This window comes from Drosophila willistoni (assembly GCF_018902025.1).
Source record: "Drosophila willistoni isolate 14030-0811.24 chromosome XL unlocalized genomic scaffold, UCI_dwil_1.1 Seg141, whole genome shotgun sequence".
Taxonomy (NCBI): domain Eukaryota; kingdom Metazoa; phylum Arthropoda; class Insecta; order Diptera; family Drosophilidae; genus Drosophila; species Drosophila willistoni.
Genome location: NW_025814052.1, coordinates 8,804,107 through 8,865,054, shown reverse-complemented (window position 1 = coordinate 8,865,054; position 60,948 = coordinate 8,804,107). Strand labels below are relative to the sequence as shown.

Below are 60,948 nucleotides of genomic sequence, written 5' to 3'. Positions count from 1 at the left end.
TTTCGAACTTCTAGTACATACAAACAATCGAGATACATAATATACATATGTAGGTATATAGTACATACAAATATCGCATATGTGTGTTTGTTGAAGAAATGAAAATCTCACAATTTTAAGATGTTTCGTATGTCAGAAGAGCGACATGAAATTATTGATCGCATTGCTCATACGACACATAGGTTGAGGCAAATGCCCAGGACGACTGATTTCAAGGGCAGGCAAATTTTTGGAGAACACACAAATTTTTTGCATAGATAATGATGGACATTCTTTTCACTATCTGGCCATACCTAGGATTGTTTTTCAATGCAACATTACGCATACGACATGTTGTCAAAATGAATATTATTAAATGGGCCAATGAAAGATTAGATGATTAGATCATTAATCATCATCTCTGATAATAAAACAAAAAGGAATTCAAATCGTACTTTGATTTTAGACAACAAATTTAAAAAGTTTTTTGATCTTTTAAGCGTTCTCGTAGATTAGAATTAATAAATTACACTTAAATTATTTTGCACAAATCAATTAAGATAGACTAAACTGTTTTTGCACTTGTGTAGAAGCTTCGGAAATCTATGGTGATCAAGAATATATATGTAGATACTTTTGAATAACAAATCGGTCTAATTTACTTAGTATTACTAATAGTGTGTATGTATGTAGGTCTAACCAAAAATGGGACAGAGTTAAATCATTGTTTACCTATTTCGACACCGAAAAAGGTGTCAAAGATACAACTCTTCTTATAGTCTCTCTCCGAATTTCTCTCTGGCTCTCTCTCCCTTCCTCTCTCTCTCTATCTTTCTCGCTCTCCCTGTCTGTTGGTAGGCGTCTCTTCTGCTATTTTGTTAGTTGCTTACTCTCTCTCTCTTTCGCTGTCACTCTGCCTATCCTTCCCTCATTCTATGCATATTCCTGTATATATATGTATGTGTGCGTGTGTGTGTCTTTGTGACCCTGGCAAGGGTCAAAAAGCGAGTCAAAAACTCACACACAGCCCAACAGATCGGACCAAAAAAGATAATATGTAATAACAGGGCCCAAAAACAAAACAACAACAACCAAATGAAAGAAAAAAGAAAGAGCACAACATCTCGCGTTTTTTAACAGACTGGAACTCACACACACGCACAGCTAATAAACTAAACATGTGTGTGTGTGTGTGTGTGAGTGTGTGTGTGTGTGTGTGTGTTTGTGTGTGTTTGTGTGTGTGTCTGTCTGTGTGCCTTGGTGTGTTGGTGTGTTGATAACACATACAGCCACTAGAGAGAGAAAAGTTTTGGCTAGGCCTTAGCAGATAGCCTGTTACTTTTCTCTGCTCTTTTGGCCCCCCGAACTCACCCCTCTCCCTTGTGCCCACCATCGTCACATCACTTTCACCATCTCCATCGCAGTCTCTGTCTCTCTCTCTCTCTCTCTCGCTTCTCTCTCTCTATTTCCCTTCATTTTTTTATTTATTCATTCATTTATTTATTTTTATTTATTTTTCCCTTTTTTTTTTGTAAGCTAAGTAATTGATGATGATTTTGGTGAGTTAAGGGAGAAGAGGAGTGGAGGAGTGGAGCAGGACAAGGATGGGGGTGGTGGTGGCTACGAGTGGAACGGCAATGGTTGGCATAGGAGGAGAGGAGCGAACGTACCCCAAAAATTGGACCATAAAAGAAGTATATTTTTTCCTCTTTCCCCCCATACCCTCCCAATCCATGTTTTCACTTTTCTTTTTTTTTGGCCATATTGTTGTGTAAAAAGTTTTAAAGAAAAGCAGAAAATTCACTGTGAATGCGTGCTACCTTGATGATGATTTTCCGTTTTCCCTTTGCAGTTTATGTTATTGTTTTTGTTGTTGTTGTTGTTGCTGTTGCTCTTCTTGTTATTATTGAATTTTTTTTTTTGTTATTGTTTGCCACTTGTTCTTTTTGTGTATTAGATTTTGCACACGCACATTAAATTGTTTACCATAGAAACAATCAAGAAAAAAAATGTAAGAAAAAAATTGGTATAAAAAAATCCTCGATTTTATTTCTTTTAAATATTTATTCTTTTTTTTCCTTTGCTTTTTAAGCTACTTTTTTCATTTAAATTTTCTTCTTTTTTCGTGTGTGTTTGAGACACTTTGTGGAATTTGATTTTCTATTTTCTTAATATTTTTTTCCGTTTTCTCCTGCGTGCAGAAAACAAAAATTTCGAATAGTTATTCTCTCAACTTTTGAGTTTCGTTTGATTTTCAATGTATTGTTGTTGTTGGTTTTCTCCTTCTTATTTTGTCTATTATTTTGCAGATTTAAAATTTTTACTTTTTTTTTTTGTTTTTTTGTTCTTCTTTTCAAATAAAACACGCGGTCAGCGCGAGCAAACGAGGCGTACGCACGACAAGGACGTCCGCCGCACACGACACTCAAAGCCTGTGTCCCCGTCTAGGAAAATGGAAAATGGATTTTCCTCTGCCCTGTGTGGCAAAAGCAGCAGCAGCAGCAGCAGCAGCAGCAATATCTGCAGCATTGCTCAGAGAGAGAGAGAGAGAAAAAGAGAGCACAAGCCGAACGCAATTTCTACTTATTTTTTCTTTTGTTTAATGTGTGTGTGTATTTTTTTTCAATGGTTGGTGGTCGGTGGCGTGGCGTTGGGGGGTTGGCTACTATGGCAACGCAATCAGTAGGCTGTAAACCCTATTTAACGAAAACTCGCCGAATTGAGCAGCAAAGTATGAGGAGGCATGAATGAATCGCTCATAGCTGGTCCTCGGCTGTCCTCGGCTCTCGCTCGTTAATATTCGGTTTTGCTTGATTTTAATACCCTTGCCAAAATGTGGTATACAACACATTCACATGAATCTCGATAGACAAGAAAAAACTTGCCCCAACTCTTAACATATTTTAGTTGCCGATTTTCATTCAGTTTGAATTGAAGGTGATTGAAATTTATCAAAAAGAGTATTCAAATCTTCGCAGAACTTCAAATTAACAACGACACACTCTGTGTGTGTGTGTGTGTGTAGGGGGAGAAGTTTTCTTCGTTTTTTTCTTGTTTTGATGGCGATGGCAACGTCGACGGCGGCGGCTTTTGTATGCTGAAATATTCACGCTGGCAGCGCAAATTTTCCATGAAAAATTCCACATGATTTCAATGTTAACTCTCGCTCCGAAGGCTTTTGCTCTTGCTCCTCTACTCACCCACTTGCTCCCTCTCTCTTTCTCTCTCTGTGTGTGTCTCTCCAAGTTACTCTCTTTTTCTGTTTGTGTCGTAAGTCAGTGGATTTTAAGTTGCTCTCATTTTTGCTTTCTCTCTCTCTCTTTCTCTCTATTGCTTTGTGTATCTCTCAGGGTTAGATTATACTTTTGCTTCCTACGCCTCCCTCTCTGCAAGCAGCGGATGGAAGGCTGATGGTCCCACTTGTCGTATACGTAATGCGCAGTTGTAGGATATGCATTGCATTCCTAAATTCAATCTGGGCGCCCTTAAAAGCAGCTGATTGAACAAACATTGGAACTAGTTCCCTCATATGCCATCAATTTTCTATCCTTATACAGTGGGAGCTTCCAAATTTTTGAAATAAATTAATATCAATATTTTTTCTTCTTGTACACTTGTATAGCTGTATAATTTAAATTTAATTTTATTTCAAAGTTCTTGCATTTTCATTTGTTTTTACCGATTTTTTTTCAATTTTTTTGCTTTTCCTTTTTTTAGAAGACAACAATTAATATATTGAATTAGTGTAATAATTAAATATACAATTGTGTGTAGTATGTTTACTTTTTTCAGATTTTAGTTGAAGTATAACGAAATTGATGTAAAAACATATTTTTTGTTGAATGAAAACATTTTGCCGTATTAAGTGGCTTTTGTTGCACATTAATAATAATAATAATAATAATATTGTTATTGCAACACATATAGTATTCGACTCCAACCTTTCAGGAATATCATTATAGAGCCATAGAAATTCTTTTTCACAGAATGATATGTAATAAAGTAATTTAGAATAGGTACACAAAAATGTTATAATAGTAATAAAAAAAACAAGTTCATAGATTAAGTCGAAGAGCCGACTTCAAGATACCTTGTAGCAAGTAATGGGTTAGTGGGGAAAGGGAAAATTAAATGTGTGTAGCCTAAAAGTTTATTAAATTACCCAATTGAATTTTTAGCCGTTTGGCAGTGAATCTGAGTGATGGGAAGTCTTGGTTTCTTCTTCTTCTTCTTGTTCGTTGCCTATCGATCTATTTACTTCACATTCACATTTTGATCGTTGGCAAGACACGTTTTTTTCACCTATATATGTATGTATGTACCTATGTATATATTTTAGATGTTATTTTAATGAAACATTGACTGATCATTTTGAGAGAAGAGTTCTATGCAGATAGAGCGGTACACGGACATGACCATTGGGGACTAATAACGGATGATTCTTCCTATGAATGTCTATAAATGGATTTCTGACCTGTTGCATACATTTCGGGGAAATTAATTTGATTAATAAGTATACCTATTAACCCTATAGATACAGGGTATTATACATTTATTATTATACTACTTTAATTACATTCATACAATCATATATAGTATATGTATATATATAAAGGTAAACATATATATGTAAGACACACCGACAAACGAAATAAGAAACAAACAGACAGACACATACACGCACACACACTTACACAACAACAATTATACAAATATCATTAAGAACATTTTGTTTCTTAGTACATTTTTTTCTTTTTTGGGTGTAGAGGGAGACAGTTTTTTCTTTGTTTTTTTTTTGCTGTTTTCCAAGGAGAAAGAAGATAATTATCTAATTATAATTAGGTAAATATACATTTTGAAACTTTTCGTTTCTTTAGCTATGTAAAAAAATTATTGAATACATCTGTTAGTCTAGTACATAGTATAGGTAAATATATATATGTGTATATATATATATATATATATATATATATATAGGTAATACATGTTTTGTATTATCGGATAATACAACATCCAATCAAAATTCCTTTTTGCCATTTCAGTTGTTAAATGTATATAAGTCTGAGTTAGTATAATAAATACATATATGTACATATACATACATATACATATACATGTACATATATGTAGTATATTACATACAATGTTTATTAAATGTGTAAATTGTAGAGCCAAACTTTTGAAATTATTGCTATCAGAACATAAAAACATATATATTTTAGAAAAAAATGTGTTCCCCGATGAACAAAAATTTGATTTGATAATTCAAAAAAGTGCAACCATAGAAAAACATAAGGAAATTTAACAGATTTGGCTAGAAGAATGGAAGATAATCAAATCAATACTGCCTAATAATAAATTATCTAGTTTAAATGCCGTGTAGATGGTCAGTTGAAGGAAGATATTAAAGATGAATGTGCTACAATGATACTTTCCAACATTTTGAATGTTAATCAACTGATTCGAATGCAACTGATGTAGTGATTAGGTATTCGATTAATGAAAAGGACAATTTAATAATTACTAAAACAAAAATGTTTAGTTACATATACATATACATGAAATATAAGTACATATATCTGCAGTTTCATTCCCTGTAAACATTTGAATACTACAACTTACTTAAATAAATGTTTGATTTTGAAATGAAATTATTAATAAGCATGATTGGATTTGTTGTCCTTCTACCTGTGTATAACTTGGCAAACATTCTATCAGGATTTTTGTTTTTGTTTTTTTTTGTAGAATTTGTGCTTTTTTAGGCCCTGCCATGACTTGACTTGATTTTACGTGACTAACTAATTAACTAATTCTTTCTGGTAAATGAAGAAGAATTCTTTTGTCGGGGAATATTCCAATTAACGCAAAAATTGATTGGAATTATTTGTATTATTTACTGTTTGTTCACTGGCGCTCTGCCGGCGTCACATATAGGATGGTGAAGATTTGCGAGAACGTGATCTTGGCTTCGAGGGGCTCTTCAAACTATGCCGGGAACTGCTGCGTGGCTTGAAGCCGCGATCGTTCCAGGGTTCAGAGACGCGGCCAAACCAATGTATAAGGTCCATCACCTCAAGCTGGGGGAAAATTGAGACAAACACAAACACCCAGCTTTTACTCAAGGAGAAAACTTATATGAGCATAAGCATATCGTACCTGAAGGGTTTGCGGCAATTCCTTGAATATTTCACATTTTGTTAACTGAGCATGCTGGGAGAGAAAGGACAAGCAGTTTGATTTCAAAGCAATTGCCATATAACGATCCGCAATTCCCAATAGACAGACAACTGAATCCTCATCGATAAGTGAGTTGAGTGTATTCTCACATAGTTCCTGTCAAATTAAATGGATGGTCAAGGATCATCTAATCATATAGTATATATGTATGCCTAGTACCTTTAAATCGTCAATGGAATAACGATCGGCCAATAGCATTAGCTCACAGATTTGCTCTGCTCCAACTGTGCGATCAATTGGTGCTCCATAGAGATACAGAAGCAGACGTCGAAATATCACTGGCGATGTGTCTGTAATGATAACTTTCCGATTGATCGATTCCTGCATGCCGGACATCAGTGCCTTCTTGAACCATTCACAGCGGGCAGCGACTATGACGCGATGGGCCTTAAAACTATGCACTTGCAGTGCCACAGTTGTTGGACCTGTAGATGAATGGGCTGCCCCCTCTGACTGTGTCTGCGCCTGGGTTTGTGTCTCCGCCTCTAGGACCTCTGCACTGGCTGCAGTTGGGGCATAAGTATGCACTTCGAATTCCATATCGGCAAATTGAGCCGAGTGCAGTAGGCGCAAAGCATTCTTCGATAGATTACTATTAGCCGCAATGGGAGGCTCACACAGATGTCGGATGAGGTTCAGCTATGAAAGAGGGAATGAATGAATATTTCTGGATCCATTTCCGACTTACACACTCTTACCTTGATGTTCTTGTAGTCATAGTAGTGCTTTCGATCAATGCACATAGTTTCAGCATCGCTGACACCCAAGCCCAGATTATTCTCATGATCGGCCACCTTGAGATCATGCTGCAGACGATTCGAGGCCTCCAAGAGCCCCAGCTCAATCAGCGATTGTGTGAACTCCTGTTTGCGTACCAATGTACAAATTTGGCTAATCGCCTCGCGTAGGGCTGACTTGTGATCCAACAGTTTGACAATAACTCCATTCTAAATATTACAGAAAATGAATACATGAATACAGAGAATGTCTCGACAGTTTGAAATGTTCACAACTTACTATTTGACTTGTTGCCAATTTGAAACAGAATTTAAACTCTTTCCAGCCAAGTTTATCGTCCAAACGATCCGATAAATTCTCCACAATAAATATATAAGCGGGTATATCCACAATTAGCTGCTCAAGATTTTGATTAATTGTACTTCGTTTGCTTAGAAAATCCATCTCACAAAAATGTTTTCTGCAACGAATTGCAATAAGTCAAAACTAAAGATGGCTAAAGAAAAACAATCAACTAACTTTTTGTTCTTAATGATATCCAAGGCAGCTGCAATCCGTCCATAGATATCACGCATTTTCCTCACTTCATACATATAGAGAACGAATTTGAGATCATTCTCGGTGGAACTCAGTCGCTGCTTATCCGTCGGATTGTCGTAGAGCGTCAGGCCCACCGGTGGGCCACGACGTGGTCGTATGGCCACTCCCCCAACACCGCCGCCGCCTGTATCGACAAGTTGCAGCTGCTTGGCAATGGCATCATCCGATTGCTGCTGTTGCATCGACAAGTCCAAGTGCGAGCACTTTAGATCCTTAAAATGAAAAGTCAATCCCAGAAATTAGTTCGATAGGGGATAAAGCATATTGGCAGAGCATTTACTAACCTTACACATGGTTTCCAAAGAGTTTTTGATTTCCTCTATCACAGCGGTCAAAATCAATAAAGTGGATTCAATCTAAAATTTGAAAATTAGTCATTATTAAAATTGATAATAGCTCTGACAGTCTCTAACTTACCTCAGGTACTAGATAGTTTACTAAATCGGCCTTCTCATCTACACTTAGGCCCACAAAAACGCCAAGCACATTGCGAAGTAGTTGCTGCATTTGTGACATGAATATTGGTATACGGGTTCGAACATATTTAACTATTTCATTTTTCTGATACCGTGCCATATGACTGGCATCTTTGATGAAAATATTACAAAATTGTAAGACTTTTGCGCAGCCTGTGAAAACAAAAAACAAAAGTAAAGGTAAATTCAATATAATTAGATTAAAGCTTTAACTTTAATAAGAAAATCCCTTTTAACGGATAGGTTTGAGAATTGTAATGCAACTACACTAAATCGAAGGCTAAATCTAGTTGGGAATTACAAGCAAAGTAAACATAGCTGACAACTCCAAAGGTCAATACAGACTTCCATAGTTTTTCTTGATGATTGAAATTGAAGAAAAGATCAGAGGAAATCGAGTCTCAGTCTCAGATTTCGTGGCGATTTTCTTTGCAATAAATATTTATGTGTTTTGTTTGTTAGGATAACAAATTAATTGTGGCTGCTAACCAGTGATCTGATTGTCCTTCTTTTTCCTTTGCCCTTCTTTGCTAATTATGCCTCTGCACCTGCACAAATTCAATTTTTGAGTCATAAAATCCAGTTTTTCTTTTATGGAAATCCATCAAGTAATTATGAGTAATATTCAAAGAATATTCCCCTAACTATATACCTAAACACAAAATGTTGAAATTGAAAAATGTAAGAAAATATGGAAAATTAAAATCAAGGTAGCAGTCCTCGGTAGATGAGTTGTCTAAGTGGCCCAGTCATTTTGTCAACTGAACAACGAGGATCCGGGTTCGAATCCCAGGCTAGTGTATGGATGTAGTTTTCGTCTAAGCCGAAGGCCTTAGTTGCCAGTGCTTGTAAAATATAGTTAGGTTGATAGTTTATAACTATATCCTATACTTTAATAATAATAATAATAATAATAATAAAATCAAGGTATATAATGCTGTCAAATGAATCAGTTTAACCTCTAATTGTCTTCTGTAATTGCTCTATAATTTATCCCCCAGATTCCATTTATTTGATTATATTTGAACAAATTCGAGTTTTGCTATAACCACATAAATTTTTGTAACTTAATTTTTAAAATTTAAGCCATAAAAGGACTCCAATCTATTTAATAAATGTTAAAATTTGCTCGTACAATTAATGCCAACAAAATCGAAATTAATTCTAATTTCGATTCCTATTTCCGAATTATAGTCAGATGTAATGCAGAAAAAAAGGTATAAAAATATCACCGCTAAAAATTATCGTAAATAATACAAAATTTTCAAATCGATTGCAATATTTCTAGATTTTAGAATGCAGTTATAAAGGCATGTTAAGTTGCCTTAAATATTGTTATTTATTTGGGTATGTCACAACTAGTTTTGAAAAAACAGTAATTTTTATAACATTTTTTGAATATCAGAAAATTGAACCTGATTCATGAAAGTGGTGCTCTATTTATTTTCGCTGCAAAAAACCCAAAAAATAAAAATTCTGGAAGTGATATTGCTGGAAAATTCGCACAACACATTTGGAAATACTCGAAATACAAAATATCACTTCAGTTTTTGGCGATAGTTTTAATATCGCAACAGTATGCTTGATCAGCATGAGAAGCCAGGTGAATTTGGCCAAGATCTTCTCACTTTCTGACCATCCGTCCTTCTGTGCGTTTGAACCTTAGGCCCTCAATTTAAACAGTTGCTAGTTATTTGATATTGCCTAATTGAGATCAAGTTTGAGAATTGATCAGTTCGGACTAATACGGAATAGTAAACATCCATCGAAAAATCTGCCCAATTGTGAAATATCTCATATTTATTGAAGGAGTTAATGATTTTAAAATGACTCGCCTTAGTTAGCTTATTCTCGTTTTTATTATATATATGTATTATTTATTGTTTTTTGACCAAAATTTCCATTTATTCCCTTTATATTTTGCATTCTGCCATAACATGGCCGAAAGACTAGTCGTATACGTTATTTGCACTACGCATACGACAACCGATTTGCATCCGTCCAAGTCAATTCAAAGCCTACCAAAGAAGAATACCCTCTTCCTCTTCTCTATGCATTGGAATAATTAAACTTACCGATGGCGCATTCTCTTAATGCATCCTGAAATGTGGCATATAGTTGGGCAGGTTCATGGGATATACTGACGGGATTGATGCACTGTATCACACGATTGAGAATGCCATGCAAATCCATCGTGACATTGACAACAACTGAACAGAAAAAGAACAAATGAAATCTTTCGTTATTTTTGTTATACTTAATATTGTTGTTGTTGTTTCTTACATTTCTTAAGTCGCATTAATCTCAGGTACTTGCGCGTAGGTTCCACCAATTTGGTCAGCGAGGGTTGAGTCTCAGCAAAATTGATCAGCTTCTCGCATACATCCTCATCGAGATCGGGCAACAATGATTCCGTATAGAGCCAATGGAGTATCGGTGTTAATAGAAATGTGGGTAAATTATATAGCACTCCGACTGGGGTTAATGGTGATGAGGGCGGTGTATCCAATGAGCTAGGAAAGGGTGAGGGACTGCGTGCCCGATACGGTGACAAGGGCGGGCGTCTGGTATTGCAAACGGCTAGTCCCATTGTTGATGGAGCCAGCGGAGTGGCGGCTTGTAGGCTCGTCTGCTGCTGCTGTTGTTGCAGCATCAAATCCTGACAGAAGTTGAATATGTTCTTGCAATGCGACGTCTGCTGCTGGGCACCAGTTTCCAAGTGGGAATCGGAGTGGCAACGCAGACTGCTGCCGCTTCCCGTTTCCACGCTGAGTAAACCTCGATGATCGCCCATTATGCCATCCATTTCTGCCTGATGCCGCTCCTGGGTGTTGCCATTGCTCAGGCAATTGAAACTGCTGCTAAATTGATGGCCAAGTGCGGGTCTCGAGCCCAATTGAAAATCACTGGGCGGCTGCAGGTAAATGGGTGAAAGATTCAAACGTGGCAATGAGATTTTCTGTTCAATATCGCCACCAACTGAAGCGCTTGCCACAGATATTCGAATGGATTGTGGTGTAATGGTTAAATTATTTGTAGCTTTTGTGGGTGTGGCACGTAGTTGTTGTTGTTGTTGTTGCTGCTGCTGCTGTGTGGAAGTTGCCAATGAGGGTGCACTATTCGCACACATACTACAATCGAAGCCATTCAAACGTAAAATCGATGCATGCAATGCAAACTCAAAGCCACTGCCACTTTTTACTACCACATCACTAAAATACGTTTCCTGCAGTGCCTCGCCAAAGGTGAATTGCTTCTCCTGGCCAGCGGCTTGGCCATCCTGTAGACGTTTGCATTCCACGGCATACCAATTCTCACAGCTTAGCACTAAGGTCTCAGTCGGTGTCAAGGTGTTAGTCTTTAATTATAAAACAATATGGATTTAATAGATTTTAACACTCGATAACTGAAAGCAGTCTCTTAATGACTGTTGTTTAATTGGGACCAAGATCTGTTCTCAATCCCAAAGAAAACATTTTGGAGACTCACTTTGGAAAAACAAGTCCAAATAAGATCAAGAAGTATTTAAAATATCTATTAATGGGCAGTTGAATACGTAAGAATTACTTTAAATTGCATTTTTGCTTTAACTATCTTTAAGTTTTGTTTTAAATAATAGTTACTTGCTTTAACCATCTCTTTAACAATTTGTTTATTGGGATAAGGAGTACAAATTTGCTTGAATTCAATTTAGAGGAGGATTTCAGTCACAGAATTTCACATGGAGATTGAAAACTTATGCAGATATCTCGTGTTCTTATTAACTTATTAGTTCTACTTACACTAAATTCAATACTGTGACCGGCAAAGGCGCCAAATACCAAACGGGGATTCGTTTCATGCACATCGAAGGTCTCACAACTAAATAATACACTTGCCGAATCACAGCAAGTGCCGCAGTCTTTTGTTTCAGGAACTGGACTAACCAGATCATTATACCAGGTTATATCGCTAGTGTCATCAAGGCGAAATTTTATGCTAGCGATAGGGAAATGGATTGTGATTTAATAAAGCAAAGGGTTTAGTTGGTAATAATAAATTACTTACCCCTCCAAACCGGATAGCTCCCGTTTGCCCTCAAATGTGCAGCAGACAATCTATAAATTTGTTTGACAGTGGCGGGGGCGGAGACATTGGGAAGGAAGAATTTGCAAAAAATTGGTTTTAAATGTCAGAGTTCAGCGTTCAAAAAGATGAACATTTTCGAGTTGTCGAGGGGGTCGGACGGTGTAAATTTCGAGGATAATGGGAATTATTCAAATCTTAAATCTTTCTTACCTCCCAAGTACCAAGGAAAGTGTGCTCCAGCGACATTGCTATTGTTGCTGATCCTGTTGTTATTGTTGTTGTGATTTAAAATGAAAATTGCATTTTGTCCATGTATACATAGGTTTACATGCGCGCGCCTCCGCCTTCTGTGTGTGTGTGTGTGTGTGTGTGTGTGTGTGTGTGTGTGACTGTGTTGGCGAGTGTGTTGTGTGGGAGAATTTTCACAGTGCACTTATTTTAATACAGAGTTTTTCCAGTTTTTCGCAATTTTCGCGATATCTTTTCACAATCCATTGCATACTTTTAGGTTGTAGCTGAAGTTTTTAAGTTACTTTGTTCAATTAAAAGCTAATTTTGATTTCTTCACTTGACGTTTGTGTTTCGACCAACTTGATTTTTATTCTTCTTTTTTTTGTATTTCTGCCTTCTCTGTCACTCGTCGGCCTAACTTGCCAAGCAACAAAAGCTGCTCTCGCATGCGAAAGCTTTGCCATCAGCTGCCAAAAGCTTTGGTTTGAACTAACTTGAAAACGAATTCATTGTCATCGAATTGGGAAAAAGAAATCGATAACTCTACACCGATTAGATGCTGTGCTTACTTTTAAAGGATAATGGAATCTCTGTTTTATCTTTACCCACTTTTTCCCCTTTATCCATAATTTAGACTCTAAATTCATTAATTCGAATCGAATTAAACTTTTTATATATCCCTTTGGATCTGTCATCACCTTAAGTAGTAGCAAAAAGTTTACAATGAATATTGGATATCGATAAAATTTCAAATCAAACAGAAAACATGTATGCAACAAACTCAACAGAAAAAGATAATTGACTTTTTCTAATCCCAAATTATCTGAATAATATGTAGGAAACGATAACTTCATACTTCTTTACCTAGAATAGAATAAACTTCTGTCTATTTAAGTTCACTTAGCTTCATCTTGGCATTCTTTCAATGATTTTGAAAACTTTTGAGATATAATTTCTATGGCAGTTTAGTTTGTTTCTCTTATTCGTGGTTTTCAAATTTTAGAAGCAAACAACCGACTATTTAGATAAGGGTAATATCAGCACTTAACACTCTCAGTAGCCCAATAATTAATAACTTGAAATACTTAAGTGACACTTTGATGATATGGACAATGGGTATTTATTATTAATCTTTTCTGTTGCAATTTCCGTTGGTAAAACTCATTTTTCCTGGTCATGTTTATCCCCAGAATTGGGCGGTCACATTGATGCCTTGAGCGTATTGGCTCTTCACATTGATGGTGGCGAAGGTGAAGCCAACTCCGCCAGTCCACAAAGTGGAAGTGGGACCCGAACTGTTGGTAAAACGATCCGTAACAGTGATGTATGTAATGGTCTTGGTATTAACCGATCCCTATTAAACAAATCGAAAGGTGAAATTCAGTAAAATGTCATCGACTTGTTTCACATTTAAAAACACTCACGCTTGTGGGGAACGAAATGGTGGAGCTCTGGTAGTCGTTGTTCTTCTTATACAATGTCACATTCTGGGTGTTCAACAACACGCTATTCGATAGCTTGCTACCCCAGGTGGCATTTGCGGCATAGCCAAGGGCCAAAATGCCCGAGAAGACGAGTACGAATTGCAGCAACTTCATATTTTGGCTTCGAGTTAAATTTGCTTAATATGCTGGCTATGCCAAATGGTTGACAGTTTTATACCATTAACGAAAGTGAAGGCAATGTGAATTGTATTATTATCTATTATCTTTCGTTGGTAGCGATATTTTTTTTTGTTATTGTTTTTGTCTATTATCAATTCTCTTTATTATATGCCGTCAATTTGGTATGTGTATATTGTACATTGTTATTTCTTATTGGCAAATTATTTATAGGCTCTGGGATGACTTACACAAGCTTATCGGACTACCACTTCGGCGAAATGATCACATTTATATGTATATATACATATATAGGTGAGTAGGTACTTTTCTGCCAGATACCATACGAGACGATGTACCCAGTTCTCAGGAAGTACTTGAGCCGAAGTGATCCACGTGCTCTAAACTAACTCGAGAGTACATTTCTTTTCTTTAGTAATTAATTAACAATTCACCAGTCAGTTAGTTCAAAGCTTTATTTTCACATTCAATTAACACACATTTTCAACTAATTTTATTTATTCCAAAATCATATTAAATATGTTATATATTAGCTAACTTGGGAGGAGGGAGTACAACGACAAAATAAATGTTTCGAATGGCAATCGATTCGTTCATATGGCTTAATTATTTCATTCTTTGTTCTTGGCACTAAAAGTTGTGGAATGCTTTGGTGGCCAGCTCGCTGGAACATTGTTCGAACTGATTATCCTCATAGATCCGTATACCATCGCGTCGTATAATCTCTTGAGGGGATAACTGAAATGAAAATATATTTCTATTGAGATAACATTTCACATTCTAGAGAGTCCATTCATTTAGCACCTTTAGCATTCGCTTGGCATCCAGTTGGTAGTCCTTGTACAGGGCTATTCTCTGCAATTGCATCACACTGCGTATGCGTTCCCGTGGCCCAATGGCCAAGAGGCGACGCAACACATCCTGACCCTCATGGCTGAGACTGCCCACGGACTCTGGCAAGAAATCATCATCCCTGTCGCTGCTATCACTGTCTAGCAGGCAACCATTGATCTGGGCTATGGAGGGAGCATTCGAGAGGCATTCGCTACCACCACCATCGCTAGCCATGTTGGAGCTGGCATTGCGTTGGTTTCTCTCTTGCTGGCGTAGCAAATATCGTTTTATATTGGGGCACTGTGGGGCACATAAATAATTAAAAATTGTTGAGTAAGAAAGAAATTCAAATATTCTTGCCCACAAAAAGCACCTAGAGCAATAAATTGTTATTGCCAAAATTTCATTATATTTAATGATTGAAATATAGGCAAAGTCGATATGGCAAATATCATGAATCAGACATTTGCTTTGTTTTTTTAATTCTTGCTTCTTAATTTATCCATAGTAGACTTTTGGTTAAACTACAACATTTGTACCAAATAGTTTCCAAAAATTGTTTTAATTTATTACTGTCTCGTAAGAGCACAGATAACAAATTTGCAGAATGACATCTAAGATAAGAAATTTTCTTACAGTTTTTCTTTAACAAAATATTACCTATAAAAATTGTAGTTCCAATTGATAGAAAACTTGTCGATTCTATTAATAAGTAGTTACTATAAAAACATATTGACTAAAAAAAACAAAACAAAAAAAGTTAAGTTTTTCAATACTAAAGCCTTTATGAAGCTCAAAATAAACATGATGAAGGGTAAAAGCTTAAAATTTATGAGAAATTATTGTCCAATGTTGGTTTAACGAATCTGGGACTCCACGGGAATTCCTTAAGGATGTCAGTTGAGCCGAATGTTTGGCCAAAAAAGAAAATAAAGTCTCTGTACATTCTATGCACCTACGTTATCTGTTTTTACTATAATAATTAAGATTTTCTTAGAAAACCAATTACGGAGCCCGTAAAGTAAGTGGGACGGAGGCTGTTCCATCCAGCGGTTTTACATAACCTAATCTTAATAGTATTTATGATCTGATCACATCGGATTTATGGCAACTTTATTTACTACCTTTCATTTTCTACATAAACAAAACATTCTATTTTAGCTAAAGTATAAAGGTTTGAAATGCTTATGAAAACAAATTGCTAATGAGGATAGAAAGAAACAGCTTCAGACAGTTATGACAAAGAAATTAATCATTTATATGTATTTAGTATAAGACTATAGAACGTGTATGCAATATTTTTTGGCATACTTTTAGGCAACACATAAACATTAAGGAAACAGTTAACAGATCATGTTAATAACAGTTGCAAGGTAAGAGGATAGGTAAACAAGAGAACACGAAATCTAAATGAACAAATGACATGTAAAAAATGTTACTCTTATAGAATAAATGATGAACTATGAAATTAATAGGGAATCTCATTTAGTCCACCCACAAGCATATAGAAACATGAACACAGTTGAGTTTTCTCCCATGATGCATCACTCTCTGCTCGTGTGTCTATTACCCCTTCCGCAAATTCACTCACACGCACACACAATGAATTTGCATAAAGTTCAAGTGCGTGCATTTCCATCGCACATTGGCCAAGTGCAGGAGCAATCATAATTAAAGACCAGAGAGAGAGAGAGAGAGACAGAGAAATAGAATAATATGTTGGGGGCAGAGAATTGGTTGCATTTTTACTAGAGTCTAGACTCTATTCATCATTCATTGGCATCATTGAGCAAATGAAATTCCAAAAATTTGCATAAATTAACTTTAGGCATTCATTCCACATTGACTTTGATATTAGTAGAAATAAATAGTAGTAGCAATAATAGTAGTAGTAGTAGTAGTAGTATAAGCTACTCTGATTGACTAGTCAGTTTGTCAGCTATAATCTACTTTGCATACAATGTGACAACATTTCACAACAATCCCCCTGAGTTTAGTTTAGTTTCTGTTTCCCTCGCGCCACCCCACCAGGTCCCTCCCCTTGCACCCCTCTCTGTTTGTCACAGTGTGTGTTGTATTTGGTTTTTTTCTATTACTTACTATTTTTAAAGTAGTCGACCGCTAATTGAATTCAATTTGCATGCATTAGCGTTCGTTCATAGAAGAGCTTTGGCTTTCTGACTGGCTGACTGGCTGACTCTGACTCTGAATCTCTGAATCGGAGGCTGAGGCTCAGATGAGACTCATCCCCTAATGCCCCATGCCCCCCTTATGGGGGCTTATGCCCCATGCCCCATGTCCATCCATTTGCTGTTCCCATCATGATTATTCGTACACATACTTAGATATATATATATTTTATAATTATCTCTAGCTGCAAAATAAATAATAATAATAATAATAAAAAAATATAAAAAATATTCATAAATTTCAGGGCAAATTCGTTGAGCCGTGCATTTTGTTGATGCCCTTGTTCACTCAATTCTATCACTTTTCTCGCTCTGTTCGCTATGACGTTTTCATTTATTTGGATTTTTAATTTAATATGATATATGCCAACATCTACTACGCATACGATTCGTACAATATGATGATTCAGTTTTATATTATATAGATATTTGTTTGTTATTCTCTTCTCTTTTTGCTAAACAAAAACCCAAATACGTTGATTGTGCGTGTGTTTGTGTCTGATCATGAATTTTGCTAATGTTTTGTAGAATTATGACAAGTTCTCGGCTTCGGTTCATGATTAATATGATACATGTTTGTGATCTGTCATCAATTAGATAAATTTGATTTACTTTGTTAGTAATTTTCTATACCAAAAGTATAACCGAAAGTCGGTGAAACAAACTTGAACTTCAAACTTTAAATCTGGCAGTCCATAAAAAAAAATAAAGCAACATTTGAAACGGTTCATTTTGTTTAACTATCTGCGTTTAATGGGCCAACTAAGAGATACAACAAAAGTTGTCGACCGATGCTGCATCTTTTCTTTAGAATTTTAGTTTTTGACACGTGCTGCCTCGTCTTCCCTTTGTCTATCCGTCTATCTATTTGTCTGTCTGTCAGTCGCTATAAACATATGGAAATTTTATCGATATTATATTGTAGCTAAATGTAGATTTGAAAATAAGGTCAACAAACTGATTGCTATCAAATTTGTTTCGAGATATTAAACAGGAAAAAGACAGGGACGGATCATGCCAAAGAGAGGCGTACTTTCTAGTTTTTAAAGAACTCACATTTGTTTTGCTTATGATAATATTGCATACACAAAATGGTATAGGATCTAGAGAGTGTTGGTGGGATGGGGGCAGGAGCAGGAGTTTGCAGGAGGCGGGGATTGTCGGCGACATAACAAAGAAATATTGCTTTATGGCCATAACTTAATCTTTGCAGATTGTTTTTATTATTATATTTTTCGTGTGTCTACGTCTGACTGACATCGTCTGACTGACTGACTGTGCATAGATTAAGACAATTAACTCTGGACATTAATTTTCTAGGAAATAGAAACAAAATATATATACATATATATACATATGTATGTATCATAATAATAATCACGCAGAATCAGTTAATAAAAAAAATTCAAAAAACAGCAACAAGAACAGATTGATGGACGGCGGCGGTTAATTGGTCAAGTAGGAGAAGGAGCCGACGAACTTTGAGAGATCATAAAACAAAAAAAACGAACACAAGAAAAGAAACACAGCAGACCCTCCCCAGAACAGGTAGCCAAATGTGACCAAAGTTAATAGCCAAAGACTGGGCCAGGGTCAGAGAATCATTCTACACACACACACACAATTTGATGGATTTCTTAGCTGGATTACATATTCAGTTCTCCATATGACTCTCACGTGCCTGCAATTGATTTTCTCAAGTGACAAATAGTTAATAACAATACATAATAAATATTATCAACAATCAACGGGAAGCTTAGCGCTAAGCTCTCCTCTACATAGAGAAAAATGTTTGTTTAACGAAACGAAATTTTGAAAAGGTTAACCAAGGAGCTTAGAATTTACTCCTTTTTTAATTTTTTTAGATCGTTTAATTTAAGAATGTAACAGTTTCTGTTTATATGCCAATTATCGATTAGATTTCTCTCAGTGTAAAGATGTGCTCGTTGGCAGCATTTCGCAACTTGTTTTCGAATCAACGAACCAGGAAGGTGGCGCTGGCGGTGGCACCTAAAACATGCCCGTCCTCCCACCCCCACCCCCACCCCAATGTCGACACCCCCAGTGATTTAATTTAAATCGAAATAGAAAAAAATAAATACAAAAAAAAAACTATTTCACTTTGTCAACTTGTCTCTCTCGCTCGGCATTCGCATTGATTAAGCTTAATTCGTTCAACCAAATGCAGGTCAAAGCTTTCGAAATCTCTCAACTAGGTTCATCTCGATATATATATATATATATATATAAATTGTGTATATATATATAAACTATGGATTTATCATATCATCTGTTGGAAAAGTACACACGATTGTGCATCCCACAACCTTGAATTGAAATCGATTATTGATCATAACAATGACGATGACGATCATAGTGGTGAAAGTGCTCTTGGCAATCGAAATTATCAAATCACTTTCACATTCTCGTTTAGTTAGCTAACTAAATAATTAACTTAGTTACTCAAGTAATTCTTCGGAAATTCATAATATCAACAAGTTACAAATGCCAAAAGGCATCAACAGTAGCCAATTTCTATCTATCTAATAAAGAAAACGAATTTATTGACTTTAATTCCCACTACCCTTTCTTTTTACTAATTCAAATCAAATTAGTCTGAGTTATATATATTTGGTATATTGTTTCTTGAACAGTTTCGATTTGAAATATATTCTAGAATTGCGAAAAATTTGCATTACTCTTCTTTACCTTTTCCTCCCAAATAATCACCTAAAATTCAGTAGACTTGAAGGATCTTCCAATTAGTTTCTAAACTGGAAAGAAAAAGGTGGCGGTAGTATTATTGAAATATTTTGTTTGCTTCTTTCGTTTCATTCGCTTATAATTCGCAAGTTGTTTATGCCAAGTCTTCTGATAGAACAACTAAAGCAAAAGCCCATTAGGCTTTAAATTGAAATAATAATAATAAGCTAATTTGAAATTATTTCAAATTGTTGAATTGTTTTGAAACAATTCAAAAATACCTCTAATAGTTATCATATTCTAGTTGCAAGTCTTCTTAATTTTTGTGTGGGTTGGAAAAAATGAAACGACTAAATTGGCATTGCGTTTAAGTACCTACTAAGTACCTGCTGCTTCTATTTAATTTAATCAGATTCAGCTGATGATGGCGCAATGATAAGACAGATGCAGGCAGTTCCCTCTAGGGGTTCTATATAGATAGAAACACAATTTTCGAACCGGCTTGCCATAGCTATATAGCCAAATGACGACGACAAACAACAACAACAACAAGCTGCTGTAGCAAATGCAAATTTCAATTACAGACATTAAGATGCGTGAGGACTTTAATTACAAATTGCAAAAAATGGCAAAAGAGGAAACTTACACTAAAGTCTAGCACAGGAAAGTAAAGAGGCTGAGACAGAGACTGAGACTGAGGCTAAGGCAAGAGCAAGAAGAGTAACAACAAAAAATTATACAGAGTTTTTAGTTCCACCCATGGACATGGCTTGGCTTGGCTTGGCTCCAACTCGATGGACTGGACACTGGCCAATGCATTGGCCACTGTCCGCCACTGCGTTGCCACTGCGCATATTATGCGACAATGACCTCTTTTCCGTGCTTAGGACAATTCAAGGCCAATAACAAAGAGTTATGTATGAGGCGCATCCCATAAGATACAAGAAGAGCTTTGACTTGGACATGACTGGATGGACTGGATGGCCAGAAGATGTTGAGGCTGTTGCTTTGGTCTAGGCATTGTCCAGCATACTGGCTAGCAAGTGTGTGATTGTGTGTGTGTGTGTGTGTGTGTGTGTGTGTGTGTGTGTGTGTGTGTGTGTGTGCGTGTATCCATGGTCTTTATGCATGTTGCAGACAGCAATCAACTATGTTAATAACACTAGACAGCCAAACAAAAAAGCAATAAACGAATTTCAATACAACTTTTTGTACCCTTTGAATCGATTTCGGATAAAAAGATATAGAAATATATAACATATGTTCTGCACGATGAAATAATAAGCATGTGTATTTCAATATACAGATCTTACCTTAGTCAAATCGCTATCAACTCTATCATAAATATAGAAATATGAAAAGTAAAGTTTTGACTTTGTCACATCTAAAAGTCGGTGCCAAGTTAAATGAAATTATTTGGATTATTAATCGGATTAGCTGAATCAAAATTGGCAATGAAAAGATTAGTAAAATATGTAATAAGCCTGCTAAATTTTAACAAAATCGGCTTACTATAACATATAATAAAATTGAACTCTCGCAAGGGTATATGAATTTTGAAATATTTAATGGAAATGGCCAAAGTTATAGCAAAATGTAGAATTTTGAATAGAGCAAGGCCTGTTTTTGTGCAAAACACTTGTAGGCTAGTGTAATGACGTTTTGGTTCTTTTTTTCCAACATGGATAACGATGATTATGATCGTGATAATGGCAATGATGATAATGACGTTGACGACTACGACAATGATGTTGATTGCAACGCATGCGCACATTTTATATGATAGCACACACACACACACACACAGACGCACACACACCTGTAATACCCCACCCCAACCCAACGAGGCTAACCAATGATTACACCACTCTTTCACTTCCACTTCCACAGAGAATGCAACAGTAAGACAGAGAGACAGACTGAGGGACTGAGAGAGAGGGAGGGAGAGAGATCTCACATTGGCTCTGTCTCTCTTGCTGGGGCTAAGTAAACGATGCCGCTGAAAACTTATTGCTTTGGCCAAGAACCGAAACGAGGCAATTCAAGGCGACTCTTCTGCAAATATTTATGCGCATGAAAAAGGATCCCGCCTTTGGAAGCGGAGGCCTGGGGAGGGGCTGACCACCATTAACTCTGCCCCCAGCCACTTGGACAAGTGTGCATTGGGCAAATAGCAAAGAATGATCTTGCTCTCCTCTCCCTTGCCCTGCACTGCCACTGCACATGCACTCCATATCACTCTACTCCACTCCACTCCAGAGTCGAGTCGAGGCGAGTCCAGTTCAGTCCAAGTAAAGGTTTAGTTCCAGTTCAAACCAATTGCGCCGACAACTAACTTGGCCCAGGCAATTTTCCACAATCAAAAACTTGCATTTGATTTGGTCCGCCGTCTTCGTCGTCGTCTTCTTCGTGGTCATCGTTGTCTTCCTTCCTTTTTATATTCTTCTTGTTGTCTTCTGTCGCTGTCGTCGTCGTCGTCGTCGTTGTCTTTTGCCCTTCTCATTGTTTTACGCTTGGCTTGGTCTTTTACTTGTGTATATACATACTAAGAAGAAGAAAAAATGTATATACATAGGTATATTTATATGTCTAGTCACTTTTTTTATACTTGTTTCTCTTCTTCTAACTTGGGTAACACCTTTATAGGGGACTGGTCAAAAAGGAAACGAGATAGAGACTATTTTTAGATGATGCAATTTAATTGCAGACGACAGAACTAATGAAAACCTCATGGATAGGTAGAAGTGAAAGGTTTCTATCTAACACATCCATACATTCATACATATACTTGTGTATATACGAAGCATAAGACAAAATTTTCATATACTTTATATCAATTTGTTCCTTTTCTTCTTTAGAAACTTTGAACTTTCTCTTTTGCATAAATCAAGTAAATTATTTCCTACTAATTTATATTAATCCGATTGTCTAATAAATCATGGCAGTCGGTAATGCTGATCAAGAACATATACATAAATTTACATACATACATATTGACTATTTTCTTTTTTCCTAATTTTCACTGCCTAATTCATATGAAAATCTTTTATGCATGAGTCTCTCCAAATGAAAATTATGGCAAATTAACTCGAAATAAATACCATAAATGTCAATTCAAATTAGAAAAATAAATCTGTATTAAGCTAAGTGCATGTCCTACGAAAGAAATAGTCTAAATCAATGCTAAATTCTAATTTAAAAGGGTACAAAAACTATTAAAAAATCGATGATATCCATTTTATAATTAATACTATGATTACTGTGTTTTTATAGAATGCAGTTTAACAAATTTCTTAAAAATCAGAGTACAAATAGTCGAGTTTACGAAAATTTGAACGATAGGTGCGCTAAAGTGCTTCGGGCGAGATGACTAAATGAATTTTTTCCCTGAATTTAAAGACTCAGATTATAAGAACCTTTGAAGGGTCTCATGTCTTAAGATTAACTTTTTAAAAGTCTTTTTTTTTTTTGATTTGAGCACTTTCATTGCTAATTGTTTGAATTAATATTTTTTACTTATTTGACTTTGAATAATATCAAAATTGCATCTCATTAGGGTAGTTACATCTGTAAGGCTAAATCATGGAAGGAGGTTGGCCAGTTTATGTAGATGTTTAGCTAGAAGATTCGTCTCGACTGGGTTATCTGTTAGGTTAATCTTGGTTGGCAAACATTAGAACGTGTTTTTGTTCATACTTAAGTCACCTTTTGTTTTTTTTTTTTATGGTCAAAATTGATAGATCGGTAATTATTTCTAACTCTATTGCTTAAGTAACTATGAAAAATCATTGGGCAATTTAATAATAATTGCAATTATGCATGATTTTTCTAAACGCGAATCTAAGTACGAGAGATATATGTATGTTTACCTGGGCAGCGATGTCAACTTCAACGTCAACTTCAACGTCAACGTCAACGTCAACGTCAACGTCAACGTTAGCGTCTATGGACGCAGCGCGCTGCCGACCTTCATACGCAGCGCTGCAAATAAAGATTTTTCATTGCTGCGTTGCGTTGACGTTGACGCTGACGACGACGCTAGCGTCGGGGTCGACAGAGTTGTCTTTGATTACAGGCTGCAGGTCTCGGGTTTTGCATATGAAAATTTTCAATTCCAAGTAGCAATAAAACGAACCTGGACAGCAGGTATACATAAAGCTACACACATACATATAGATATATATATGTACATATACATATATACATACAGATGTGTCATCATCATCATTATCAACCAAAAACTCAGGTAGAGGGGCCCCAGATGACCATAGAAAACAAGAAAGCAAACAAATCCGTTAATCCATTTATTGCGGCGAGCTTCATAAAACCCCGAAAAACATCAACAAAAATAACTAAATACATACATATGTACATACATACATCGATACAAATGTATATACATAGTTCATAAATAAACAGATGGACATTTGCTGATACGATTGAAAATGTATCGTGTATCTTGAATGTTGTGTGTATCTTGCATTGGGTCAATATTTGAGCTCAGTTTTAGTTTCCTCTGGTTGTTGTCGTCAAGCTGCTTAGAAATAGATGGCAGCCAGCAACAAGCCCAAGAATAGTTATTTATATGATGATACAGAAAAACCAACGCACAACTAACTAACTAACCCTGCCCTACTGTCTCTCTCTCTCTCTCTCTCTCTCTCTCTCTCTCTCTCTCTTTCACTCTGTCTCTTTATCTTTAAGCATCTATCTGACCATCGCCATCTTGCACCCTTGCTCAATCAACTAACTAAATTGAGTCTCGTACTCATCATGATCATCATCATCATCAATGAGAAGATAAGCTTAAGTGAGCAAGAACTTTCCACTGAATGGATCAAGAAGATACAGATACAGTTTATATATATATATGGATATATAGTATACACAAGCATACACAATACAATACTTAAACTCATACTTATAGGGTACAGCACATAAAAGATACAAATTTAGCTTTTTTTGTGTATCTTGTAGCTTGTTCATTTCGGCAGCTGCCCTTTTCGAAATGATCTTTATTATTATCATTTCGTTTCGTTTCTTTTCTTTTTTTTTTTTGGGTTGCCTAATTTAAAAGATAGTGAGGAAGAATAATTTGAAAAAAGAGCAGAATCAACCTAGTAACTTTGAGTCCTTTAGAATCTTCGAGCAACTTGCGAATTCTTTGCCAAATCGTCTAAAAATAGAAGTTTTATTATTTAGATTCTGTCCATCTCAAGAGCAAATGTGAGTTTTGATTTTAATCCATTAAATTTTTTATGTATGAAAACTTTCCATTCCATACCCTCTAACCAAATAAGTCAAATCCCATTTTAAACATTCTACATACAGACAATTGTTTTTTTCTTTTTGTTTTTGTGTTCATTTTTGTATTCTATAAAAAGAAAAGCCCATTTAAGGGCCACATTTATCATCATGCCATCATTATCATCCTTAGAACGATCGAAGGAAACTTAAAGATACATTTTTTTTGTCCATTTTTCTTTTTGATTATGTTAATGTTGCTGCTGCTGGTGGTGGTGGGGCTGGTGGTGCTGGGTCTGGTGGTGCTGCTGACTCTGGTAATGGTGTAAAAATAGTAGAAGATACCAAACCAGTTTACCCTTTGCCTGGGCACAGGCAGGCAAAGACCAAAGCATCAAAGCAAAGCACACAATTAAGATTCTGATCGAAAAGTAAAAGAAACTCCATTTGAAAATCGTGTCTGGGCATTTTTAATGGATGCTTATGGCCAATCGATCAAAGCCGACGACGACGACGACGACGACGGCGACGACGATCGAACGATCGATCGATTGATCCATCCATCTATCCATCGATGCATTGATCCTGACTATAAATAACTTTCATGGAAGGAAGAAGACTTACAAATTGCTAAAGAAGGAACACACAATTCTTGTTGTCTATTTATGGTGAAAGGGGCCCAAGAACCAACTATCAACTTCTTCTACTACTGCTGCTGACTACTACTTTAGTACCGACTTAGAACTTTGGACTAAAAATAGCAGAAGTTGTCCAGTCCTCGATCTCGATATATATATATGTATATACATATATATGTACCCTCTTTGTCTCTTTCTCTCTGTCGCTTTCTCACCCCGCTGTTCGTGCCTAGCACGATGTCGACGTCTCCGTCTCCGTCTCGGCCCTCCGCTTCTGCCACTGCCACTGCCACTGCCTCTGTCGGCGCTCTTTCAGCTCAGCTCAGCTTAGCTCGGCTGCGAGTATATATAAACGGCTCGGCTTGATGGCAGCCACTCAAAGTGTATCTTGTATCTGACCGGGTGAGAACAACTAAAGCGCCAGGCGCAAACGGGACTAAGAACAAATCTTACAAAAATAAATACAATCATTTTTTTCAAACATTTATTTTTTTGTGCGCGTGTCAAACTCTTAATACTCAAGAACTCTACGAAATCAAATTGCAAATAAACAGAAAAAAAAAACCACACACACAGTATCTTTAAGATACACAATATCAAACGCATTCGAAAGGAAACACACACAAAATAAAACAAACGGTGCCCACTTCAAAGTTTAAACAAAACTAGACTAAACTAAAACAAAAACAAAAAAAAAATACAAAAAAGAAACAAACACCAAACAATCTTTTCTTGTTCAATCCAAAACCTCAGCTGCTTCAAATTCGCACAGGTAAGCGACCCCTTCCACCCCCACCACCCCCTTCAGAGAGTCGTTTTTTTTTTTGCCTTTCTTTAGTTTCTTAGTTTGTTAAACGAGTTTCATGTGAGAGACTCTTGCATAATGCAGAAATATCCCCACCAAATCTTAGGAATGCACAATTCCATTTTGGGGAGAGCGAGAGGCAAAAAACTTGTAGTTCAGAAAACAGAAAATACCGTAATCTTGATAAAGAAAAAGGAAATCACTTTTAAATTTGCAAATTTTGAAACAAAAAGAAGAATAAAAAAAATTTGCAAAGAATCATTAAAAAACACATGCAAATACATACATACAATTTATGCAAATTTAAAACTACTTCAGCAGACACAATAACAGTTAATCCAAGTCTGCCAAAATACATCTATATAGAGATGCATATATAATTTAATTAGATTAAACAGAGATTAAATTAAAAACTTAATGCCTTATTCATGTTTTTAATCTAATCAGCAAAAAGCTAAATAAACAAATATAGATATTAGATATTTTGAAATCAAAGTTTTAATAATATACATATTCAAAAACAAAAAAAAAAAGTCCTTGAATACAAAATTCACAGAAGATAGTCTATATTTTAGAATCAAAAGTAGTTATATTAACAATCAGTAAGTATTTGTATTTAGCTGAATTCGAAACTGATTTTTCGGGCCTTTAATTGATTAGTCGATATTTCCGGTATCTGTAAAAACTTTTAAGACATTTTCTAGGGATCGAAGAGAGATTAGATTATATACTATATACATTTAGGTTGGTTCAGTTGACCTTAGTGGCAAGTGATTTCTTTCTGAACTTGCACATTTCGAAATAGATTGACAGAAAAGGAAAAGGAAGAGTATTATAGACGTGTGTATTGAGTGTGTGTGTGTGTGTGTGTGTGTGTGTGGGTTAAACTGGGTTGACTAGGTCTACGAACTGCTGTTGCGCTCGGCCGACAGTCGAGAGCCGACAATCCGATTCAGCAATTCAATTGTCAATTGTAAATTTCCGTCAATTCTTTCAAAAGAGCGCCAAGATTTGATTTAATCGAATTAAAAATAAAAACGTTTCCATATGTTGCGAGATGGAATTGGCAAACGTCAACTGACAATCAAGTGATGTTGTAATAATTTTCAATTGCCATCTAGCAAAACTATTTGCATGTCCACATTCCCAGTCCCCCTCCCCGCTGCCCACCCAGTGCCCTGTCACTCACCCACATACACCTACATAGTACATAGATAGATACTTGGTCTGATGTCTGACCTTTTTGACTGGGGCGCCGCTTAATTGGCATGACAAGCATCAAAAAACAAGGGAATTGGAACGTAACGAAATGGAACGAGGAACGAATCGAAACGATACGGAACAAATGTTACAAGGCCAAGTGTAACGATTGGGAAGGACATGCAACATTGTTCCATTCCATTCATTCCATACGACTTAACTCGATCATTATTTGCCTTTAGTGTTCCATTCCAATGTATTAAGTAAAGTAATTTATGTTTTCTTTTTAGCATGAAGTGTCAATTGATATTAGTGGCCGCCGTTTGCCTAGTTGGCGTCTGGTCTCTCCCTGTGCCCGATGAGGAGGTCGCCATACAGCCAGATGCCGGCTCGAAAGCTGAACTGCTAAGCAAGACGGTCCAAACCAGTCCCATTGAGCCCGCCCCAATCAAGTCCATCGAGCCACAGTCGAAAGTGGAGCCCAAGTCGGCCCCAGCACCAGCACCTGAGGCTGCTCCAGCTCCAGCTGCTCCCGCTGCCGCTGAGCCCGAATTGAAATCAAGTGCTCCCGATGTTGAGACCGCTCCAGCCATCCCCGAAAAGAAGTTGATCCCCGAAGAGACAAAGCCCGCTGAGAAGAAATTGCCCGCCGTTGTTGCTGCTGCTGCTGCTCCCGCTCCAGCTCCTGCTGCTGCCGCCATTCCCGCTGCTCTGCCAACTCCAGTTGCCACTCCAGGTGTTGAGGAAGCCAAGTCCTTGCCAACCGAGGCCGAAAAAGATGACGATAAACCAGTGGAGGCACCAAAAGCCATTCCCCTCGTAGAAGCTGCCGCTGCTCCTGCTGCCAATTCGGAGGTACAAAAGCAATCGGTCGAAGAAGCCAAGCCTCTGGAACCCAAAATCGAGGCCAAATCGACGGAAACCCTAACACCAGTTGTTCCCCTTGAAGTTGCCGCCGCCGCCGCCGAGCCAGAGAAGGAGAAGGAACAGCAGCCTGCCCGTCAGGAACGCATCAATGAGATTGAACAGCAGCAACAGCAATTGGAAAAGGAGAAGGAACAAAAGAAGCCTGAATTGTCTCCAGCTGCCGTTGTGACCGACGCCCCTGCCCCCGCACCTGCTGCCCCTGCTGCTACTCCAATTGATGCCAAGCCCACCGAGAGCAACATTCAAGTGATTGCCCCCTCTGCTCCAGAGAATGCCGAAAAGAAGTTGACACCAGCTGCTGCTCCCGCTGCCCTGGCCGCTCAGGCCAAGTCTGTTGAGAAGGGAAACCAGCCCATCCAGCCAGTGGAACAGCAAAAGAACACAGAAACAGCTCCCGAATCCTTGCCAGTCCTAAAGGCCATCGAGAAGCAGCCCGCCAGTGAGGAAAAGGAATTAGAAGAGAAGCCCAAGCCAGAGATTAAGTTGGCCGAAGAGAAGAAGCCAGCCGAAATTGCCGCTGCTGAGCCCAAGAAAATCGATGAGCCCATCACCGCCTCCTCTCCCATAGCCGAACCCAAGCCCGCTGAGGCCGCCCTCGCCCTGGAGGAGCCCAAGAAGAAGTCATCGGAAGAGAAGTCATCGCTTGACAAATCTGAATCCTCCAAGGCTGAAGATTCCTCATCTGGTGAATCCAAGGAGTCTGATGAAAGCAGCGAGTCCAAGGAGAATGCCTCTAACTAGATGAAAAAATAACACTCCAAGCCCCTCCCTTTACCAAACGCCTTTTCTCCCTCCCTCCCCCATAATAGTTAGTGGTATTTCTTAGTTATAAATCGAAGACGACGCATTCGCATCCCCCCTCACACACTCTCTCTCTCTCTCCCTTTCACTGTGTACCCGGCCCGCCCAACTTTTCACTTAATCCAGAGCAAGCAAAACATATATAAATATATCCAATCAAATCCGTAGAAATAGCAGCAACAAAAACAAAACAAACAAAAAACAAAAACAAACAACAACCAGGACAGGAGACAAACCGCTAAGATGGCATGCAAAACGTAATACTTATAATTCTAATTTAATTAATGTTAATTTAATTAAATTTTAGTCATTTGCAACAACGATCTTGAACTATCAACGATCACCGATTACAATAATTCCGACCTCCCCGATAACCACCCAGCCCCATTAACCACTCACTACTGCAAAAACAACAACAACAACAAAGGAAACTCCCTTAAAATTCCCAACAGCCTTGATTTAATATTATAATGCAAACTCTCGATATATATAAAGAATATATATATATATATATACTTTTTTTTGTATTTTCTAATTCGTGTGAATTTTAACATTTAACAAATAGTGTTATAACATATATATATACGCATATGTATATATATATACATATATATATGTATATATAATACAACACACATGTACGTATCGAGATATATATATGTGTATATATATATGCATAGATATGTATGATTTTATATAGACTGAGAAAATTCTTAAATAAAAAAAAACAGCGAAAAAAATGAAAAAAAACACACACACGAGTTTTAATTGTTATCGATAACAGCATCGATATTTGATTTTCAGTGACAAATTGTATGCCGATTATAAGCCATGACCAATCACCCAGAACAGAAATCACCTTGTTAAATCTTACTTAAAAAAGAAGAAAGATGTAAACAAAAATATTATTCTAAAATCGATAAAACTTGTCGTTTATCATTAAAATTATCACTCAAAAAGAAGTCGAAACTGATTGAATGAAAAGCTTTAAAGTAGCTCATGAAGACGGATGAGAAAGAGTTTATTTATGATTCGAATGTGATCAGAAAAGTTTTGCTGCCCATCCCATCCCAAAAACGATTTGCTGCTATTCCTCTTCCAACTGTACTGAAATATTTTTAAAATTTCCCGTTGGTTTCGACATTTTATGAAAATGGTCTATTAGTTTTGAGGAATTCGTCCCAAAAGGCTTATTTGAAATTCTAAATACTTTCGAAGATATGACGCTTTTTGTGAGGCAATGTGCTTCTCATGTAAAACAAACTTCAAACGCGTTTTGCTCGAAGTCCCTTTTCTTGAGCTGACGGCAAGGATACAGCCCGTAATTCTAAATCGATTTTAGTGAAATAAATGCAATCGACGTAGAATATCCATAGTTCTGGTTCCGACCCCAATCTAAGTTTTGGGGTTTTTTTCCTTTTTTTAAAAATAAAAAAAAAAATAAGTTAAAACAGATTTTCTTTTTTGATCGGCCGCCATTCGACAAAAAAAAAACTTTAATTCTGATTGAGGTCGGGAACAGAATTACTTTAATGCTGAATCTAACGCCGGGTTAAATTTAAATATCAGTCCAACCTGCGTCAAGTTATCCTTTCCGCTAGCAGGATACCTTTTGAGTTTGGGATTAACTACGGAAGCCAAGAACTTGTTGAAAAGCCCTCGTAACAAAACTAATTTATTTGCTTTTGAAACTTTTATTTGTTTTTAATTGAAGAAAAAATAGAATTTTAATAACTCTTCGTTTTCAAATGATAATTTTGAAACAGGTTCCAAAAAACCCTGCCAACCAAGGATGCCACCATAAAAAAGAGTTTATGGCTTAAGATTTCTATAACTCATTACCCATCAAGAAAAAAAAAAATTTATGTACATATATATATATGTCTTGTTCTAATCCTGAACAACTGAACAACGAGGATCCTGGTTCAAAACCCATGCAAGCATATGGATGTAATTTCCGTTTAAGCTGATGGCCATAGTTGGTAGTTGGTAGGTTGTTAAAAATAGTTGGGTGTGATAGTTGTAACTATGTATATCCCATACTAAACAATAATAAAAAGATTTTAAAATATTAGGGAGAATAAAAGGATGAACAGGAGAACTTTCAAATGCTGTCCCAGGCATAGATTTTGCTAGAGAAGAGAGTTCTAACAACCATACCATTTCATGAACGCTAAAACTAATTGGGAATTCCAACTACACGAAGCGAAAACAGGAATGACAAAGCTTGCAACTGTAGATTTCACATTTTTTTTTATTTTCCAATAATTTTTTATATTCAAAACATTTCAAATTTTTTAAGTAGAAAAAACCAGAGGGCCGGGGCTAACTTCGACCGCGTCAAAGTTTGTATACCCTTGCAACCATAAAAGTGGAAATAACGAAGATATTGATCAAAGTCACTGGGAGCTATATGATACAGTTACCCGATATTAAATTTCATGACAATAGCTCAGATAATAACGAAGTTATTGAGAAAAGTCACTGTTCGTGACTTTGTCATTTGTATGGGAGCTATATGATATAGTGATCCGATCCGGCTGATCCCAGATATACAACGCCTGCAGTATATACAAGCCTACATGCAAAATTTCAGCTCTGTAGCTCCAACGGTCTAGGAGGAGTTTGCGTTGATCCAGACGGACGGACGGACGGACGGACATGGCTATTTGAACTCGCCTCGTCGTGCTGATCAAGAATATATATACTTTATATGGTCGGAGATGCTTCCTTCTATGCGTTGCACACTTCTGACCAAAATTAATATACCCTTTTTGCAAGGGTATAAAAATTCCTTTGATTTGAACAAATATTCACGATCGTTCACGGATATGTTGTATTAAAGATTTGGACAATCTGCTAGTTAGTTTGGAATGCTAAAAATGTTCAATTAACGGAAAATTTTTAGCGTCTACCTTTATTAAACAAAAATTATCTGTACGATTATTGATTTTTGAATCGGAGGATCAAACGTCCCGAACCTTTTCAGAATCTTTCCTGTTCCGCCCGACCCCCAAAAATTTGTACACTCCGCGGGAAAAGTACGATTTTTACACCTTGCTTCTGAAATGATTTCATTGTTGTAGAAATCGGTCAAAAACTCATCAAAATAAATGTCACACAAATCTTGACAAAATTCATAAACTTTCGCAACTGAAAATTTGACAGGAACATCAATTATCAGACGTTTTTTGACAAGATGCTTATTAGAGAGCTGCTGAATGATAGAAAAATCAATTTGAGTTAACAATACTCAAAACCAAATGAATGAACTGAATGACTTTGAAAATCGACGTCAAGTGAATGAGTGTGCTGAAGTAGAACTCAGTCGCAAAAAACGAAACAAAACGAATTGAATGGGTTAGAAAGCAAGACACTGAGTTGCTATGATTCGAATGCATTCGAATCCCAATTCTGATTTAAGTATTTAATGTTTATTTTTTTTGTGTATATTTTTAAATTATATGTGATTACTATATACACTTTTTTCCAACTAGTGGAATAATATTAAAATTTACATACAAATATATCGTGTATATGATGGATTAGCGAATAATATTTTTTTTATAATATATTAGATAGCCTTATTTATGTTTTCTCGGTTCGTGGCAATTTGGAAATCCTTCTAAATTAGATTTTCCAAGACTTGTCCCAATATGTCCACTTCAAAACCGCGCAGTGAAATTTTTGCTGTATTCAAATTTTTATAGCCTTCATTTCATTATTATTTTCTTTACATTTTTTATAAAATAATTAATTGTTGTTGCTTTAAAACGTTCCAATAAAAATAAGACAATTCGAATGATTCGAGTGCCTTAGTACATTTCGATGTTTTGACACTCATTTCATTGCCTTTCATTAAACAGAGTTACGTAATTTTAGAGACTTGACAAGTTCTTACATTCACACATGCATTTCATTTTGTAGTTGTCACTCATTCGTTTGAAATCAATTCGAATGGATTCATTCGACTATTATTTTTCTGTCATTTATGTAGCTTTCTGATGTTTATTGGCCAAACTTCTTACTAACTGAAACTTAAATTTTATACAAAATACATACATACATAGGTAGGTATGTATCTTTATCATTAAATTGCTCTTTGGCATAATAAACTTTTGTTTTAAAATGCATTTTTATTGCAAGTTTCAAGTGCTTTAAACAATTAAGAAGATCTACTGTTAAATACCAAAGTTCTGTGTGTTTTTCGCATTCTAGAATTAAGATTTATGGCATTTACTATATGTATGTTTGTTCATATATGGCATTAGTCTAACAATCAGGGATTTCCAAACGATCGAGCAGGCGAACCGTAACGATATGTTAAATTTATGGCATTTATGACAGAGTCAGTTGATTTTCAGTTTAGTTTAGTTATTATAACTGACTGTGGAATTGCTGTACATTCTTGTGAAAAAACAAGAGACTAACCGAGAGTATGTACATTTTCTATAATCAACGATTTGCGTCACATAAACCGGTTCGAGTCGAATTCACTTTTTTCAAATGAAACGCCTCAAAATCAGTCGCAAAATGTTTTCCACCAACTGATTTCAATGATTAATTGCCACTATCTGCTCTATCTTGGTCTCCATTAATTACAGGTAACATTCAATTATTGTTGCCTTCTAACTCACCTTTTGGGTTAGCATCTGACAGGCAATGACACCAAGGGCCCACCAGTCAACAGCATGGCCATAGGGTTCGCCGCACAAGATTTCGGGTGCTGCAAATAGATGGAAAGCGAAAAGAAAACGACAATTTTACCTACCCGTAAAATATATATAAAATATATACATAGCATCAACAAAATAGAAACAAAAGGAGGAAAACACATGAAATGCTGGCCAAAAATATTAAATTGCTTACTCGAATTAGTCTTATGTGTCTTATTTTGGATGGTTAAGACCTTAACAAAGACCACCCAGCAAAACTTATAAAAGTCAATCAAGAATAGTCAAATCTAATTATTTTAAGTCTGATTTTCTCGTCTCCCAAGTAACTTTATAAGGAAATTTATTTAATAATTTCTTGGAATTTTTTTTTTCCTTGATTTCTGGATAATAGTTAGACAGTTTGGCTTAAAAGTTCTCCTTTTTGCAAAAGGCGTTGAAAACTCTTTAATTTTAAGCCGATTTTAAAGATACATGCATCATTCGATAGGGTATTTGGTTTGCTCTTTTTTGTATTACACATACACAAATCAGAAATTCAATCGGCCCCAAAGCAAATAAAAATTTAAGGTATGCAATTTATCTTAGATTTCCTAGATCTACAATTCCTTTGAAGAGCATTCTTGTGTATCTTATTATTCAATATATTACAAAAACGAAGTTATGAACAAAAGTCACTGTTTTAGACCGATCTTGATCAAATTTGACATATTCGCTTTTAGGTATAATAAACTCTAATAAACTAATATTAACTTTGACCACAATAGCTCAGAAAGAACTGAAGTTATTGAGAAAAGTCACTGTTCGTGACTTTGCAGTTTGTATGGGAGCTATATGATATAGTGGTCCGATCCGAGATATACAAACTGTGCAGTATCTACAAGCCTACATGCAAAATTTGAACTCTATGGCTCTTACGGTCTAGAAGGAGTTCGCATCGATCAAAACGGATTGACGGATGGACAGACATGGCTATTTGAACTTGTCTTGCCGTGCTGATCAAGAATATATATACTTTATTTGGTCGGAGATGCTCCCTGTCCAAAATTAATATACCCTTTTTGCAAAGGTAAAAAAATGGTAAAACAAACAGAATAATAAATTGTTAAATAAATTTTCATCAATTCACTTGGGAGTCGAAAAAATCAGAATCAAACTTCAAAAGCATCAAATGTTCTAACCACTTGGCCACCAAAGTGTATAATCAATAAATGTTGATCCTAATTTTAACTAAACTCGAGTCATTTGTGGAGAACCAACCTTTGTGTTGTGAATTAAACTGATTTTTTTATGTTTTTTGATATTAAATTAATCATAAAGAACTAAGTTAATATTGTGTAAGAATTATGATCTTTAAATGCTATGAAAGTAAAACGATTTATTTTCTTAATTTCTTCGAAATTGTTGGCAAATTTTAGATTTCTAGACGAAATAAATGAGAGTTAATGAGTTGGCTTGAATATCTAATTGATGTGTTGACTAAGATTGTCCTAGAAAAATCCATGAAATCGAAATTATCGCTATTCTCTAATGGTCTATAACCTTACCAGAGAGAGAGAGAGAGAGAGAAAAAGAGATCTAGGGTGAGAGAGGGATTAAGAAAGTCGACCAAAACGCATAGAGGAGTAATATGAGACAATTAAGATGTAACTTAATTTCCCCTCAACAAAAGAGTTAACAAAATAAACCATTAAATCAAAATTGTTAACTTTAACAGTAATAGATTTTTGCCGTTTGATTGAAATTATTATTAAATTTATTTATATATTTTATTTTCGGCGATTTACACAACAGTTAATTTTAAAAATTTGCAATTTACATTTGCGTATATATATATCTGCGCATATTATTGAATTTCACACACATTACTTTACTATACTATACTTTACTATATATATATATATATATATGTATATATCTGATTTTCATTTTGTTTACAATTACAGCTTGGACATTACTGTGTATTTATTTTTAGGCTGGGTGTCACGCGGACATACATACACACATGATTCTATATATATATATATATGTATATATGTACATACATACATGTAAATAGATGTATAGGTATTTTTTTAGTTTTAATCACTACAAAGTACAATCACAATCAATTTTATACATACATTTAAAAGTATATAAATATTTGCCGTTTCATGATGATTCACTTTACGTTCAATTTATATGTATATAGATGTATATATCTCTCTTGTTTCTCTTTCGCTTAACTACTAATAATTAATTAACAGAATTACATTTAGTTACATTACATACATAGTTAATAAATAAATTTGTGCACAGAAATGACAAAAATTTTAAATGAATATGAATAACTGATATGCCTGCCGTTGAGATTGTTTACATATACATATATATATATATATATATATATATATATATATATATGTAAGTAGGTAGGAGGAGGAGTAAGAAAAAAAATTGCAGTGTTCATTACTCGACATACATGAAAATTTAACAAAAAGGTGACAGAAAATGCAAGTGAAAACTCTGAAAGGTCCAGTGAGGCTTTCCTCCCCGGAATCCCCCGTGGCTTTTGCCACGAATTCTATTTATTCTATAGTTTGTTCAGTTTATGCTTTAAATTAAAGGGACATTGTATGCAGCTCAATCGTTCTCTTAACTCTGCTATTTGAACACACTTTCTCTTACACAACGGGCCAATAAATATTATTGCCATCATCATCTCTCCGACTTGGTCAAAACTATCTAGCACAAAGCATTACTCCAGTTTTAAGTTGCTTTTTTTTTTATTATGATTAGATGCTTTTAGTTTTTATGTACACAAAAGTAAAAAATAAATTTGAAGAATTGAATCAATACATCTTTCACTTTCCACTTAAAAACTAATGAAACTAAACACAATGGAGAAAAGCCCTAAGACACTTAACTAGTTTAATTTAATTCTAGGCGACATACATGTTTGTGAGTGTGTGTGTGTGTGTGTCTGTGGGTGGGTGGGTATTTTTGTGTATTGTTTAATAAATATTTTGTCTACTCTTCTTATAGATTTTACGCATGTATGCACCTAACAGACAACAACAATTAAATTTAATTAAATTAATTTACAATCCAAGTAAAAAAGAATATATGAATAAAAAAAAAACACAGCACAGTAAAGAAGAAAAACAACTTTAGCACAAAGAAACAAAAAAGGAAAAAAGTGTACAAAAACGAAAACTTTGTGCAAATTTGAATTTGATCCTCAATCGTAGAGATCGAAAAGCATATACAATATAAAGCATTAATCATTGTAATTTAACATATATCCGTTTTATCGATATTTATAGCAATTTATACTTATATCAGATTAATCGTTTAGGTAGATTTGATGGTCGAGGATAGAGGGAAAACGAAAACACTTTTTAAATATGTAAATTATTATTAATATTAAATCGCTTGGAACTTATTCAACTAGTAGTTTGTTAATATTACATCTCAATTCTAGTTGAGAGAAACTAAAAAAATAATTGAATTAATCTCAAAACTAATAAGCCTAAATATTAGTTAATCGTTTAGTTTTCGGTGGATCTGTGTTTGCGATCGATAAAATGGATATATATTTATATACAAGTGTGTATATGTGTGCAGGTATGTACGAAACTAATTCGATTTAAATTGAATTACTCTGGTTAAAGCCAAGCCTCTTCTACGAATGAACAATTGAATGCTATAGCTAATCGGATCAAAATCAAGAGTGGCTAATTCGCAATGATTAATAGTTTGCACAAAATTTTCATTGCCTTATAGGCGTAATCGTACAGGGGTATATAACCAATTATCCATTCATTGGTGTTGTTGTTGTTGTTGTTGCTGTTGTTGCTGCTGCTGTTGTTATGATTGTCCCGTCACATTGCGAGAGTTTCTTTGATGATTTTTTTCATGGCATTACCCATGGATGGGGCTGTCGAACCAGACGATGTGGAATAGTCGAATTTAAATAAATACGGTTGAACATCCGGAAATGATGTATCGAATATTAAGTCCAATTCACTTTGATTTGGGGTTTTTGGTACATAATCATGTCGATTCATTAGCTCGGTAATGTAGATCACTTTCTCGGTAAGTAAATCGGATACATTCTCTCTACACAATTGTCGCTCATCCTCGCTCTCGTGCTTAATCAAATCCAAGTGCACTGTCCATACCTCCCAGGGTATCGATTCCTGTTGGAAGGGCCAACTCTTTTTCTTCTTTTGAAAGAACTCCAAACTTATTTGGCCCGAGCCGCAGCTGTCATTGGATCGCAATTTCTCGCTAAACATATTGATGGCACGCTTAACCGTACGGGTGAGACTCTCCGATGTGCAGCACACGTAGGTGAAATCAATGAAATCACAATCCACATCCGTATAGCCAACGGTGCCGATTGAATATTGAGCATCGCCTGTATACATGTATTTGCCAAGGCAACGATGAAAGAGGACGGTATGGAATATGGTTGCCACAGCCTCATCCACCTGACGACCCTCCATGGTCAGATCGAACACTTGCGAACGGGCATTCATTCTGTGGCAGTTTATATATATATGTGGGAGGGGGTGCAAGGTGTGGGGTGCAGAAATTTGTGTGCGTGTGTGTGTGTGTATTAATTGATTGATTCAATTTTTATAAATTTATATATATATATATGTATATACAAAGTTTTGAGTTAGAACTTTATATTGTTTTTCTTTTCTCTCACTCACACGCGTATTTCTTTCACCCTCTCTCTATGTCTGTCTGTCTCTGTCTAATGTGTATATGTGTAATACTATATTCTATATAGCTAACCCTTTCTAATCGATGTTATTTTTGTTATTTTGTTTATATAAAATTAATTTGTTCACAGTGATTTCTCCTCCTTCTTGCTCCTCTTCTTGTTTACGTTTTCGCTTAACTTAAGAATTTTACAATTTTATGTTTGTTTTTGTTTGTGTTTTGTGTTGTGTTCTTTAGTTCGTACCCATATATTTAAAAGTGCCGCACATTGTTCGCGTATTTGCACCCAATTTAAGCCATTTGCTTAAACCAAAATCCGTCAATTTAATATGAAATTGTTGAGTTAGTAGAATATTCTCAGGTTTGGCATCGCGATAGATAATCCCAGCGTTGTGCAGGAAATCTGTGTTGTAAAAAAAGAAATAATCTAATCTATACAAAATCATTTGTATATAGAATTTAATGTGTAGGTACTTACCAATAGCAAGTGCAATCTCTCCCACATACAAACGCACTAAATCGATTGAAAATTGTGAAATTTTGCTAAATAATTCACCATTCGGCACATATTCGGATACTGTCGATTAGAAAATAAAAGAACATTTTAATACATAATCAAGACAACAAACTCATTGTAAAAAACGGGGATTCTTCATTAAATTCAACGATGTTCAAATATTCATTTGTTAGTTTTTCAATGTAGTTACTGAGACTTATTTGTATTAAGTTTTATATAAATATCTATGCTGCCAATTGAAGGTTTCGGACAATGGATTATGGAATAAAAAGAATCGTTACGGAAAAAATACTAGAGGAATTGATACATATGACAAATCGGAATGCAATTTAAAAATAAAACAAAAAATAACCCCTAATGCAATGCAAATAACTGATATACATAGGTGAACATACATATATACAAATTGTGACGATTTTGCCAAAGATCGATTTGTTGGACAATAAATTGATTGTGACCGCAAACTTTTTGTATATCCGCTTCGTCCTTGATCTGCTGCACGCTGTTCTCCTCTATGAGCTAAAGAAAACCAAACATAAAACAAAAAAAATCGTAAGGTGACAGTGCAAACAGGTAAAGAGTAGATTGGTTTATACCTTGGATTTCTTAAGAACTTTCAGAGCGTAACTGGCCTGAGAAGAAGTGTTTTCTTCTCTTTTACTTGGCGTTTCCTTTTCTTTTACTTTGAAGACCACACCAAAGGCACCTTTGGCCACCAGATGTTCAATATGAAATTCCTCGTTGCGACTTGATTCCTTGAAGTGAGAATTAAATATGGAATTGGTTATCGGTCGATGCCATTGCGTTTTACAACGTTTCGAGCCTTGCAGGGAGGTTAAACTGCAATCGAATTAAAACCAAATTTGCTAATTAGTTTAAGACGTGAAATGGGTTGAGCTAAACCATCATTTCTCACCTCTTTCTTGTGGCCTTATTGCGATGACGAAATGAGTTCCGAGCACCCGAGAAGCTCCAGTTGAGGCGTCGTCCACCGCTTAGACTCCCCAGACTGCAGGTGGATAGCTGTATGGAAAAGAAGAAAGAGAAACGAAATTTAATATTTAATATGGACATACAATAAATCGATATGAAAAAAGAATAAATTATTTGAAACCAGATATATCTTAGGTATTGTTATTAATTATATTATATTATATATTATATTATTTTCGTTCAGTCATTTTTGTAGTTTATTGTCATTTTAAATGAACTCTATATAATTTTAAATCATTTTTGCTTTGTTTTTGAGATATTTTTATAAAGACCCTTTTATTTGTAGGCCAATTGCTAAGCGAGCGATGCCAGATTATTGTTAAGTACGAAGTTCTCAGCTCACATGGAATAGGGGGAATCCCCGTCACTTGCATCTTTCTTACTTGTATTGGGACTTTAAAGTCTCGGATATTTTAACAAAATTGATTGGATCAATTGCTGCTTTTATATAATTCCATTGTTTTTTTTTGTCTAGAACACTTTTTGTTCCTAATAAACAATAATGAATAACTATACAGAAACATTAGCGAGCAACTGTATGTGAAGCAAAACACGCGTTTTTCTGCGTTGTTTCTTTTTTTGTTTTGCAAAAACAACGCGACAACAACAATAATAAATGAGCTCAGCATTCTCTCTACCTGTGTTAGAAATCTCTTTTCTCTTGCCGTTGGAAAATTGCCTCGACTTTTGGATAAACAAAAATCCCACTGTTGTTATATTTTATTATTAAATATAATGTTTTGTTATGTGTTCTTTTTTTTTTTTTTTTTTCGTTGTTTTTTTCTAAATATCTTTCTGTCTGCGACGTAGACGGAACGACGACACGTGTGAAATAACAGTGAATATTTGCAAACAAGTGAAGCACGATCAAACAGCTGAGCGGCCAATCATTTCTATCTCTCAATGATGACTGAGAGCGCAAGAGAGGGAGAGGGAGAGCGAACGAGCGGGTGAGATTGAAAGAGCAGGCGAACGGGAATTAGTTCATATGGCTATGTATGTATGTATGTATATGTAGGTACTCATTTATATGTAGCAAACAGTAGTGGCATAAAATTTAGGACAGCCCTATGGCAAATTTCTTTTTGTTTCTTTGGAAACATATCCTAAACTTCTGTTCCGCCGCCAAAAGGGTTTTTAGTGTTGGTGCTAAGCTCTTGCCTGTATTTAAAAACTATTCGAGCTTGCTACTACTGAGTGTTATCCAAGCCATGCCAAATATTTCACACAGTGACTGTGCGCTGTACTTAGATTGTATGTGGTACGTTTTATACATACATATGTATGCATGCATGTATGTATTAAAAATCGGTACATTTTGATGATGGTTTAATGATGATAATTCTCCCCAACTGCGACTGTGTGTCTGTGTTTGAGTGAAAGGGCCCCATGCAGTTTTTGGCTGTAGAAATGTATGTGTATGTGCATATTTAGTTGTTGTTCCTTTGATGATGATGACATTTCATACGGAAATTGCGTAGCAAAAATTTTAATGGTATCTATGTTTTTCGTGTGTGAGTGTGTGTGGGAGAGAGCGGGACAAGAGGACAGTTTGATAACCAACTGTGGATGACGCGCCATAATTTGCGCAGCGAACTTTAACAAAATGGCATTGATGGTGACAGCAACGCTGACGCCGACGACGACGCGGGCGTTGCTGGCGCGACTAGGCAAATGCGGAAATAGTAAAAAACAAGAGCAAGAACAACAATAAATAAAATGTGCGGGAGGGCGAAATTGCATAGTAAATGGAAAAAGGCAAAACACGTGCGGTACAGCTAAGCTGAGCTAAGAGAGAGGTGATCGCGGAATCAAGGTCAGCGGAGAGAGAGGATAAAAAGAAAGAGAAGAGAATTGTCTTTTGAAAGGGAGTGAATTGCTGAATGAAAGACATAGAAAAATAACGAAAAAGTGTAAACACAAAATAAATGCATATGTTGATACAATCGAAAACGTATTTTCCTTATCAATTTGTCCTAAATACAGTTATTTACCTGACGCGACGCAGCTGATTGTTGTTGCTGCTGCTGCTGGTGCTGAGCCTCAGCTGTGACGCAGCTACCGCTGTTGACGTTGTGGACAACAGATACTCTTTGTATTGGTTGCAGTTGCTGTTGTTGTTGTTGCTGCTGCTCTGTTGCGGCTTCCTCGGCTACTTCTTGGCGTTTGTTTTGTCTAGTTGTCGCGTTGCCCATCAAAAGTTACCCCCCCACTCCTTTTAACAAACACAAATCTAATCAATTTTCTAGTTTTTCTGTTGTTGTTTTCCTTGCTGTTGCTTTCTTTTTTTCTCTCACACACACACACACACACACACATACACACACTATATACAATACACACAAGCGGAACTTCTTGAACAGCAAGGAAGTGAAAAAAGAGAGAGAGTTAGGACTATGGATGAAGTGTGTGCATTTGTGTGTGTGCTAACACTTTTCATTAATTTTGCACTCAAGTTTTTAAAATATATTTAATTGCAAACTTTTCAATTTAAATTTTTATTTTCTGTGTTTTCATCAGCTTTTTCTCTTATTTGTTGTTCTTCTTGTTGTCGTTATCGAGTGTCATCGATAGTCCCTATATTTGCAGTGCATATCGATAAGTTAGTGAACTATCGGTTCGTTTACACTACCCAGGTTTATCGCTTCGAATTTTTAATATTTCTTGAAAAGTAATTATTGGCTAACAAATATTGTAAAGTTCAGATTTAAAATTCGAAATAAATATTTTTGTTTTGGCTTTTTTGAAGCTTGTTCTATTGAGAAAACTTCTTAAGAACAGTTTCGCTAATCGATACTTGGCACCTTTTATCGATAGAGCATCCTTTAATCCACCACTATCTCAGGCACACGCCATCGCCAAAGAAAAAAGCAAATTTCTTTTTTCGCGTCACGGGAAAGCGTTGAGTTCTAGAATTGTCATAATTTCAACTTGTATGCCATTTAAGCGGTAATTCTCGCTACTCTTCAATTAAAGACTCAAACATGGATATAGACTTAAGTCTGGATGAGATAATACAGCGTAAGCGTGGAGGTGTAGATAAAAAATTGTAAGTAGTAGCGGTATATTTGTCGTTTATTTATTGACATTATTCATGTTGCTGGAAAAAATGGCGTTTGCTCTTATTCCATACATTCTACAATCTTCTCCCTCTTTCCCCGGGCAGTAAGCCACGAAAAGTAATTAAGAAACCAGCGCATAAACCGGCACATAAACCGGATGCAATTCTATTCGATGCCAGGAATAAGATTATACAAAAGACGCGAGCGAAAATCAGTGATGCCCGTGAGATACTCAATCAGAATATAAGAGCATCGGGCATTGATGCCCGGCAATTGATCCATGATCGCAAGAAGGATCACCATCAGCAGCAGCAGCATTATCATCATCGTTCTGGAGGTGGTGGTGTAGGTAATGGTGGTGGTGGTGGTGGGTCTAATCGTTATTCGCCGCCACACCTATTGCCGACGCTATCTGTGTTTCAGAAGCACAAGGAAGAGGAACAGAACCTGATCACAATAACCAATCGACGTGCACGTGCCCAGCATGAGAACCCCTGGGATCCTCTTCCGAATGATGATGCCAAGAACTTCTGTCCACCTGGCTATGTCGATCATGATAATATGGAGCACCTGGAGATGGGTAAGTACTGATTACTGATGTCACATTTTGATGGGATTTGAATCTCTTCCTTTTTTTCAGAGGAGATTAATCGCTCTTTGCATATGAGTGGTGGTGGTGGTTATCAGAAACCATCTTCGGCTCGCTATCCATTTCGTACCAATGCCGCTGTCATGGACGATGTAGAAATGCGCTCCTCCAATATGCCAGGCGATCCATTTGGCATCTATGAACCATCACGTAATCGCATAGAACGACCCACTTCTCTTCAGCCACCACCTGCCTCAAGGACTGAGAAGGAACTCTTTGAGCGACGTGGTCCCTCCCATCATGCACCACTTCATCATCAGCAACAGCGAAATTTATTGGCCACATCCAATTTGCCAGATTCTCTGAGGGCTCGCCTCTTTGGCTCTGAGCCCGACAGACGCGTCTCCCATGGTATTTATGCCAATGAGAATGGACACGCTTCTACGAGTCATGCTCCCCCATCAATTGGTGGTTCACGTCCACCGCCATCTTTACCGGGAGCTGGTGCCAATAATAAGTCAGGTTATCGGGTTCTGGTTAGTAATCTTCATGCCAATGTCACCACCGGTGATATACGCGAGCTCTTCAATGACATTGGACCCATGTACGATGCCCATGTGGTGCGACCAGGCACAGCAGAAGTCATCTACAAATCTCTGGAGCATGCCGAAATGGCTGTGGATTCGTATCATCAGCGCGAATTCGATGGACAACCCATGCATTGTGTGTTAATCAATCCGCATTCGTGTCTCCGATCAGTCAATTACTCGGCTAAGTGAGTTTTGTTTTGTCTGTTACATTGACAGGATTCTTAATTTATGCCTTAAACTTCTCTTTGTGTTTTCGTAGCTTCCCTTCCAACAGTGGTTCGCGCACTGTCACCACCAATTCGTCGGGCGTCGAAGTGGACATTGATGCATTACACTCTGTGCTCTTCCGTGATCGCTAAATTACCATTGTTGGCACAAGGATTAGGCAATTTACATCAAATTCCATTCATTCAAATTGACTCATACACGCTTTCCCCTGAAACTGAAACACCACACACACACACAATTGTATTCATCTAATATTCACATAGACATTAAGTACATGAGCACAACATTATGGCTCTGATTTGTACGGCATATCCTGTACCGGTGGTTCAAACGGGTATGAAAAGAACCACTTCAGGACTTTACTAACGACTACACATATATATATATATATATATATATATCTTCCTGAACAGTATCAATAAACGAATCGATCTAGCCGACTACGACCTCCTTGTCTGTCTGTAACCGCTTTTCGTATGGGTTTTTTTTTTATCAGTCTCCATATAAATGAACTGGTTTAGTATACAACTAGATCAAGTCTCGAATGCCTCCCACCCATAATTCCGTTCCACATACCAAACTAACTGTACTATTCTCTGATTTGTCGGACATAGTGAATGAATGTAAGTCTACTGCTCGGTACAGGGTATTTCGAAAGTCGGTGTCCGACTTTAAGTGCCAGATTTTTTTTCTTAGTCCATTTATACATTTATGTAAAAGATAAAATAAAATTCAACATTTTTAGACCAAAACTAAAAATTAAATATAAGTTTGTGTATTTATTTTTGTTCCTTAATGACATCCACTTAACTTCTTATCCCTATAAAACTTCCAGTTTAAAGGTCCTTATTTAATACATGCTTCTAGTTGGTCCCGCCGAAGTAAGGTCTTAATGCAGATTGGTTTTTGGTATTATAAATTCCAATCGAGGGTCGAAATGCAGACACGTTTTTTGTGTAATTGATCCAAGGATTGGCTTGACTTGCGTTTTTATTCCATGCACCCATAGGATTTGGTATTCCTGAACAGGATCAACAGCCGAGTCGATCTACCCGTGTCCGTCCGTCTGTATGAACGCCCAGACCTCGAAGACTATAAGAGCTAGAGCCACCAAATTTGGTATATTGGCTCGTCTCGTATGTTAATATATAGAGTTAATCTCAATTTCGGCCGCGCCTTCTTACGCCCCGAAAATTTACATAACACTGATTTACTTAAAAACTATAACAGCTAGAGACATCAAATTTGGTATGTACACTGGCCTTATAGACGCGCAGATATTGGCTGTTAAAATATTTTGCCACGCCCACATCCGCCTCCATAATTTAGGAAACCAGTATTGCCTCCCGCAATTGTTTGACTATCGTAATCAAATTTGGCGGACTCATTAATCTTATTTCTACCAACCTACTAAATTTGACTAGAAACATACAAAATATATGTATGAACGTAAAGTAGAATCCGGTTATAACGACTCCCCTTATAACGTCCGTCAAGTTATAGCGACTAAAGTTCGGTTGGTCCTAATACAAGGGCCTCCAGCTAGTACGTCTTCCGGATATAACGACGAAAATCGTCGGTCCCTTGAGCGTCGTTATAACCGGATTCTACTACATTTTACTAGGTGTTCGATAAGGGCGGACCGTGTTTGGTGTAGGGGAGTGGCGGCGGGATACCATGTAAAAACAATTTAATAAACAAACATTTGGTTTTTGAAATTTAAAATGTTATTTTAACTTGGTGCATGGTATACTTAAGTCGGCATAATTTTTTTCCAACTAGATATTTAGCAATGGCAAATAAGAAACAAAATTGAGTAATAAAATAATTTTCTTACTTTCAATTATTTATTACACAATAAAAAAAATGTACAGTAAAATATTTTAATATTTCTTTTGTTTTGTTTAATTTGCATAAAATTAGGTTAAAAAAAATTTAGAAAGACAGGGGCAGAGGTTAGGTCAGCGGCATCGGCAGCAGGACACGCTCCCAGCTCCATCTCAGTTATCCCGAATGCCAGTGCCGTAGTTGGCTCCACCAGCCCGATTGAGGGCCCCACGGAAGAGCTCAATGTCCAGTTCAGCCTCGACGCCCGCCTGAAGTTCGACAGCGAAATTCTAGAAGAAGAGAGGAGAATGCATATAGGAATATCAATTGAGATCCTATGGAGAGTCTGTACTCACATTGAGAACATCCTTAATTAGCGATTTATCCGTTGACATCTTTGCGCGCTGAATGACTCCGACTTCCTGACCAATCCATGTCAGAAATATGAATTTCTTGCGCTTGGACATTTCATCGCCCATTTGTATGCGGATGTAGCCGAAGGCGCGTTCGGCATCACCGAATTGCTCGCGGAACTCCTCAAAGCATTGACCCCGGCCATGGACAATTATCTGCGGGCCATCGAACTTGAAGACAGCCCATTCGGTGTCTGTGAGATCAGAGCGAACATCCTCGTAGGCCTCCCGGATGGCATCCTTATCCAGTGATGTCGCCAGCGGCATCTGCAACCGAGAAAAAAACCAAAGGAAACAAAGCAATGAGTCACCGATGAGTTTCGAGGAAGTCGTCTAGACCGAGTCTGGACGCAGAGATCTGCGGGGGAATTGAAAATCAATTCTCAAGTTCATTTCGCTGGCACGCCTGCGCGTTCACTCAGCCGCATTGCCAACGATAAGTGGGAAAGGCTTTCGCTTTCGTTTGCCTTTTGTTTCCGTGGCTAGTCATACAGAAAACCAACTATATACTTATATACTAGCACTAGCACTAGCACTAGTCACGCCAATGCAATGCGATGCAATAATAACAACAACACTAAACATCAACAGCTTATCCAATTTGTTGTTGCATAAGTTTATCATAAATTTTCTTTGAGAGGAGAAATATGAAAAAAAAAAAAACATAATGTACAATTGATAATTATTTCCTAGCTTTGAAATCGGAATTAATTAATCGGATATGCCGATGTTTATATACCCTTCTTCTTCGAGCAGAGCCATATTCCATATATCCAATCCTTTTGAAATTTCCCAGGGATACTTCAATTTCTTGACCTATCTTTCGTATATCGTTAAATGATATAGTGGTCCGATCCTAACAATTTTCATAAAACACAAAGAATTGCATAACAGTGGCTCTTTAAAAGGCTGCGTTAAGTTGATTTGCACTAATGGACAGACGGATATGGCTATATCAAATCAACTTCTCATACTGATCAACAATATATATACTTTATAAACATCTGACCACTTTATAATACATTCTGCAAGGGTATAAAAATGCAATTTTTTAACAAAACAAATATACTCTACACAATACTAAATCGTATTGAGATAGATAAGGAATTTGTAAATGAGTTCGTGTTTTCTTCTTTTGCAGACGAAACTCTAATATTTTACACAAGAAAATTGTTGTATTTTTTAAATGTTATTTCAAAACATAATATGTATGTAATCTATGACGTTTTCAATTTTCGGACTTTAGTTCTGATTATTTCGGTTTCTAAGTAACTTAAACTCGATTCCCACTGGCGACCATCCACCATCTCTTTGGGGGATATGCAAAATTGTATAAATGTATAAACTATATATAAAATTTTGATCTATTATACCCTTGCAGAGAATATTATAAAATTGGTCAGATGTTTGTAACGCACAGAAGGAGACGTTTCCGACCCCATAAAGTATATATATTCTTGATTAGCATGAAAAGCTGAGTTGATATAGCCATGTCCGTCTGTCCGTCTGTCTGTCTGTCCGTCCGTCCGTCCGTCTGTGCGAATGAGTTTTACTCAGCCGTTTTAAGAGCTATCGGGCTTTCGGTGTTTTTTATTACCCGGGAAAAATAAAGTATGAAAACCATCAGGTTCGGACCACTATATCATATAGCTCACGAAGAACTAAAAGAAACATTTTCATAAAAATCGGAGTATGCTATAAAATTTACATAGGTGATTGTAAAATAATTGTAAAATAGAGAGTAAAATTGAGTTGCAGAAAACAAATTTTGAACATGTAAAATTATTATTACCAAGGACTGCAAGGGTATATAAACTTCGGCATAGCCGATGTTAGCTTCTTTGATATTTTTTATGTTAAAACAATTGCAGAAATAAAAAGTGATTTATATTTCTCTCTGCACTTTGCAACAAGTTCCCCTGTGGCAGCTGTAATATCATCTCTTAAGGTGATGGTGAATCCCAACCGTTCTCCGCAGATGGATCGAGTGGGAATCGGGCCTTAATGAAATAATGCCCCTTTTTGATAGGCAATGAACATTATGTTATTTTTAATGCGATTTTAAATTCACTTTCTTTTGTAATTATTATTTACTTCACTATTATTTCAATAAATTATTAGGAGCCAAGAAAAGCAGAACTAAAGTAAAAAAACGCCATAAATTGGTGACTACCACTGTAAATAGACTATATAGACTCGTGCTTCAGTCATCATCAGATTATTTTATGTGAACTCTCGATTTCATTTTTAAAGTCCAAAATCATTCTGCATAATGGTCGTAAAGAAATAAACAAATCAGAAAAATTGGTCCAAGTGTAAGAGAATTTATAACCGAATTCATTGAATCTCAATAAACTGTTAACTTAAAAGAACCCTAAATCTTTTTTATTCAAATTGTCAAAAAGTTGAAAGTTGTAACTAGTAACCATAACCAAATTTACGAATCTTAAATCGAATTCATACTCAAATTTTGGAAACCATTTTGTTTTTACCACATCTATATAAGTGGGAAACAAAACTCATGTTTTATCTTAAATTAGATTGCAGAATAACTAATATTGAATGAATTATATATTCTTATTTATTCTGTTAAACTTTTATTGATTTTAAAAGGAGGACTTTAGTTATTAAGGCTATTCGTTTAACTGTCACTTCGTGTGTATCAGTGCTGGATTGGCTAACCCAGGTCTAGCAAATAATTCAAAAATCGACATTTTTAAAGTTCATGGACGGATCTAGAATATAATTTCTAGAATATAGTTTCACTTTAAAAATTATTCGAAATGCTGACATTTTGGGTGTCCAGACCCGTATGTAAGTAAGTTTCAATTAACTAAGATGTACTTAAGTTGTTGAAATTGGATAGAAATTGGCCAAGACATAGTCTGAAAAAACAGATTGACCATAACTTTTTATTTGCTAAAGGCCCATCGCTGGCTTAATCCGCCAATGGTGTAAATATGCTCTTTTTCTGCACATATTTAGTTCTTTTTTCTTGAAGTGGGTCAACTTACTCATTTTGTTCAGTTGGTCAGTTCTTCGATTGCTCACTCATGGAAAACAAAGCCTACACATCCGCCACTGCAAAAGGCCTTTCCCTTCCCTATGACTTCGACATTTAGTGCAAGTGAATACAAATTTGATTCACAACAAAGAAGACGCTCCGTTTCTTCCATTTGAGCTGGGACAAAGACTTCCATGAAATAACATTTGTGGCTGATTGGGACAGCAATTAAATTCCATTGAAATTATTGTGGCCAAATGCTTCAAATGTCTACAAAGTTTATATATAGGACCCGTCCATATCAACTCATAGAATGCAAACAAATCCTCTGGCCCTGGCTTTATCTTGATATCATAAAATAATATCTTACTAAGATCAAATGAGGCTTTTATATATCATTATTTACTGTGTAAATATGACTGTAATTCCGAGGAAATGTTTAAGAGATATGTACATATAGAGTGATCAAGTTTATCAATGCTCTAAAGACAACTGATAAAAATTGTGACTCCATTTCCAAGTGAATTCGTCATGGATCTTGCATTTTTACCCAAGTCATTAATTATCAATTTCCACACATTGTTAGTGTCTTTTTTAGATAATTTTGAGATTAATGAGACCAATTTGAAGTTGCATTTACCAAATAAATATATAAAAGTTTATTAAATGTACCGTTAATTGCCTGTGATTGAAAATATTGATTTATTTTGTACATAAACAATTAAGAGCTAAATATTTTCAATTGGATTAAAACATACCCAATGGAGAAACCAAAACTTTGAGGGAGACAACGACCAAAAATAGAAATGAAATTTCTGGAAGCGTTTTTTTTTTTTTTGTTTTTTTTTTTACCACTATAATGCGTTCAATGACCGAGTTTTATTTGTTTGATGTGAGAAAAATCAATTAGAAAAGCGCAAAGCATTTTAGACAAGAAGAAGAAGAAAAAAGGAGAAGAGAAGCCCCCAAAACAATTAAAGACAAAAAATGATTTAAGCGACCGGCGACCGGCGACCGATGACCAACAGCAGCAACAGCAACGACAGCAACAGACGGGGACAGCAGCAACATCTACGACAACAACGACAAAAAAGACAAAAAAAACGCCGTCAACGACTTTCACAAGACGATAGCGAAACAGTTTACCGAGGGCGATGGGAATTTCAATGTTTTATTTGGGACTGAGAGAGACTTTTTTTTTCTGTGTGTGTGTTGTTTGCGCTCTATTGACTTGAATTAATTAGACAAAATGCTAGGAGATGGTAGAAATATAGAATAACCGTTTTTGGCCATAATTTGTTAACACAAATACATACATAGACATGTCTATTTTTCTGGGGTGGCCGTTATGACAAAATGTGCGAAATTGTCATAGAATCGTTTTACATACATACATACATATGTAGTACATATTACATACTTTCCCTTATATATACATATACCTTCATTATATAGTAGATATATCATTCAATTGGATACACGTATAGCAAGTAGCTGATAAGACAACGTTTATTTTTATTTTTATTTTTTTTTGTGTGTGACAAATGTGACAAGAAAACAAATTAGATCACTTTTTTTCTTTCCTTTTTTTTTTGGGGACGGGGATGGGGAGGGGATGCGGCATTATGAAACTGGAACTGGGGTTGGGTCTGGGTCTGTTCACTGATAACTCCCTTTCACACAAGATATATTAAATAAATATATATATACTTTCATTATGTACATACATTGACGTAATCTTTTAGTCTATATATTTTCATGTATGTATGTATATGTATATGTATTGTTAGCTATTAGATAAGAACAATTGAAGTACAGCGAGTTTGTCTCGTAATTGATTTATCATTGAGTATAACATTCCGTTTAGTTTTCATTTTTTTTTTATGTGCTAGTCGTTTAGTCTTTTGACTTGTTACCAATTTTCCACTCCATAAAAAACTATTTGACGAAAGCAAAAGGGATGACTAATCTCAGTCACAACTTCAGTCACATGAATCAACCAATCACACAAAAAGAACAAGTTCTTGTTTTTGTTTTTCTAATCTAATTGTTGCATTTACAGTCATATCCATAAATAAAATTGATTTTCATTTCTCTAGAAATTCAATTTCTAGTTAGTTTCTAGGCTCATAGATGTAGATTGTAGATTTTTACATTTTATAAAGAAATAAGTCTACAGAATGATTCAAAAAGTCAATTAAAATTTCCAATCCAAAAGATCTTAAGTCAAAACCGAAGTAAAGCCAATTGATTGAAGAATATTTTTTTGGGGAAGAAAAATCAAATCCCCAATTCACCTGGAAATGGGTATAAGAAGATTCCAAAAGAAAAAAAAGCTGTGAGTTTCTAAGCACAAAAATAATTGATTATGCAAAATGATGTTGCATAAATTAAGAATTGTCCATTGACAATGCAATTGCTGTGTTCAATTTATTTTCATATGCCTTTATGCCTTGTTGATTTGCCATTTTCATCATTTTTTTGCTGGAGTTAATTTTCTTTCTCAATTTTGCCAATTTTAGACTTTTTGTGAGCTAACTCAACTGAAAGTGGCATGCGTCCGACCGTGTTCAAAACGTAATAAGCCATATAAAAACTGCATCCATATGCATGAACAAATACAAGTATAAATACATATACATACATACATATATATATTTATGTGTTTGTGTGTGTAATGCAATATACAAAAGAAATTGGATAATAAAACAATAAAAAACAAAATTGCAGACGAAAACGAATTTTGTAGATGAAAACCAAGAAAACATATAATAAAAATCACAAAAGAAAAGAAAGAAAAAAATACAAAAACAACTACCTACATACATATACATATGTATGTGTTAATTTGTTGTGGCAAGTTTTATTATGTAGTCTTATGTTTTGTTTTTATACATGTATGTATACCAAACAACTAACTGTAAGAACAATGTTGAAATCTATTGAGAACCAAAATAATGTTTTAATGACCTTTGACCAGAAGATATGAAGGAACATTGAAAAGAAATGTTTAATTTTACAAAGTAACTACATAAATGAAGACAAATGCAAAATTAAGCATAATATACTTGTTCAGAATTCTATTAAGGCCAATTTTTTGTACTCAATCACAGCTGAGCACAATCTCAGAAGTTGGTAAACTTCAAAAGATTTGCAAAAAGAATAATTTGGAAATAGTAAGGAGTCATTTGAAATTTCGAAGAGACAAAAACTGTTGTTCTTATCAGGTTTGTTATAATATTTCAACGAAAAGTCGATTCATAACATAAGTAAATAATATAAATGTATATATGGCAAAATATATACTTAAAAAACATCTTAGAAGATGTTAGAAGTACTAACTATTCCCAATAAGATCCTTGCTATGACCATGTAAGGACTATTTAAAGGAAATTGGCTATCTATCTGGATTCCGAGCTGTATTTATGAAACCTTGTGACTTTTTCCCCATTTTAAGTTGTAATTCTCAACTAGTTTAAGCATTAAACAGAGGTTTAACCAAAAGGGAGCCAAATTAGGGAGCGCGGCCATGTTTTAACTGATTTTTTCAAGTTGAATTTATAATAAAAAAGGAAAATAGAAAATATTTTCTAAATGAATTGTTAAAGACAACAATTTTAAGAAATGAATTTGAATGAATTCTTAAAAAACAAATTAAAATTAAAGCTCCAGGAAGAAGCAGCTGGGAGGCCCCTGCTCATAACTGGCTACTCCCTTGGGTATGGCCATTTCCAAACCCGTAGTTCTTTAGCAAAATCTGCTGATATAAGAATTTGGTAACTTTCTGCCGCCCTTTTTAAACGGAGGGTGGTGTAATTTGAAATAAAAACTCGAAACGTCAAGAGGCCTTACTTAAATTTCACAGTTCTCCGAATACTCACAAATTAATAAAATTATTGCTATATGCAATTAGGCTTTATAACACAGCAACTCTTCAAGAATCGACTTTGTAATAGATGCTGGTTAGGATTTTCCACTTATCAACTTTTCTTTACCAACATCAAACCACACAAACAGAAACGCTGAGAAAAGTCATAAATATTAATAAACATTTTCCAAATACAATACGAATGAAAACCAGTTGAACATTTGTATGAACATATATTATATACGAAGATATCACCTTACGCATAAAACAATGTTTCTCAGTCGAGTCATTTGGTGGCCAGAACGCTCAACAGGAAGTCAGGCGAATGAATCAGCTGGAGAAAAAGTCTGGTCGGCCTGGCTGCCAATAGGAAGCCGCATCAATCAGTCACTCAATCAATTGTATAATCAATTATGGTGGCCATAATTTATTAAAATATATGAACAAACGAAAAGGCATGAGAATGCAGTTTGTCATTTTCAGTTTAAATTTCGTTTTTAGTTTCGGAGTTGTTAAACTTGGGACATCATCCGCACAGAGTTGGCTAGAAACTGTTCTTAGAGTTGCAATCGATTTGTCGGGAACCTGTTTAACCTGTGTCCTAGCATTTGTTTAAGTGGTAGAATTATATATCCTGGAATTTGCTCCCGAGATGTGTATTTCAGAACTCTATTCTGAAATTATGTATCCCAAGGTTATCTATACTCAGTGTATTTAACCCGAAGCTATCCTTTCTGGTCTTATCAATAATAAATTTATATATCGAAAAGTCTATCCTAAAGATATATAAATCTTTGGACAAATGAAACTACTTTCAAAATTTAATCATTTTAAATAAAAAATGTTTTAGAAACACAAGACGTAGAAAATATATATGGAAAGAAGATTAAGGCGATGAACAGTAGGGGGCGCCAGGTTGCTAATCTATCTTACAGAACCAAATTAGCTCTACGGTATCTGATAGTCGTTTTCCTGCCAAATAATTTCGATCATTATTTAGTTTGCCATTGCATAGTATATATTTTTATCATCAATTTTCATATTGCTCTTGTTTGTTTGTTGTTTTTTGTTGATGACAAATTCCTTTGGCTCGCACGTTCATTGCCTTTTTATTTTCTCTCTCTTTCCTTCCCTCTCTGAACGTTGGGAGTTCGGGGTTAAATTTCTGTTTCGGTTCGATATTTTTTTCATTTTTTTTCCTTGTGTTCTCTCTCTGTTTTAATAATAATTTATTTTGTTTCGTTCGTTTCCAATTTAGTTTTTTTGTTTTTTTTTTTTTTGTTTTGCTGTTGCAATAAAGGAGCGAAAATGTTTTGCTTATGCATCTGGCAGGTTTTTTATTTTGTTGTTTCTTTGTTTTTGTGTGTGTGCATGTGTATGTGTGTGTGTGTGTGTGTGTGATTCATGCTCAAATTGAAGGCGACGGAAAACGTTGACCAAATTTGGTGTGCCAAGAAACAAGGCCGACAATATTTTTCGCAAACAAAGAAATAAAAAATAAAGAGTGAAAAAAATAATGTGTTTATTATTACGCTTAATTGCAAGTCGAAAAATTTTAAACAAATTTCAACCATCCTTAACTCAACATTTGAAATCTTTTAATGTTTTGACCAGTTTATATATAGAAATCATCACGATGAGTAATTAGCCCTTATTTATATATCTTTTTTCATTTCTAGTTTCAGTTCATCTTTAATATGCTTTACTTTTTGTTACATTTACAAATAATTTAAAAGATAACTTCGGCAAGTTCATTAACCTTTAAGAATATTTCAAAGTTTCGTCTATTTTTAATATTTTACTGATACATCTGAACACCCTTTATTTCTGCATTTATAGTCTCAATTGATTGATAAGAGGAATATATACATATACATACATATATCTGTGCATACTCAAAAGTGCAAAAATATAAAAACAAAACTTTATCGTTATCATTTCAATTTCAATTTGGCAAAAAAAGAAACATTTCGTTGCCGAAACAGAAACTTGAAGAGATTATGACAAAGAAAGACCTGCAGTAATTTTTGTTTTTTTGCTATTATTTTGGGGTTTTTCTTTTTTTGGTAACCAAAATCGCAGTCTTCCACATCGATTGATTTTGATCAACCTAATCCCATGGACGACGACCATTTACGGTTATGATTCAATCATTAAAGTCAAACAAGACGCAACAATGCAATGCAACTGAAACGCTAACGGATAGCGGTTAAGTGGTGGGAGGTGGGTTGGTTGGTTGGATGGTTGGTGGGAGGGGTAAGTCAATTGGCAGGGGAATCGAAGCTATCAATGGCAATGCCAATAAATAATATTAAGTGCGGACGCGATGAAGCGACATGTATGTATATACATATGTACATATATGTATGTATATAGTATATACCGTCAATGTCTGATATCAATGCCAAGTTGCTGAGGCATAAAATGTATTATAATTATAACCCTGTATAATCAATGCACAAAGAGACGTTGCTTTGTTGTATGTATGTATGTATGTAAAGATAAAGTAATTGGAATCCTAATTTAGTAATTGGGAAAACCACAAATTTTCACACCCCCAACAATCAAAAAAAAGAGAGAATGAGAGATTCATCTTCCCTAAGCATATCATTATAAGTCTAATAAATTTCTTATTTCTTAGAAACTTTTTTATAATTAAGCCTTATTATGAACGACTTTGAGTGAAATAATTGAATGAAGAGACAAACAAAACAATTTTTAAACTTTTTGAGTACAGTAATTCGTCAATATAGGCAACTCCTGCTTACAAAATGTCTTTTCATAGAACGAGCAATAAGATTTAATCAATATATATAGACTAAAATTACTTTCTTTTTTTGGTTATACCCTTGCAAAGGATCCAAATCTGTTTGTTTCTTTCAAACTAGTGTCTTAGTTTTAAAGCTATTGGTATTAAATTTAGTATACAAGCTTTTTTCAAATATACGCAACATATTTGTAAAAATGGGATCAATTCAGTAACTAAAATAAATAAATATCGGAATCAAAAATACATATAAGTGCTTTACGCATGAGAGAGACCGAGAGATGATTTATTGGTCCAATATTGATATAAGTATATCTATGGCATAGCCAAAATACGCTTCATTGATATGGTTGTATATGCTTTAACTATATATGTAAGTGTAATAATAAACCACTTTGCGGTGTTTTACTGTGCTATGCTCGAAATTTTAAATACTTTAACAGTTCTTTTTTATGATAAGAGGATAAATGGTAATTGTATACAAAACGTTTATTTTTCCAAGCAATTGCACTAAAACCAATAGCAGACATTGCATAGATCGAACATATTTACATGCTATATACATATACATACATATGCATATATATGTATAGAAATGTTAAGGTATAAACCGCAGACCAGAATAGTGAGACATAGTTTGAAAAGTGTGAATAAAGTAAAACAAGTGCAAGGAGAATGCACTTGAACTTGATACGAGTACAAGCGATTAGACATGTGGCATGGTCAAAGGCGTGGCAATGACTACGACTACGCCTACGACTTTACCACCAGCAGCAGCCTCCATCCCCCCTCCATGCCTCTTTGAGAACGCCCCCGTTTTGAGAGTAGACATAAGAAGCAGGCAGTAAAAAAAAATATGTACATACATACATACATATATGTATATTTCTTTTTTTTTTTTCTTCTCTTGTCTGGCTTCGGCCCTGGGCCGGTTCTTGTGTGTGGACCCAGAGTTGGAGTTATTTTAAAACCCAACACACACACACACACACACTCAGAGACACAGACACACTTGACACTGGGCTCCAACACTTTGGCAGAAAAAACTTTTGCTCTGTTTCTGCTTCTTTTTCTTCGCTTCATTTTTTTCTCCCCATTTTTTTCTTTATCTTTTATAATTCTTTTTTTTTTATTTGTCTTGTATACATATATATGTATGTAGAGTGTTCATATATTAATATAGGGTGTCCAAAATGCAGTTATTTTTCAAAAATGAAAAATCATATTCCAAGAACATCAATTTGGATCACCCTGTATACATATGTATGCCCATTTATACATATATGAATGATAGTATGTCTCCCCTTTTGGAGTGTACTTACCCTTCTGGGCTTGCTCTCCACGATTTGTTCAACTTCAATGCCGTCTGACATGGTTTGTTGTTGTTGTTGTTGCTTTTCAATTAAAAAAAAATAACAAAATACTGTAAAAAGGAAGCAGGAGCACTGGAACTGGAACTGGAACTGGTATGCAACTGGAACTGGAATTGGAACTAGAAGGATTGTCCTTTTATATGTATGTAGGTGTATATTTAGAATTCGATTTATTATTGCTTTTGTTTTTGTTGATTTAATTTGATTTGTTTTTTCGAAAAATTTCGACGCGCGCTACACCGAAAAAAAAATTATAAAATTAAAATACAAAAACTCTGTCCGACTCGCACGAATTGCTGTTAACGAATGCCAAGCTGCCGGCGTTTGCAACTCCAACGAAGTGATGACGATGATACCCCCGATGCCGATGTGGCTCCTAGCCCCCCTCCCGACCCTCCATTACCTTCCGCATCCAAAAACCCCCACGGCAATACCAGATGTAGACGCGACGCCAGCGCATTCTGCGGCGGCCGCAAATGAAGCGGACAGCGCAGTGCCCGAAAGAGTGTGAGCGAGTGAAAGGCAGAACCCAAGAGACGGTGAGAGACAGAGAGCTGGGGCGAGACAGCGAAGGAGAGAGATTGCGCGAGAGAGTGAGAGTGGTGGGGCAAATAGATGAAGCACAGTGGTCTCATCTTGTTTGCTATTATCAACAAAATGGACTGAATGAAGTTCCCAAGAAAATATCTGAAAAATATTCCAAAACAAAAAGATGAATGAAAATTTATTCATATGCAATATTTTTTAGCTTTGTGCTGATGAAAATTATTAAAAAGTGAAGTTTCAGAAGTGAAGTACAAAAAGATGAATGAAAATTTATTCATATGCAATATTTTTTAGCTTTGTGCTGATGAAAATTATTAAAAAGTGAAGTTTCATTTACATTCCAAATATATATAAAAAATATACATACATCATATAGCATCCATCTGTCCGAAAAAAACCAATCTTAAAATTTAGAATTCTGCTTCATTTGGTGAAAATCGGATAAGCATATCTGTTGTTGTTGTTGTTGTTATAGTATAACATATGTATGCATATACATAGAATATAATCTTAATTCCACGACAACTTTTGGTTGTATTTAGAAATATCATAAATAACCGATATTTAGTGTAACTGTTACTAAGTACGAAAATTCACTCTATTTATATATTTTATAACGACATTTCCTTTAATTGATTTAAAGTAAATAATTTTAAAAAGTATAACTGTAATCTCTTTTTATTTTGTTTTATATTTTCAATGTATCTTGCTTCAATGTACAACAATTGGCCCGCATTTGGGTTTTATTTTCAGTTTCAGTTTTCTCGATGAGCTCAGAGAGCAGAAGGCGGGCAGAGGAGCGATGTTGACAAAAACAAAAACAAAAAAGATTCCAAAAGGAACAACAACAAGAATGTATTTCTGTTGCTTGTGTGGGGGTCAGAGTCGCAGATGCAACAATTCTTTGCGCATGCTACTCGGCGTAGAATTTAGGCCGTCCTCTCTGACTCAATCTCAGATGATGGGGAAGATGAGGGATAAAAAGTGAGAGAGAGAGAGAGAGAGAGAGAGAGAGAGAGAGAGAGAGAGCGAGGGTAGAGGATAGAGAGACAGAGAGAGAGATAAGTGAGGGAGATGTGAAGTGGATAATACAGGCAGGACCAGACTTAGGCCCAGACCAAGACCCAGACGATCAAGTGGGCACATAGCAACAGACGCATTTGATCCCCATGGTTGCGTGTGCGAGTGTGTGAGTAAGGCGACTATTGTCTCTAAAAGGGGAATCCTTGAGGAAACTCTCCGGACTTTTACATAAGTAGTCTTGAAAAAAGAAAATTATGGTCTGACCTGAGAGGAGATTTAAATTGAAATCTTTTTTAAGAAATTAGGAAACGCTTTTAGTAATCTTAACTATCTTTTATAATATGTCATATACAGTGAAAACCCACCCTAACGGAAAATACTATTTGTCGGAATTATTTCTATCGCATGAACACATACATTTCGTCCATGATTTGTTGGATTTTCACAACTTTTGAGTGTGTCGATGAACTTGATTTTTTGTTTAACAAGAATGCACAAAAATAAACAATATTTTATCGCTGTTTGCAGACATGATTCGTGTTCGTGGTTCAATCCCTGGCGAATTCCGTGAAGGTCGTCCAAAATCGGTTGTTGTGCCTCAAAACATCGATGTTATGCCTGAAATGATAGTGCGGTATCGATATGTTATAGATCTTTATATAACGCCATCCTTGCACATTACATTCACGTTAATAATATCTTTTCGGCGTCAAGTGTTGCTTAGTTGTACTAAGGTTTTAAGGGGCAAAGTTGCCCCGTTTCGTTCTCAGATGAGCCAGGAAGCACTTCGAAAATGTTATCTTGTTCCGCTAGAGCAACGTAGGACTGTCAATTCTGAGTTATACTCGAACATTTATTTGCCGAAAGTCTTCGGAGAAATTCGCCAAACCAACTGCCACAGACGAATCTTTCTCCATCATGACAATGAACACTCTCAAATTTTTAAGCAGTCAGAACATCGAATTATGACTCATCCGCCCTATAGTCCTGATTTGGCAACCTTCTTTTTATTCCTTCACATCGAAAAACAGTTTACCAAAGAGGCAGTTTAAGAGCTCAAATACAATGTTATTGAGGTGTCTCAGAAGAAACGTTAAAATTACTATGGTCAATTATTCGAAGGAAAGCAAAAGAGTATGTATCTTCAGAAGAAAATAAAAAACATATGTATGTATGTTTCGTTGAAACTAAAATTTTATTTCTAGTGTATAATCGTTCCATCATTTAGAATGCATGTGACGAGCTGCTTATCCGGTGCCAAAGTCTTATCGCAACCTCGATGCTCTCCATGTTGATGCATTATCTGGGTAGTGCGAGTTTGTTTCTTGAGAAACTTATCAACTCGAACATTTTGCGGATGTGTGTGTATGCCGTAGACCTCTTTATTAGAACTGCAATTAATTCAAATAGAGATAAAACAGCACAGAAACAGTTTAGAACTAGAAATCGTTGTTGACTTTGCGAATG

General features: G+C 35.8%; 7 protein-coding genes across 7 annotated transcripts; 2 read left to right on the top strand and 5 right to left on the bottom strand.

Moving 5' to 3' along the window:
* Positions 1–5,548: 5,548 nt before the first annotated feature.
* Positions 5,549–12,722, bottom strand: LOC6648732. Its single transcript, XM_002071799.4, has 13 exons — positions 12,309–12,722; positions 12,078–12,127; positions 11,813–12,008; positions 10,314–11,388; positions 10,106–10,240; positions 7,972–8,183; positions 7,839–7,910; positions 7,474–7,766; positions 7,234–7,414; positions 6,915–7,163; positions 6,376–6,855; positions 6,136–6,312; positions 5,549–6,056 (listed from the first exon to the last, which is right to left on the bottom strand). Exons 1-13 carry the CDS (start codon positions 12,342–12,344, stop codon positions 5,904–5,906), a joined length of 3,309 nt encoding a protein of 1,102 aa, XP_002071835.2. The 5' UTR covers positions 12,345–12,722; the 3' UTR covers positions 5,549–5,903.
* Positions 12,723–13,425: 703 nt separating this feature from the next.
* Positions 13,426–13,944, bottom strand: LOC6648731. The gene is made up of 2 exons (XM_002071798.4): positions 13,754–13,944; positions 13,426–13,683 (listed from the first exon to the last, which is right to left on the bottom strand). The coding sequence occupies exons 1-2, from the start codon at positions 13,925–13,927 to the stop codon at positions 13,510–13,512; spliced, it is 348 nt and encodes a 115-aa protein (XP_002071834.1). The 5' UTR covers positions 13,928–13,944; the 3' UTR covers positions 13,426–13,509.
* A 444-nt stretch (positions 13,945–14,388) lies between these two features.
* On the bottom strand, positions 14,389–42,480 carry LOC6648729 (serine/threonine-protein kinase S6KL). The gene is made up of 9 exons (XM_023179467.1): positions 42,186–42,480; positions 40,115–40,221; positions 39,795–40,038; positions 39,594–39,717; positions 39,160–39,258; positions 38,926–39,084; positions 33,930–34,018; positions 14,756–15,085; positions 14,389–14,689 (listed from the first exon to the last, which is right to left on the bottom strand). Exons 1-9 carry the CDS (start codon positions 42,384–42,386, stop codon positions 14,582–14,584), a joined length of 1,461 nt encoding a protein of 486 aa, XP_023035235.1. The 5' UTR covers positions 42,387–42,480; the 3' UTR covers positions 14,389–14,581.
* LOC6648730 (protein bangles and beads) lies at positions 26,241–29,549 on the top strand. The gene is made up of 2 exons (XM_002071797.4): positions 26,241–26,331; positions 27,855–29,549. The coding sequence occupies exon 2, from the start codon at positions 27,856–27,858 to the stop codon at positions 29,230–29,232; it is 1,377 nt and encodes a 458-aa protein (XP_002071833.1). The 5' UTR covers positions 26,241–26,331; position 27,855; the 3' UTR covers positions 29,233–29,549.
* Positions 37,154–38,592, bottom strand: LOC26529580 (autophagy-related protein 101). The gene has a single exon (XM_015177260.3). It carries the CDS (start codon positions 38,486–38,488, stop codon positions 37,829–37,831), a length of 660 nt encoding a protein of 219 aa, XP_015032746.1. The 5' UTR covers positions 38,489–38,592; the 3' UTR covers positions 37,154–37,828.
* A 547-nt stretch (positions 42,481–43,027) lies between the features above and the next one.
* Positions 43,028–45,419, top strand: LOC6648728. The gene is made up of 4 exons (XM_002071795.4): positions 43,028–43,240; positions 43,358–43,833; positions 43,894–44,617; positions 44,692–45,419. Exons 1-4 carry the CDS (start codon positions 43,176–43,178, stop codon positions 44,789–44,791), a joined length of 1,365 nt encoding a protein of 454 aa, XP_002071831.2. The 5' UTR covers positions 43,028–43,175; the 3' UTR covers positions 44,792–45,419.
* A 1,066-nt stretch (positions 45,420–46,485) lies between these two features.
* On the bottom strand, positions 46,486–58,221 carry LOC6648727 (coactosin-like protein). The gene is made up of 3 exons (XM_002071794.4): positions 57,862–58,221; positions 46,844–47,167; positions 46,486–46,777 (listed from the first exon to the last, which is right to left on the bottom strand). The coding sequence occupies exons 1-3, from the start codon at positions 57,910–57,912 to the stop codon at positions 46,661–46,663; spliced, it is 492 nt and encodes a 163-aa protein (XP_002071830.1). The 5' UTR covers positions 57,913–58,221; the 3' UTR covers positions 46,486–46,660.
* Between the last annotated feature and the right edge of the window lie 2,727 nt (positions 58,222–60,948).

Excerpts from the sequence above, each read along its gene's own strand:
- LOC6648731 (XM_002071798.4), bottom strand. The coding sequence starts at position 13,927 with ATGAAGTTGCTGCAATTCGTACTCGTCTTCTCGGGCATTTTGGCCCTT. Across the intron at positions 13,684-13,753 it reads CCATTTCGTTCCCCACAAGC|GGATCGGTTAATACCAAGAC; the intron begins GTGAGTGTTTTT and ends TTTGTTTAATAG.
- LOC26529580 (XM_015177260.3), bottom strand. The coding sequence starts at position 38,488 with ATGAATGCCCGTTCGCAAGTGTTCGATCTGACCATGGAGGGTCGTCAG.
- LOC6648732 (XM_002071799.4), bottom strand. The coding sequence starts at position 12,344 with ATGTCGCTGGAGCACACTTTCCTTGGTACTTGGGAG. Across the intron at positions 12,128-12,308 it reads CTTTCCTTGGTACTTGGGAG|ATTGTCTGCTGCACATTTGA; the intron begins GTAAGAAAGATT and ends ACAAATTTATAG. Across the intron at positions 10,241-10,313 it reads ATTAATGCGACTTAAGAAAT|TTGTTGTCAATGTCACGATG; the intron begins GTAAGAAACAAC and ends TTTTCTGTTCAG.
- LOC6648728 (XM_002071795.4), top strand. The coding sequence starts at position 43,176 with ATGGATATAGACTTAAGTCTGGATGAGATAATACAGCGTAAGCGTGGA. Across the intron at positions 43,834-43,893 it reads TATGGAGCACCTGGAGATGG|AGGAGATTAATCGCTCTTTG; the intron begins GTAAGTACTGAT and ends CCTTTTTTTCAG. Across the intron at positions 44,618-44,691 it reads TCAGTCAATTACTCGGCTAA|CTTCCCTTCCAACAGTGGTT; the intron begins GTGAGTTTTGTT and ends GTGTTTTCGTAG.
- LOC6648727 (XM_002071794.4), bottom strand. The coding sequence starts at position 57,912 with ATGTCAGACGGCATTGAAGTTGAACAAATCGTGGAGAGCAAGCCCAGA. Across the intron at positions 47,168-57,861 it reads TGGAGAGCAAGCCCAGAAGG|ATGCCGCTGGCGACATCACT; the intron begins GTAAGTACACTC and ends TCTCGGTTGCAG. Across the intron at positions 46,778-46,843 it reads TAATTAAGGATGTTCTCAAT|AATTTCGCTGTCGAACTTCA; the intron begins GTGAGTACAGAC and ends CTCTTCTTCTAG.
- LOC6648730 (XM_002071797.4), top strand. The coding sequence starts at position 27,856 with ATGAAGTGTCAATTGATATTAGTGGCCGCCGTTTGCCTAGTTGGCGTC.
- LOC6648729 (XM_023179467.1), bottom strand. The coding sequence starts at position 42,386 with ATGGGCAACGCGACAACTAGACAAAACAAACGCCAAGAAGTAGCCGAG. Across the intron at positions 39,259-39,593 it reads TCGTCACAATTTGTATATAT|TATCCGAATATGTGCCGAAT; the intron begins GTATGTTCACCT and ends TCTAATCGACAG. Across the intron at positions 14,690-14,755 it reads ATGCCAAGCGAATGCTAAAG|TTATCCCCTCAAGAGATTAT; the intron begins GTGCTAAATGAA and ends TTTTCATTTCAG.